General features: G+C 32.5%; 5 protein-coding genes, 2 long non-coding RNA genes and 2 other non-coding genes across 12 annotated transcripts; 4 read left to right on the forward strand and 5 right to left on the reverse strand.

The window, feature by feature from the left end:
- Nucleotides 1-2,515: 2,515 nt before the first annotated feature.
- On the reverse strand, nt 2,516-5,519 carry HEMC (hydroxymethylbilane synthase). The gene is made up of 5 exons (XM_085703012.1): nt 5,226-5,519; nt 4,095-4,500; nt 3,444-3,650; nt 2,935-3,112; nt 2,516-2,846 (listed from the first exon to the last, which is right to left on the reverse strand). The coding sequence occupies exons 1-5, from the start codon at nt 5,429-5,431 to the stop codon at nt 2,734-2,736; spliced, it is 1,110 nt and encodes a 369-aa protein (XP_085559138.1). The 5' UTR covers nt 5,432-5,519; the 3' UTR covers nt 2,516-2,733.
- Nucleotides 5,520-19,490: 13,971 nt separating this feature from the next.
- Nucleotides 19,491-23,716, forward strand: LOC146931516 (uncharacterized). 3 transcript variants are annotated; one of them, XR_015006748.1, is made up of 5 exons: nt 19,491-20,289; nt 20,559-20,627; nt 20,972-21,491; nt 21,818-22,207; nt 23,364-23,716. It is a non-coding gene; the product is annotated as an uncharacterized LOC146931516 (long non-coding RNA). The 3 variants fall into 3 exon arrangements; XR_015006749.1 differs by having other exon boundaries at nt 23,389-23,716; XR_015006750.1 differs by lacking the exons at nt 20,559-20,627; nt 20,972-21,491 and having other exon boundaries at nt 23,364-23,602.
- An 8,121-nt stretch (nt 23,717-31,837) lies between these two features.
- LOC146931517 (uncharacterized) lies at nt 31,838-33,320 on the forward strand. Its single transcript, XR_015008376.1, has 3 exons — nt 31,838-31,957; nt 32,101-32,148; nt 32,901-33,320. It is a non-coding gene; the product is annotated as an uncharacterized LOC146931517 (long non-coding RNA).
- A 738-nt stretch (nt 33,321-34,058) lies between these two features.
- Nucleotides 34,059-34,148, forward strand: LOC146931518 (small nucleolar RNA snoR26). Its single transcript, XR_015009284.1, has one exon. It is a non-coding gene; the product is annotated as a small nucleolar RNA snoR26 (small nucleolar RNA).
- Nucleotides 34,149-34,962: 814 nt separating this feature from the next.
- Nucleotides 34,963-36,952, reverse strand: LOC146931519 (glucan endo-1,3-beta-glucosidase-like). Its single transcript, XM_085708335.1, has 2 exons — nt 36,811-36,952; nt 34,963-36,105 (listed from the first exon to the last, which is right to left on the reverse strand). The coding sequence occupies exons 1-2, from the start codon at nt 36,863-36,865 to the stop codon at nt 35,027-35,029; spliced, it is 1,134 nt and encodes a 377-aa protein (XP_085564461.1). The 5' UTR covers nt 36,866-36,952; the 3' UTR covers nt 34,963-35,026.
- Nucleotides 36,953-39,902: 2,950 nt separating this feature from the next.
- On the reverse strand, nt 39,903-43,269 carry LOC146931520 (putative protein phosphatase 2C 23). 2 transcript variants are annotated; one of them, XM_085703014.1, is made up of 4 exons: nt 42,054-43,269; nt 41,726-41,839; nt 40,806-41,070; nt 39,903-40,238 (listed from the first exon to the last, which is right to left on the reverse strand). In XM_085703014.1, exons 1-4 carry the CDS (start codon nt 43,032-43,034, stop codon nt 40,123-40,125), a joined length of 1,476 nt encoding a protein of 491 aa, XP_085559140.1. In that variant the 5' UTR covers nt 43,035-43,269; the 3' UTR covers nt 39,903-40,122. The 2 variants fall into 2 exon arrangements, with proteins under 2 accessions (XP_085559140.1, XP_085559141.1); XM_085703015.1 differs by having other exon boundaries at nt 41,726-41,836; nt 42,054-43,257.
- Nucleotides 43,270-46,537: 3,268 nt separating this feature from the next.
- On the forward strand, nt 46,538-46,610 carry TRNAK-CUU (transfer RNA lysine (anticodon CUU)). Its single transcript has one exon. It is a non-coding gene; the product is annotated as a tRNA-Lys (tRNA).
- Nucleotides 46,611-48,719: 2,109 nt separating this feature from the next.
- Nucleotides 48,720-52,010, reverse strand: LOC146931522 (uncharacterized). The gene has a single exon (XM_085703016.1). It carries the CDS (start codon nt 51,715-51,717, stop codon nt 49,213-49,215), a length of 2,505 nt encoding a protein of 834 aa, XP_085559142.1. The 5' UTR covers nt 51,718-52,010; the 3' UTR covers nt 48,720-49,212.
- An 11,944-nt stretch (nt 52,011-63,954) lies between these two features.
- On the reverse strand, nt 63,955-67,366 carry LOC146931523 (alpha/beta-Hydrolases superfamily protein). Its single transcript, XM_085703017.1, has 2 exons — nt 66,669-67,366; nt 63,955-64,996 (listed from the first exon to the last, which is right to left on the reverse strand). The coding sequence occupies exons 1-2, from the start codon at nt 67,306-67,308 to the stop codon at nt 64,068-64,070; spliced, it is 1,569 nt and encodes a 522-aa protein (XP_085559143.1). The 5' UTR covers nt 67,309-67,366; the 3' UTR covers nt 63,955-64,067.
- Nucleotides 67,367-72,089: the final 4,723 nt, after the last annotated feature.

The following is a 72,089-nucleotide window of genomic DNA, read 5'->3' on the forward strand; positions in this document are numbered from 1 at the left end:
AAAAAGTATATTGTTTCTCTATTGATCCCTTGCCTTTCTTATTCTGTTTACAATAGATTCAAGGCTTAAATAAGAAAAACGTCCCTGTAAGTTCGCGTGTTTTTGGTTTTAGTCCCTGTAAGTTTTTTTGTTGCGAAACAACCCTTGTATTTTCATAATTTTTTGAAATTCGTCCCTGCCGTCACCATCCGTTAAAAAAACGCACATGTGGTTAACGGAGGCTGACGTGGCGACCTGTGACGTGGCGAAATTGGTTGATGTGTCCATCCATGTGGCCAATCACCAAGTTTCAGGGACCAAATCCAAAAACGAAAATTACGAGAGGGACCAAATCCAAAAACGAAAATTACGAGAGGGACTAAATCCAAAAAAAGACGGTAATCACGAAAAATTCAAATTAAAAACCAATTTCTCTTCCATCTTCTTCCTCATTCCTCACTTCCAGCTTCTTCATTATCTTCATCCTTCTTCACCTTCCTCATCTTTGTAATTACAAGCCTAAGAATGTCTTCATCATCCATTGCTAACTCTTAGGTGAGGATCCGGATCCTCTAAATCTGTATTTTCTCTCAATCCTCTCAACAATAAAATCCAAACATTAATTTAATCTAACAGGTGAAAAATTGAAAGAACAAATTATTAAAACAAACACATTCCACAAAACAGAACACAATCCTAATAGCGCATAGAACCATTCTAGCGTCGACTTGTTTTCTTCTTCGGTGTGTATCTTCTCTCTTTCATTTTTATTGATTTCTTTAGAGTTGTTATGTCTTCTTTCGATATATAGCTGCAAATCCAAATCATGCCTAATAAGGTGTTGGAGTGCGATATTAAAATTATAGTCAATTGGCCACATTTAGAAAGAAACAATTACTATTGTAATGCTTTGGTTTTTCTACCTTGATCAGTCCTTTTTCAGTTATATGTATGAACTGTAATGAGAATGGTTTTTAAGCTTGTGAGTATAACCCTTTTCAATTTTACAACTCATTGGATAGCTAAATTCAGATAACCACAATTGTCAGCTCAGCTAGCGAAATGGCTTGGGAAAGAACAGTCTCGACGTCCTAATGAATCCAGTTATGAGTTGGGAGGTATTGAAGGAACATTACCAACATCTAGAATTATTCCAAGCTTTGGAAAACAATATATGCATTTAATTTCTAGAAAATCAAATATAGAAGAGTTAGCAATGGATGATGAAGACATTCTTAGGCGTGTGATTACAAGAACGAGGAAAATGAAGAAGTAGAAAGATAAAGAAGAAGCTGGAAGTGAGGAAAAAGATGGAAGAGAAATTGGTTTTTAATTTGAATTTTTCGTGATTACCGTCTTTTTTTGGATTTAGCCCCTCTCGTAATTTTCGTTTTTGGATTTGGTCCCTCTCGTAATTTTCGTTTTTGGATTTGGTCCCTGAAACTTGGTGACTGGCCACATGGATGGACACATCAACCAATTTCGCCACGTCACAGGTCGCCACGTCAGCCTCCGTTAGCCACATGTGCGTTTTTTTAACGGATGGTGACGGCAGGGACGAATTTCAAAAAGTTATGAAAATACAAGGGTTGTTTCGCAACAAAAAAACTTACAGGGACTAAAACCAAAAACACGCGAACTTACAGGGACGTTTTTCTTATTTAAGCCTAGATTCAATTGAATTTCGGACTCTAGTTCCTGCTATTTGCATCACCGCCTGAGATACCTCACATAGATTTTGAATTCCACGACTCAAACTGGCAAATGAAGGGGCAGCAGGGAGAGATTCAATAGTGCACTCAATCCCATCACCGTAAAAAAGCAAGGCTGTGCAAGTTCCGGTTCTACCTGCAAATGTAGCCCGAGGCAAGAAGCCAACAAGCTGCATCTTTAGCTTCCTCATTATTTCATAGAATGATCATCCTGCTTCTTGCACTACGTCCTTTTTTAAAATTAGTTTTTAACATATCTGCATTGGCAAGGTACTCTTAAAGCAACAAATTCTTTTATATACCTAATGTACACAACTGTGTACACTAACCAACCACTAAATGTATCAGCAACTAAATTGTACAAAAATCTATCAAAACAATTGATACAACCTTGCTTGAAAAAAATAAATTCTACATGCACAGTACAAATATCAACATAATCATAACTTGTATACCAGATTTATTGATATTCTTTCTCAGAAATAAACAGCAAGAATTTATGCAAGCTATTAGCTCTATGAATATACAACAGCCAAAATGCCAAGGCTGCCAAGAAGGATGTTGAAAGGAAGTGAGAATATATAATGAATAAGGAGGAACCTCTACAAAACATGCCTACAGAATGCTACATATTGTCACAGCATCTCTTCAATAGATAACATTTTTGGGAACAACCAACCCTTTTTTTGCAATTTCAAAATTTTTAGGAACTCAACATTAACAATACAACATTTTTTGACATTATAAAGAAAACAACACCAACATATATTTTAATTGTTGCTTTCTAGAACCAGAGTCCAGAATCACCTATTGAAATTTCCGTGTTAAGCGGGAACTCTAAAACTTCACTATTGCAGGAACAATAAATATTACAAAAATTTGGCTTTCCAATCACCTAATAAAATACAACAATTTGATCCTGATAAGGAGTTCAGTTGAAAAAGAATAACAAACTAGGAATGCACCCATTTTAAAACCTCTGATAATACAACCTACCATACCTGTGTTACCGATTGAGTGTTGAAACTTATAATCTAGGTTATTAACTATTGAAAAAACCAGGTCCAGCTCGAGAAAGAAGCTCCTCACCCGCATCCTTACCCATCTTCATCATATCATCATAAGCATAAGGACCGATTCTGGAAGTTTCAAGCACTGCACAAACGGAGTTTTGGGCAAGCTTAAGATTGATAACTTTTAATGAGTCACAAATTAAACAAATTTACTGCAAAGATGTTCATACCACGGGTTCCATCGGGGGAAGCAACTAATCCTCTAAACAAGCAATTTCCATCCTTGTCTCTGCTAGCATACCCCGCAATAGGCGTTCGGCAAGAACCATCCAAAGTCGTAAGGAAGGCTCTTTCACAGGAAATTGCTAATCTTGTTTCTTCATGATTCAGTGAAGCAAGATATTCTGCCTGCAGAAATCAGACGACCAAATATGGTAAAACTAAACTGCGCAAGTATATCAAGTACAAAATCCTTTGCTCCTTGAATTGAAATATTTCAGATGCAATAGCTCCTCGTCAATATAAATTCTCAGATATTGGGGAAAGGGGGTCATTGCATGGTTCGAATAAATTTTATATCAAAATGAGTTGTATATCTACCTATACTTCTAACTTTTGATTGACAACAGCCAATAGCTCACAATATAGTCAAACATTATACAACCAAAATTTAAACACAAAAAGTGTTTTCAACAAGTCAGACAATAGGCAAGTTCATAAAATATAGTTAAACACTCACCATTTTATCATCATTACTCCTACAGGCTATTCCAATTGCACCTTGGGCAACAGCTGGAAGCATATCATCAATTGACAGTGTTGAAGTAACATTTTCTGTCATATTTAATCGTTTCAGTCCAGCTAGAGCCAATAAGGTAGCTTTGACAACCCCCTCACTTAGTTTTCTAAGCCTTGTTTGCACATTTCCACGGAAATTATCTTGCACCTGAGATTATAATTATAGGTTGAGTAAAAATCAATAAGAATCCGTCGGTTTTCCATAAAGCTAAATGACAGAAATAAAGCAATGAAAGAACAATTAAATGACATTAGACAAAGAAAAAATGTACAAGAAAAATAAAGAAAGAAGGCATGGGAAATTGCTACAGACAATAGCTATATAAAACACAGGTAGTGCCCAGTATCCTCGAGTATGATTCTCAGGCATGACATTGCCTATTACTCTACACTCAACCATTATCCATGTTGTTAATGGTGACAAGACAATTATACAAACTAATGTTTGTTTATTAACTCAAACATCCATTATGAATGCATTAAATGCTTTGATCAGAACTGAACCAGCCCAATAAAAAATGATTATGGTTTGATGTAAAAACCAATATGGAAGACACTAAACAATGGAAAAATCAAGAATACACGAGCTTACACTTAGAGATGGATATCTGTGGAGGATTTGTGATTTTCGTCTAAGTGATGCGGTACCAATAACACTTCCAACTGGTAGATCAGCTAGTGAAGCTGCACTCAATGATATAAACGCATCTCTGACATCCTCTCGTGGAAGGTTGCATGGCAAAATTGTTTTCTCGGGCAAATAAGTAGGAACATCTTTCATTGAGTGAACTGCAATGTCAATGTCCCCATTTATGAGTGCTTCATCTATTTCTTTAGTAAACAAGCCCTTCCCACCTATGTCTGCAAGCGGTTGCGACAGTATTTTATCACCGGTTGTTTTTATTATTACAATCTGAATAGCCCCTTCTTCGGCTAACTCTGTATGCGATGCTATGAGTTTGTCTCTAGTCTCGTGTGCCTGAGCCAAAGCTAGTGGACTGCTCTAAATGTAAACATAGGAATTTGTTAAACCAACAATGAAAGCATTCATAATCATTTAACTAATAGCATAGGCTAAATAAAAACAAAAAATAAAAAAATCCATAACAAAAGAAACCAAATATGGGATTGATTTTCTTTTAAACATTCAATTGTATCTAAAAAATCACTTATATCTACCAAGATGATTGCAAGCATTTAATTCATTATTTCAATTATCCCTTTCTAAAATTATCTTCTAAGCAAGTGTATTGAGATCTGTTGAGATTCTATACATGCATTAAACAAAAAACTGTAAAACAAAATACTGATATATGGCAAAATCCTTGAATGACGAAACATCAAACATGTGTCTTGCATAAAACAAAACCCCTTTTCTTTTGACAATAACAATCACCAAATGTCAACAACACACTATCCACCAAGTCAACATGTGAAACAACTTTATCAAACACAATTTAACCTAACATATAGCACCAACCCATTAAAATAAATGCCAAAAAAAAAATGCAAATTTGAGCTAAAGTTGGTCAATTTAAGCTAAAATAACAAGAACCCAGAAGCAGAAAAGAATGAAATGCAAAATTAAGCTTAAAGTTGAACACTTTAAGCCAATATAAAAAGAACCCAGAAGCATAAAAAAAGTCAAATGCAAAATTAAGCTTAAAGTTGAACACTTTAAGCGAAAATAAAAAGAACCCAGAAGCAAAAAAGAGTGAATTACCTTCCTCTAGTACCAATTCTAATAATCGCAGTTTTGGTTTGTTGCGTCTGTTGCTCAACAGCAACGGAAGCTCTGATACGACATTTGGAAAAAGGTGGGATTTTGAAAGACGCGAAGGGACAAGAAGAACTGAGAAGGAAAGGGGAAGGATTGGAAGGTGTAGAAGGAAGAGAGAATGCAGAAGAGGAAGAAAGGGTCATCTCCATTTGAGTGTGAAATAGTTCACAGTTGAAGAAGTGAATTGATTTATGAGTATTGATGAATGAAATATGAATTGTGATATGATATGATCTCAAAGATAGATAGAGCTGTATTTTTTTGTTTTGACAAGATCTCTAAGATAGAGCTTGTGGGACCTACCTTACCCAATTACATTGCCAATTGCAATCTTATTATATGTCTCAAAATTATGATAACTAGGCTGGAAATTTTGATTTTAACAACTCTTGAATCACACAAGTATATACTAGATTCTGTCTTTTAGAACTAGTTAATGCAGTACGGTAAAAAAAAAATAAAAAAAATACATGTAAATGGAAGTTGAAAAAAAAAATAAACAGGTTTTGAATTATATAATTTTGAAACATGCAATATATAATTTCAAGAGGGATATGTTCTTGATGGGACCCCATCTCGGACCCTGCGTATGCGGGAGCTTTAGTGCACTGGGTTGTCCTTTTTTATATGTTCTTGGAACAAAGCAAACCGTTAAGGGGTGTAAGTGGTTCGGACAAAACCAATGAAACCGAAAATTCAAACCGAACCAAACCGAAAAAGTATCCGACCTTGTTTGGCTCGGTTTAAAACCAAACCAAACCAACATAAACCGATCTAGTTTGGTTCGGTTCTCGGTTTTTAATTTTGAGATCCAATGAACCGATAAACCGAACTGATGATAACCTCACTCCCCATTTTAGTGATATTATCCTCCTCACACACACACTTATGATTAAGCTCAAAATTAAAGCCCAACGTAAAATACTCCTTAATTCATCACTTTTTCTCATCATCTCATCTCATCACTTACGGTCTATTTTGTTTCTACTAAAAAAACACTAGCCGTTAGTCACACCTAACCCATCGTTCCTCATCGCCGTTAGGATCGTCAATCTCTTGTTAGTTTTTTCATGTTAGTTATACAAAGTAGTTTGAAAAACAGAGAATGTGGAAAACAAAGTTCTATGAAATATTTGAGTATGTTGAATGCCTGAAATACAAATTTGTGAAAATATGATTTTTTATTTTTTTTTAATTGTATTTTCAAACAAACCGATCAACCAAACCAAACCAAACCAACTAGTTTGGTTCGATTTCTTTTTTTTAAAAACAGTAAAAACTGAACCGAACCGATGAAGATTTCATTTGTTCGGACATTTTTTGAGCAAAAATCAATCCAAACCTAACCGTTACACCCCTAGCTTATGTGGTTCCATTTTTCTATTTTATTATCTTTTATTTTTACTTTTCTTAAAAAAAATCTTTTGTTTTTACCTGGTTTGGTTTACGTCCCCTGACTTAAATATTTTTTTATAAATAAATTTTTAGCATATTAAAAAAAATATAGTGTTGAGGTTTGGGGATAAATGTTGTATCATCGGTGAATGAGGTGTGTCACGGATGGACACCCTGTTATCCTTTTTATTTGATTTGTATATTATGTTTGATGTATAAAGATTTGTATATTATGTTTGATGTTTGAAATATGTTGTATGGTATGGATATATTGTTCATAATATTTTGTATGCTTTGGATATCAGTTTTACGCATTTTTTTTTTTGGTTAAGTAGTTTAGCGGTTAGAGAAATTCACCATAAAGATGAATATCAGTTTTACGCATTTTTTTTTTGGTTAAGTAGTTTAGCGGTTAGAGAAATTCATGTTTGATGTATAAAGATTTGTATATTATGTTTGATGTTTGAAATATGTTGTATGGTATGGATATATTGTTCATAATATTTTGTATGCTTTGGATATCAGTTTTACGCATTTTTTTTTTTGGTTAAGTAGTTTAGCGGTTAGAGAAATTCACCATAAAGATGAATAAGTGGGGTGTCCGGGGTTCGAACCATGGCCACTGCATATATATGCATTATCCTTTACCAAGTGAGTTAAGATGGGACAGTTTTACGCATCTTTAATATTATGATTATGATATGTTATGCACTTTCATTATATTTTGCTAATAATTTGTCATGCTACAAGTTGCAAGCAAATCGACGTAAATTTGCCAAAAAAAAAACCGTGTTCATTGTCATCAATATGTAAGGTTTTTGTACTGATACAATTCGAATTATATAATCTGAACACATATTTTACGCATTCAGATTATATAATCCAAAACGTGTCAATATATGGACTACAAGTGCTCTTAAAAAACTGCTCCGATGTGGGGTTTGACACAATTTAGATTATAGAATCCAAACTGTTAATATGTTTTTTTGAATTATGTTTTTCGAGCGGTTTTAAAATGAAAATCGAAGAAACCATGATAATTTGAAGGTGTTTTCTAAGTTTTTAGGGAATTCGGATTATTTAATTCAAAATGTGTCAACCTATAGACTACAAGTGCTCTTAGGGACACAATTTAGATTATATAATCCAAATTGTTAATGTGTTTTTTTTATTATGTCTTCTAAACAGTTTTGAAACAATAATCGGAGGAACCAAGGTACTTGTGTGTGTTTGGATGGAGGGTTTAGGAGGGGAAGGGAGGGGAGGACTTACTTTTCTTTTTTAAAATACGGACATTATAAAATAATTTTTAGAAAATTGAATTAACAACATGATGAATAATCATATAATACATTAAAAACGCTAAATTTATTTTAAAAAAACATTTTACATTGTTCGTAATTTAAAAAATAAAATCGAACCCTCCCCTCCTAAACCCTCAATCCAAACACACCCAGGTGTTCTCCAGGTTTTTAGAAGATTTAAATTATACAATCCAAAATATTATAGAAATCTTTCACATTATATAATTGAAACAAAGTTAAACTGAGAAATTTAGAAGGCAAGCGAGAAGGATAAAGGGTGTGAAAAAAAAAAAAACTCATGTTTTCTTACCTTTGCTACTCCCCGGTGAAGTCCCACAGCAAAGGCCCAATTGAGAGGTCAAGTAGGCAGGCATATTATCAAGGCTGTTTTCTTTCCTATTTTTAATATTTAGACCCCCATCTCACCTTTTATTTTTTAATTTTAAATATGTATCTAGTCTTTGCAAAAATAGCACTTTAGTCTTTGTAATTTTGTTTCTGTATTCCTGTCATTACTGGTGTGGATAAATCTAACTATGTTTTTAATAAGAATTAGTTAGATAGTAATTAACTAGTTAGTTAGTGGTTTGTAGATCAAGTAACTCAACTTAACCTATAAGTACTTGTTTTTGTATTCGGCCGATATAACTCATATATTACATATAAATATACTGTATCATAACCACTATGCAATACAATTTATAGTTTTACAATTCACCATAAACAAAACTCTCTTCATCCTATTTATTCTCAACACAAAACAACATTTTTAACTCTCTCATTTCTCTCATCATTGAACGTAAGCATCAAGCCTGCACCAACAATTACAAATATAGTACATTTTGATTTTGGTCATTGATGTTTTTTAAGAAGCGAAAATGATATATATAATGAAAGGAAAAGAGAATACCAAGTTATGCCCAAGACCTCCTAACAAGGAATCAAGACAAAGTTTTATAATACAACGAAAACAAAAAAAGCTAAAAGTCAACAAGCAACACTACCCGGTGGAGTAACCAATACAAACAGCCAAATTACTCCACAAAGCATGAAAATCAAAAAAAGAGTTAGGCTTATACAACATAAACCATCAAGAATGAAGTTTAACTCTGTCAATCAACTAAGCGATATGACTAAAACTAAAATTTATTTCTTTCAAAGTTTATTTGAAATTGATCCTTGTAATATTTAAAATGTTTATTTTAATCCCTCCAATATGATTGATAAATGACTAAAATAAATATTGCACGTATTACATGAACAAACTATCATATGAACAAGTTTTGCAAGTATTAAAAACAAAAACATGTATAAGTGTTATTTAAACAACCAATTTGGTGACAACTTATTTGACAACCATATTTTACAAAGAAAAAAGTGGTATTGACACGGAAACCATAGCAATAGAGAGATAAAGTAAAAAGTAATGTGAGTATGAAAGAGAAAATTGTTGCAAAAGTTGTCACTAAATAGATGTTAAAATATCATTTCTCAATTTGCTACGACTAAAAGAAAATGTACGGCTCCTAAAAGCAAAAGTTACTATGTTTGTAGAAACTGTTATAAATATTAATAGTGGATGTCCAAATAGCAAATTGGTTAATGGGTTATACACCCATTGCATATGTGAAAACAGGAAAGAAGAAAATGCACCGAAAGTTTTTCTCATTGCATGCTATATGAATAGTAGCATATGGTGGTAATTTCAACTTGTGACAGAAAGAAATTGAAAAGCTTGGCATAGGTGAAAGAAAATAGCATGCCTATGAACAATAGCTTACGGTGCATATGAAACAACAGTGTCTTAGTTTTCTTCTATAAATATTGTTCCTTTGTAACATTTAGGGACATACCAAGAGAATAATAACATTTCCCTATATTCTCTCTTCCTCTTATTCTCTCAATCATTCTCTCTATTTATTTAGTTTTATAACACGTTATCAGCACGATAGTTTCTACCAAGGGTTTACACTACTGCTAGATTGAATCATGTTGAACCTTGCAAAACTTGATTTTGAGGCTCTTAATATTTCTGGAAAAAATTATCTGGCTTGGGCCCTTTGTTTTATCTTGGTTTTTCGGGTGTCAAACATTGATTAAGTTTGAACCTTTTTAACCTTTGATATCTCATTTTTTCTTGGGAAGGGAAAAATAAGAAAAACCCTTGAGAATCGAGGTCCGGGAGTTGGTTTCGTTACGGGAAGGTGTTAGGCACCCATAACGACTATAGTATCATATAGGATCCGTCTTTACTTTCTACGCGCGCGCTTTATTTTTAAATGCTATTTGAAAAATGTTATTTACACCTAAGGGTTTGCTAGGTTAAGAATTGGAGGGAGAAGAATGTGTTTGAATTTTTGTTTTATTGGACTTGGAGAAGTTTTTGACTTCTTGCCTACATACCCTTTTAAGGGATCAAACTCCATGTAGTTCTCTTCCAAAAAAATGTTTTTGTTTTTGTTGGTTGATTTTAATTTTGAAAATAGAATTTTGAAGAATACGAGAGAGAGGCCTCAAGGGCATAAGATTTGGAAAATGTGAGGTGGAATTAGTTATTTTTGCAAAGAGGGTCTAAGTATGATTAAAGTTCATTAAGGTTTTTGTTTAAGAAAATAAAGGGAAAATTCAATGGGATTTTGATCCCAAGGTTTCTTTGGAAAATTATTTGAGTGAAGTTGTTCATATTTTTTGGAAAAGAGAATTTTTCTAAGTATCGTGATTCCTAGGCATACATCTAAGGCATACATTCCTTAAACATTCAACTAAAGTATCCATGTGATGTGTGTGCATGTGTCGGTGTACATCATTAGAGTCCATTGTCCTTTACATAGGCCTTAGTTTACATTCTATGGTCTTACAAGAATTTAAATTGCACAAAGTAAAATACACCACCCTAGGTTTTTACATGCTAAGTCTTGGCATGGAAATTAAAGTGCAAGAAATAAAAGCTAAGAATATAAGATGGAGGATGAGATGCTTATGGGATGTATGAAACATGAAATGAAAGGGTTAGTAGCATAAGATATAATGGCAAGAAATAAAGAAAGAAAGTATTAAACAAAAATAGTAAAATCATCAAGAATAAAGTGTCAAAATGCACTAAAAATTAACCATAATATCTCACTATGCATATGACCTATAATTCTCTCATCATAGCAATTTTCAAAAGGTTTTATTACAGCAATGATGTGAGAATTATAAGAACATATTCAAACCAAGTGTTATGATCTATTTCTAGACACATTTAGCACTTTGTTTTCACAAACAAGTATTTACATGACTTGTAAAACAAGAAATTAACAAATTGCACTCACAAACAGTAAAAAAAAAAAAAAAAGGGACACAAATCAGAGACAAACATATCACAAGATTGCATATCAAGTATCAATATCAAATTGACAAAATATCATAACAAAACATAGCAAGATTTCACAAGAATTTAACAAAGAAAGCAAACAAATCACAAGAGACATCACATATACTTTTTATCAATTTTTAACATGTAAAACATTCACAAAAATATCAAGAAACACATTAAAAGCACATAAGAAATTTTTAGGAATTTTTTACAAGATTTTTAGGTAAAACAGTGGTGTAAACAACACCATACAGTGTCAAAATAGAAAAAATAGAGCAAAACGAAATTTAACAGCAAAATTAGGCCCAAGCCCAAGATTAGGTTGGATCTGGACTATCCAAAAGCCTCAGAGGCGTTGGATTGATCCAGATTCCCTAAAACCCTAGATCCAAAGGTCAAGAGCGCGCATCACACCATAAGATGGTTCAGGCATATGGAAACAGATCATCTTGATTCTACGCGTGGCAAACCAAAGATCTAACGGTGTGGATCAAGAAAGGAACGAACCGAACTGAACCAGACCGGTTCATGTGTTTATATAAACACAAAGCTGCCGGTCCAGCTCACTTCCCACTCCCCTTTCTCTCACTACAGCATTTTAGAGAGAGAAGCTCTGCAACTTCTCTCTTCTTCTCCGATCGTCTTCTCCGGCGGATTTGACCGCCGCCGGTGAATATTCCGGCGCCGGAAACCTAACCGCCACCTAAACTCTCCGATCTAAAGCTTTTCACCGTTTATTTTTTGATTCAAACACACATAGAACCTCAAATATCACAAACAAGTCCTGGATCTATGTAAATCGGAGTCTTAACCTTTCGGTTTTGAAAGCTTTTATGTTTTTGAATCTTTTTTGGAAGAAACTTCGTGAAATCCTCCGATCTACATCGATCTATGGATGAAACACCTTCGTCAATGCTTTGAAAGGAAAATGAGAAGGTTTATGTGTTTACCTGTGTTTTTGGTCGGAGATTCAATCGGAGAAGATGAAGGAAAACTTCGTGATTCTTCTCTGTTCTTCTGGTGCTTGCTTCGTTGTTGATGCGAACCGAAAATAAACCGGTTGATGTGTTCTTCTTCTTCTTCTTCTCCGATTCAAAACCTGCTTCGACTCATCTTCTTCTCTCTCTCAACCTTCTTCTTGTGATCGCTTTAGGGCTTGAATTGCAAGAAGAAGAAGGAACGGTTCGATGATGAGATTTTCGCAGAAAATCGCTGAGAACCGATGCAATTTTTCGAAAAAAACTTGTTGAATTGAAGCAGTTTTGATTTAGGTTTTTGTGAAATTCATGTTGAACTTGTGTAATTGGTGATGAATCTGGTAAGAATCAGTGGCGAATTTGTGGATTTGTAATGAGTTTGATACGGTTAGGGTTTGGAATTGGGATGAATGTTCTTGAGGTTTTCTGGAAATTTATGAGTTTGATCTCTGATGAGATGAGAGAGAATCGGTTTTGTGTTTGTGGTGATTTGGCACTATCTGAATGGGACTTGTGATGATTGGGCCTTTATATAGCTGACACTTGTACTTGAAAGCCAATGAGAGCCTGCCACCTGTTATTGGACTTGAGAAATTCGGCCTTGCTGAGTTTGGGACTTGAGGACCTTTCTGCAATTATTGAAATTTACAGGACCAAAATGCAATACTAGAAAAAGGACTTAAAAACAAAATTAAAAACATTTGAGAACTAAAATGCAAAACTGTCAAAGGACTAAAAAATGCAACTTTAACAACTTGGAGGACTAAAATGAAAATAATAATAAAATTTGGTTTAAAATTGGTAAATTGAAAATAACGTAAAGTGAAACAATTAAAAAGCACAAAAAGGACTAAAACGAACCAACTACCAAATGAGGTACTTTAAAGTAACCTCTCTCTGTCAAAATTTCATGTGAAATGACCAAAATGCCCCTAGGGACTAAACTGACTCAAAATGACTCAAATGCACTTTTCGAAATGGATTTTAACATGGAATTGAAACAAGGATTTATACAAACAAATTGAAATGACTCAAAGACAATTTTCAGGGATTAAAATGAGTTTAAATGCAGGAAATGACTAAAATACCCTTTTTCGTGAATTTTTGCAAATAACATTGAAATAAAATGCAGAGAAATATGCAATTGATCAGAGACAACTTCAAATGACTTGGTATGTAAGAAAAACCCTTTTGGATGGCTTAAAATGCAAGAAAACCACAGACAAAATCACAATTAATAACACTTTCAAGTAACAGCGGTAAATTTCAGATAGAGTAGCGTAAAATGTCAGAGTAAAACAACAGTCAATTGCAATCTCTCAAGAGTCAAAGACCCTATCTCAGAGAAGAGGAAAGTCATTTTGAGCAAGTATTTTTAGGTCCAAAATTAGGGTATGACACCCTTGATGCCAAAATTCATTTAAATGCCGAAGGGCAGATACTATTAAAGAAGGAAAAGTAACAACTGATCAACAAAAGGCTAAGGCCATGATATTCCTTCGTCACCACCTTCATCAGGATCTAAAAAATGAATACCTTACCATAGAAGATCCAAAAGTTCTTTGGGACAATTTAAAAGAAAGGTTTGACCATCAAAAAACAAACATCCTTCCTAATGCTCGTCATGAATGGATGCATTTGCGTTTACAGGACTTTAAGTCTGTAATCGAATATAACTCGGCTGTATTTAAAATCACTTCTCTATTGACATTGTGTGGAGAAAAAGTGACTGATGCGGAGATGTTAGAAAAAACATTATCCACTTTTCATGCATCTAATGTGATCCTGCAGCAACAATACCGCGAAAAAGGTTTTAAAAGGTATTCTGACTTGATATCGTGCCTGCTTGTGGCAGAACAAAATAACGAGCTTTTAATGAAAAATCACGCGGCCCGTCCCACTGGTAGTGCTCCATTCCCAGAAGTGAATGTAGCAACGCATGATCACCATGGACAAACTTGTGGTCGTGGTCGTGGTCGTGGACATGGTCGTGGACGTGGACGTGGTCATAGTCGTGGACGGGGACGTGGTCATGGTTTTAATCGCAATCACAATGGAGATTACAAAAACACATTTTCTCACCAGAAGATGAAAAATGTTGGAAGAAATGAGATTGGTCAAAGCAGCAAAAGTAATGAGAGTATTTGCTATCGTTGTGGAGGTAAAGGTCATTGGAGTCGTACCTGTCGTACGCCAAAACATCTTGTTGATCTTTACCAACAATCACTTAAGAATAAAGATAAAAAGGCTGAAACTCATTTTGCATGTGAAAATGATGAAGATGATTATGGTAATATCGATATTACCCACCAATAAAATGTTGAAGAGTACCTTTTATTTTCCTATAATAAAAGGATTTTATGTTATGTTTTTATCTGATGATAATAAAAGTTTTACAGTTTTATGTTGTATTTATTTGTTTTATGTTATGTTTTTATCTAATGATAATAAATGTTTTATAGTAATTCTTATATTCATACTTATCTCTTATTTGTTCATTTTTAAATAGAATGAGTATTAACATTAACCCCAATAATGGAGATATGTGTCTCGCTGATAGTGGAACAACTCATACAATTTTCAAGGATAAAAAATAATTCTCTTCTTTTCTAAAGCAACAAACCGGTGTTAGTACTATATCTGGAAGTTCAAAAATAATTGAAGGCTCCGGAAGAGCTAATGTAATATTGTGTGGAGGAACAAATTTAAACATTGAGAATGCATTATATTCTCCCAAGTCTCATAGGAATTTATTAAGTTTCAAGGATATTCGTCTAAATGGATATCATATTGAAACAAGAAATGAAGGAAATATTGAATATCTTTATATAACGAGACATAATTTGGATAAAATAAGTGTAGTGGAAAAGTTATCTGCCTCTTCTTCTGGTTTGTACTACACTTATATAAGTGCAATAGAAGCACATGTGATTGTAAACCAGAAGATTACAAATCATAATAAATTTGTTGTTTGGCATGACCGGTTGGGCCATCCCGGGTCTATAATGATGCGAAAAATAATTAATAATTCTTGTGGTCATCAATTGAAGAACCAGGAGATTCTTCAATCTAATAAATTCTCATGTACCTCTTGTTCACAAGGGAAGTTGATAATCAGACCATCACCAACAAAAATTGGAAGTGAATCTCTAAATTTTTTAGAGCGAATACATGGTGATATTTGTGGGCCAATACACCCACCATGTGGACCATTTAGATATTTTATGGTTTTAATTGATGCATCAACTAGATGGTCACATGTTTGTTTATTATCAACTCGCAACCAGGCGTTTGCGAGATTGCTAGCTCAACTAATTCGAATAAGAGCTCACTTCCCTGATTATCCTGTCAAGAAAATACGACTTTATAATGCCGCTGAGTTCTCATCTCAATCATTTAATGAATATTGTATGTCCATTGGGATTGACATTGAACATCCTGTAGCACATGTTCATACACAAAATGGACTTGCAGAATCATTTATCAAGCATATACAGTTAATTGCAAGACCGCTTCTCATGAGATGCAAATTGCCCATTTCTACTTGGGGACATGCAATTTTTCATGCTGCATCATTGATTCGCATCAGGCCAACAAGTTATCATGACTTTTCCCCTTTGAAATTAGTTTTTGGTCAAGAATCAAATATTTCCCATCTAAGAATTTTTGGATGTGCGGTGTATGTTCCAATTCCATCACCACAATGCACTAAGATGGGTCCTCAACGAAGGTTGGGAATATATGTTGGATATGAATCCCCATCTATTATAAAGTATCTTGAACCAACAACAGGAGATTTATTTACAGCTCGATTTGCTGATTGTCATTTTGATGAATCAAACTTTCCAATATTAGGGGGAGAGAAAATGCAACTGAAAAAGGAGATCAGTTGGAATGAATCTTCATTATCTCATTTTGATCCTCGAACTAAACAATGTGAATTGGAAGTTCAAAAGATAATTCATTTGCAAAGTTTAGCAAATCAATTACCAAATGTATTCACTGATCCAAAAAGTGTAACTAAATCATATATACCAGCTGCTAATGCTCCAATAAAAATAGATGTCCCTGTTGGACAATCTAAATTTGCAAATGAGTCTGAACCACGCTTGAAGCGTGGTAGACCAATCAGTTCCAAAGATAAAAATCCTCGAGCAAGAAAAGGAGCAAAAAGGGAAGATGAGCCAAAAGAGGATATAGAAACTCTAAAAGAGTCTTATGACATAATCAATATTTCAGTTCCAGAAGAACCTAATCAGATATCTGAAATACATGAAAATCAAGAGATCTCAATAAATTATGTCACCAATGGAATACAATGGAACCGACATGAAGTCAACGTTGACGATATTTTCGCATATAATATAGCGCTAAATGTAATAAATGATAACGAGGATCAAGAACCAAGGTCTATAAAAGAATGTAGACAAAGCAAAAATTGGCCAAAATGGAAAGATGCAATTGAAGTAGAATTAAATTTTCTTAATAAGAGAAAAGTATTTGGACCTGTTGTCCGAACACCTACAGGTGTGAAGCCAGTTGGATATAAATGGGTGTTTGTCCGAAAACGCAATGAGAATGGTGAAATTGCAAGATATAAAGCAAGACTTGTTGCTCAAGGGTTTTCCCAAAGACCCGAAATTGATTTTGATGAGACATACTCACCTGTAGTTGATGCAACTACTTTTAGATACTTAATTAGCCTTATAGCTCATGAAGGGCTCAATTTGCACATGTTGGATGTTGTTACAACCTACTTGTATGGCTCACTTGACAGTGACATTTACATGAAACTCCCTGAAGGATTTAATTTACCTGAAGCAAATAGTTCAGGTTCTCGGGAAGACTACTCCATAAAATTATATAAGTCTCTCTATGGGCTAAAACAATCAGGACGTATGTGGTACAATCGCCTCAGTGAATATTTGCTGAAGGAAGGATATAAAAATGACTCCATTTGTCCATGTATTTTTATGAAAAGATCTGGAACTGAATTTGCTATAATTGTTGTCTATGTTGATGACATAAACATTATCGGAACTCCTGAAGAGCTTCCAAAAGCCATAGATTGCTTAAGGAAAGAGTTCGAGATGAAAGACTTAGGAAAGACAAAGTTTTGCCTTGGATTACAAATTGAGTACCTAAATGGCGGGATTCTTGTGCATCAAGAAGCTTACACAACAAAAGTGTTAAAGCGTTTTTACATGGACAAATCTCATCCATTATCTACTCCAATGGTTGTTAGATCCCTGGATGTGAAGAAAGATCCTTCCAGACCTCAAGAAGAAGGTGAAGAAATACTTGGTCCTGAAGTACCATATCTCAGTGCAATAGGTGCATTGATGTATCTTGCTAATAATACACGTCCCGATATATCATTTTCTATCAATCTATTAGCAAGATATAGTTCTTCACCCACACGAAGACATTGGAACGGGGTTAAGCATGTACTTCGTTACCTTTGAGGTACAATGGATATGGGATTGTTTTACCCCAAAGTATCCAAATTAGAATTAATTGGTTATGCAGATGTAGGTTATTTGTCAGATCCCCATTACGGTAGATCACAAACAGGTTATTTTTTTACCAGTGAAGAAACAACCATTTCATGGAGATCTGTAAAGCAGACCATAACAGCAACATCATCAAATCATGCAGAACTTTTAGCACTCCACGAGACAAGTAGAGAATGTGTTTGGTTAAGGTCATTGATTCAACATATACAAAATAATTGTGGTTTATCCTCTGCAAGAATGGATGCAACAATCATTTATGAAGATAATACAGCATGCATTTCTCAGTTGAAAGAAGGATACATTAAAGGAGACCGAACAAAACATATTTCTCCAAAATTCTTTTTCACTCATGATCTTCAGAAGAATGGTGATGTCAACATTCAACAAATTCGTTCGTGTGATAACCTTGCAGATGTTTTTACAAAGTCACTCTCAAGAAATGTATTTGAGAAACTTGTATCAAGAATTGGTCTTCGCCGTCTTAGAGATATTTGTCTTCATGAGGGGGAGAAATAAATGTATTCTGCACTCTTTTTCCCTTCATCATGGTTTTATCCCAACTGGGTTTTCCTGGTAAGGTTTTTAACGAGGCAATTCACACTCAAAAGGATATTGTACTCTTATTTCTTCACTAGAATTTTTTCCCACTGGGTTTTATTTTAGTAAGGTTTTAATGAGACATATCCTCGATGGACATCCAAGGGGGAGTGTTATAAATATTAATAGTGGATGTCCAAATAGCAAATTGGTTAATGGGCTATACACCCATTGCATATGTGAACACAGGAAAGAAGAAAATGCACCGAAAGTTTTCTCATTGCATGCTATATGAATAGTAGTATATGGTGGTAATTTCAACTTGTGACAGAAAGAAATTGAAAAGCTTGGCATAGGTGAAAGAAAATAGCATGTCTATGAACAATAGCTTACGGTGCATATGAAACAACAGTGTCTTAGTTTTCTTCTATAAATATTGTTCCTTTGTAACATTTAGGGACAGACCAAGAGAATAATAACATTTCCCTATATTCTCTCTTCCTCTTATTCTCTCTATCATTCTCTCTATTTATTTAGTTTTATAACAGAAAACAAATATATATTTAAACCTATTTTTCACTACCCAACTTTTATTTATTTTTAGGATACAACCCAAATTTTATTTGACTTTTCACTTCAGCAGAGAGGATCCAATCCCCATACATCGCTACTATTAGTGTGTGTAAGTAAAATATCTTAATGAAATCATTGCCCTCGTTATTGCCAGGTTTTGGATGTGGCACTGGGTTGAAATATATATGAGCAAGGGAAGATAGCTGTCTCTCATTTCTTCATTGAAATTGTGAGCGGTCTGTGGAGGTTTGGAAGGATTTTGGTACTCAAATTAAGATCTAGTTATAACAAGCCTTACACAGGCTTGGCTTCTACAAAAAGAAAAAGAAAAAGGAAAAAAAAACTTACACATGTTTTGCTTCCTCAAGTATTTCTTTATCTCCAATGAATACCCTTTTAAGGAAGACAAAATTGCCTACAAGTTTATGTGAAAACCATTTTAAATTTATAAATATATTAATTTTAAGTGAATGATTCTAATGCATGGTAATAGAACCCGACTGAGGAATGATGGGAAGACAACTAATGATAATGATAAAGGTATTTAAAACAAATCCAAACTATGGAGTAGGGCTATACAAAGGATAGATTATATCTGGTTGTATGTGATTCCAACTCGATCTTAACATTAATTTAACCTAATTTTTAGACCCAAACCTAATATTCAATTCGATGAGGTCTCGTTCCAATAAGGATGAGACAATCAATTAATCTTACAAGGAAGGCTTGACAGTTCTACGAAGGATCCTGTAGATCGATGTTTTCGCAAGGGTTTCCCCACCACCGCTCGCGTCCAAATTTCAGGCTCCTGTTGTCGTTTTCGTGAAATCCATTTCTTCTCGTGCGGGTCCATGGAGATTTTTGTGTCAGGGTACATCCTTACAGTCGTGGTGGACCGTTATCGCTCCTTCCCGGTAAAATTATACTGTTTGTCAGAGGGTCGGCGCGTTTCGTGGCGGATCAGTGAGCACGAGCTGCATTATTTCTTGCTTGTGGGGTTTCCAATTGAATAATTGAGTTCCTTCCTCTGTTTATTTAATTTGTTGAGTAGCAGTTATGTGTGGTTCCCATTTTCTATATAAGCTCGCCTTGTGTGTGTGTTTGCTCCATCGTCTCATCCCTCTCCCTCTGCATTTTAGTTTTCTGTTTGTGAGCTTGGTCATGAAGATGGAGAAATCACTTGATTCTTTGTTGTGGGTATGGTTTTGATTTTTGTTTACTGTTTATTGATTAATTGTTTTTATCTACTTTGTAGGAAATCTGATTTGTTTGTGTTTCCCATCTCCTATTTAAGCTGAAACAGATTGGATAGGATAGTTCCAAAAAGAATTTGCATAACTTCAGGAGGTAAAGTTCCGTCTTTGTCTCATTCCCTTAATCAATTGCAGAATATGAATTTGTTATTTCAAAGGTATCAAAATCCATTTTTTTCTCATGTTTTGTGTTTATTTTTCATTGTTGCATCTTCTTCAAATCTTGCGTTTTTGTTTATTTTCACATCAGCTATATATAGTTTAGTGATTCACTTATTGATGTTTCTGTTATGTATATCGATTGTGTGTGCATTTGAAATCTAATTTAATCATATCTTTTAAACTTGTGTTGCTCTTTTTCAGTTTCATATATGCACACAATGTGTTTGATAAAATGCAAAAGTGAATCCTCATCAACATTAGCATCACCTGGTTTGATGCCGTTCCTTTTTTTATTCATGAATATTTCAATTAACTTGCTTATTAGTTTTTGATTTGTTTTGCCATGAGCCTAATCCATTCCTACATACATAGATTGGTAAATTTCTAAATTATCTTTCTTTTTTCTTTGCTCATCGGATTTATTTGAAAAGAGAGGGAGAGAAAAACCTAATTTCAACTAACACGCAAGAGTTTAAAACAATATAATTTATCATGATTAAATTGTGATCCTGAAATGGTGTGGAACTGTATGTGGGCTATGGTAGTCTGGCTCAAAACTGTTACACACAATAGGAATTAAGATGCAAGACTCAAACTTATATGTTGTCATTTAGTGGCAGGGAACATTTCATCATCGACGTTCAATTCAGGTGCCTAGAAACCATAGTGCTAGGTGACAGTTTTCATCAACATTGATATATTTTCTTGGTTCCAATTTCTAATATTCATACTCCTCTTACATCTTTTATTTCACTTTTTTTTTTTAACAATTATTCAATGCATCATTAGACAAAGGTAAAGGAGTTATATGTATGATTGTGATTCTCTTGGGATTCCCATTAGAACCAAGATACTTGCCTTAATGCATCTTATTCATTATATCCTTCCATCTATTCTATCTTCATGTCACATGCATCTTGATTTTTTCTCCCTAACTTTTGGAGATTTCACGTTGCTCTGATTGGTTCCCTTTTATATGTGTGTTGTCAACTTTGATCATGGAACCAATGACTATATGCTTTTATTGTTGCTGTTCGATTTATTTGTGCGGGGTGTGTGTGATAGATGTAGAAAGCATACAATGAAGTGGTGATAAATGTCAGAATTTGGCCATAAAAATTGCATTTTAATCAGGTGATATATGGTTATGACTCCTGGGACAAGAGTGTTCTGCTAATTCTTTGTACCTCAATGTTACTTTTCCTTGCTTAATCAGTGTCAGTTCACAAGATGATAATCACTATTGATAGATTGTAGTATATCTTAGTCTCGGTAGTTATCTGAACTGAGGTTACTTTCATGTAGTGATAGGAAATTATGACTGGATTGTGTATATAGCACAATACTTCAAATAAATTCACAACATGCCACCTTCACTTTCATCATGTTCAATAATGTGTGACTCTTATTTTCTTTCCGCCGAACTGTGGTTGTAATTGTATGCACTTATGTACCTGCAGAAAATGCTCAAGTACAATACTGCTGAAAGAATATATGCCAAAACAGCACTTGATCATCCATACTTTGACAGTCTTGAGTCATTGACAAGTCTCAATATTAATGATGGCTCTAGCCAAAATGTTTGGTGCAGAAGTGTCTGTTAAGGCAGCATTGTATTGCAGTCAGTGAAGGTAAATTCACTACATGGAGTTTAACGATCTATAAAGTTGCCATACGTATGTGAAAATAGCCTATCATGGATTTAGATAGTTGTCAAAAGAATATGAGGTTGGACCTGTGGAAATACTATAGGATGCGATGCATTTGACGTGCCAGAATATTCTCTACTTATTCGCTCAACTGGTTGATTTTAAGGATTACAATCCTGTAAAGATTTGAGAAAGTGTTGAGTAAGTCTTATTCTTGCTTTCATGAAATTTCATTTTGAGAATTTTGAATGCTTTTATTTTCGATACAACTAAATGATTATAAGATTTAAACAAACATTTATTTTACTCTTTTAGAGGGATCATATCTTCAATCATTTTTTGAAAGGAATTAACTATTTATTGATGTATATTAAATATTCCCTTCTTGGCATACTTGGCTTCTTTATGGGTATGAACATAGAACACTGTCAAAAATGTGTCCTGCTTGCTAATAGGGGTTTAGAAGGTCTATATGCCTTGGAGTTAAATGCTAATTCTGTTTATAAACTGCTGCTACGGTGAAATTAATTTAAATTGTTATAGTTAATATTAGGCCATTAATTTTTATTTCAAAATCAGATTCCATGTGGTCCAACTGCTGAACCATAGATAGATGAATCAAAGTCACATCTCTCCTTCATCATTGATTCAGTATTTCTATACATGTTTCTGCCCAATCACACCTAATTTCTCCAATAATATATCAATATAAGATGGGACATGTCTATACCGTATAAAGTCTTGTGATGATCCATATATATTTCAAGCTCTTACCTTAGGAATATTATACTATTGCATTTTACTCTTCTTTTTACTAACGAAATATGCCTTCTTTCCAATAGAAAAGAGATATTGGGGATTGGAATTTTGAAGTTTGTCCTGATACAGGCTCATAGCTATAATATTTACTTTTACAAATGATTCATGTTAACACAAACAACCTATAGTCACTACTTTTCTATTAAGAATGAATGTTTCAAGAATGGATCACATTATTTATTTATTTCTTGTCAAATATGCTAATTCTTAGCATTTTCTGTCGTTATCAAGATCCATGAAATATTTGATTTCAAACAATGTACACATTTCAGTAAATAATCTAGAGCTATCTAAGTGCAAAAAGAACACTTTTTTGAACCATCAAGGGCTGTCATAACTTTAAGTTTAAGCTAAGATCATAATTACCTAAATGTCTCAAATACTTACTGCTAAGCATCCCTTTGCTATTACTTTATTCTTTTCTATCACTTTCATTTCATATTACATAGGTTTCTAATTTTGTTGATTTTAGAGTTTTTTTTTTCACTCTTTCTTTATGTGAGTAATTTGGTTTGTTGGTTTGTGTGTTTTTGTTAAGTGGACAATGCACATGATTTGCGCAGGACAAGATTGCATTGCATATGATAGTAGTTATGAGATGAAAGTGCAATATGGTGGGATGATGAAAGCAAGATAGATGAGCTTCATATTTTGACTGTATTACATTTGCTATTAATTAGTTGTATTACTTTTCAAATTGACTTCTATGTACCCTAACAGTTAGTGAATGATGTCTTTTATTTTTCTTCAATGTTAGGAAGTTTAGCATGTTTATTCTATCTTCTTAGATTACTCCCCATCTTCATTGATGTGCGTCAGTTGTAAAAGTAATGGAGTTTTTTTTTTTTTAGAATCTAAGATGAAATATACGTTATTATTAACATTAGACAACGGGTGGAAGTGGTATCATTGAACTAAACCTTAAATCTTGGCATGTTTCATTTTCTCTTTCAACTTAATAAAGAAGTTCTATGGCTTATGCTTTGATTTTTTTAATAAAATTAGTTATAACATTATTTTATTTTTAAAAAATCTTTTTTGAAGGAACACTAATGATAAAATAAAGGCTAAAATGCACTTTTTGCCCCCCAAGTTTTCAAAAGTTGCGATTTTTGCCCCCCTATTTTGAAAATAGCACTTTATGCCCCCCAAGTTTCAGCCCCTTTGCAAAACCATGACCCTTGATTTTGACTCGGTCAAAGCTGACATGTCACGTTTTTTTTTTTTTGCCATATAGACAGCCTATGTGGATTTTTGAAAAAAAATATTTTTGAAAAAAAAATATAGTAATAAAGCTGTTTGCATAGAAATGCTTGCAAAATCAGTGATTGCAGCATAAGTTTTTTACAACCACATTTAGATAGCACAAAATAAATGTTTGCAGCCATTTAACAACCAGATTAAGACAAAATAAAAGAAGTGCTTGCAGCATAAGTATTTTTCAACCAGATTAACACAAAATAAGGAGTCTTAAGCAACATACGTGCTTTGAAATGAGAGTGGGATTTGGAGTTTGGACTTAACCCTAATTCCCAATTGGATTTTGGTTTGTACGGTTTCTAATCTGGAATGAAGGGTCATGTGAGAAATCTCACATTTTATGGTTTTTATTTTAATTTTAATTGTAATAATAAGTGTTGGCAAAATTTTAATTTTAATAATATCCAGCATGGCCAACAAAAAAAAAACCTGACATGTCAGCTTTGACCGAGTCAAAATCAAGGGGGGTCAAGGTTTTGCAAAGGGGCTGAAACTTGGGGGGTATAAAGTGCTATTTTCAAAATAGGGGGGCAAAAATCGCAACTTTTGGAAACTTGGGGGACCAAAAGTGCATTTTAGCCTAAAATAAAATACTTATAATTGCCTTTTTGTGACTCTTGAAATTACGTTTTAATCTTTGTTTATAATTTTAAGGTGAATCCATTCCATTTTTTTTCCTTTATTTTTCTTTATAAAATGTCAAGTAATCAACGGTCATGAACAATGTAAGCAACGATAATTAATTATTATAAAGTAACTAACAATATAAAACAATAATTGTACGGAATTTTGAAATGATTTGAACGTTTGAACAACGGTCATGAATAGTGTCGCAAACGGTAGCTGTACCGTTAACAATAATGGGCATTTTACAAAATCTACTCTATATATATTCCACCTTCAATTATAATCTTCACATCACCCTCTCAAAATTTATCCATACATTCAAAATGTATAAATCTTTTCTTCTTTGCATCACCTTACTTTGTCCTGATATTGTTACGTATTGTTGTTTTAAATTTTGAAGAATTGGGAAATATTTATATAGGAGTAATTCTGTTGTTCGTTTTTCCATTACTTGGCTTTGCCTGGATGGTAACTTTTTGTTAGTTTTGAAAAAATTGAATAATTGGGGGGTTCTAAAATCTTTGTTATCAATAAAGTCCTTTGTTTTGAAATTTTTTTTAAATAATCTTTGGGTATTTATTTACGTATTTATGTTATTATGCATTATCATAATTTATTATATGTTTTATACTAATTTAACTCCATCCACGTATTTATTCAATAAATTAATATGGGCTTGAGTAATAATTACTATATTTTTTCTACTAATTTACCCCCATCACAAAATAATCTTCCAAAAGGAATCATTTATGTTCAAAATTTGAAGAAGTCGATGGAGAATATAAGTTGGGTTATATGAATCTAGAACTCATATTTGATTTGATTTTGTAGAGGTAAAAAATGCAGTGTCAGCAAAGATTAACAAGTTATTGATTTTTGGATCATTTTGATGAAGGGATACGAATGACCATAGGTAATCCGGATGTAGTTTTGGATGATGTTGTTGATGGTGGGGTTGTACAAGAAGAATACATTGTTATTGATTTTCAATCTCCTCCCTATACAAGTTTTGGTGAAGATTGTGTGTCATGTGAATGTGTTGGTCATCAGACACAAAATCATAAAGATTTTAAATATTTTTGACGATCGACACCGTTGGCCTCAATTACCAATGTTATGAATGAAGAAGTTTTTAAAAATGTTTAAGTACTAGGAATGTTTTAGTTTTCATTGGTAAGAAAGTCTTAGTGTTGTGGATTTGATGTTCGTGATATAATATTCACCTTTATTGAAAGTGTTGAACGCCATAGTATATATATATTTTTGAAATTTTATTAGCTCCGTAGTTATTTTTGTCTTAAAGATTAATTTCAACAGTAATTACTTTGAATATTTATCAATCTATTAGATATTAATATTAATGTATTTGTTGGGACGTGCTTCATCCGAAAATAGGGATGCGAATGTACGTTGTCGATACACGCTTTGTCAAGCATCGTGGTACAATTGTATGTTGTTTTATGTGTCGTCTGAAGATAAATTTGCCCGTGCGTACGCGCACGGGACACACACTAGTACTAAGACAAGATAGGGTTGGTCTCAAGACAAATCATCAATACATAAACTTTTGTTTTTTGAAAAATAATTATTCAACATTTTTTTAATCGTATGACCACATCAATATTAATTTTTGTAGCTATATAATGTTTAGTAAAAAAAAACTCAGACCACGCTTATAGGGTGTGGTTATGGTGCATAAGGAAATTCTTATGCACCGTGCATAAATCCCAGCCCATTAACCGATAGCCCAACATAATTGCTTCCTACACCCCAAGCGAAACCTTAATTCTCAGGAAAGGAGCATTGACAATTGGGAGTTCATTTGTGAGGGAAATAACTTGTACCAAAAATAAATAAAAAGTTTATTCAAACAATGTTCCATCTATAAGATTTAAACTCATATTTTCAATTGATTCGTTCTTAACTAAAGTTTGTTGAGTCCAACAATTTGATTAATTTCAATTAGTTCTTATTTTTATCTCAAACATTTTTTTTTATATATAAAATCTATTATTGTAAGAAGTTTTCGATAAAATTTTACAGTTTTGTCAACCGGCCAGTTTTTCTCACATCCCTAAAATTAATTGCACAAAATCTTCACTATTTGGAGAAGAAAAAAAAAAATGCACCAGTTCAAAAAAATTTCACACTAACATGTAAAAAACTCAACATGCCTTAGATAAAATGAAAACATGTAATAAAAAATGAAAACATGAAATTATGTCAAAACCATTTTGCTGTGGAAATGGTTTCTGTGAGTTGTACTCCAAAACCATTAAATGTACGTATGGTTTCCAGCAAGTGAAAAAAACTAAGAACCTAGAGTCATTGCCATCATTCAGTTTTGGACTGTTACAATTGGAGGAGGAGGAAAGGAATGATTTCTGTGAGTTGTACTCCAAAACCATTTTGCTGTGGAAATGGTTTCTGTGAGTTGTACTCCAAAACCATTTTGCCGTGGGAATGGTTTCCAGCAAGAACAACATGAACTATATTTTCCAGCAATTCATTTTTTGAGCTTTCACTACAAATCCATCAAACATTTTTCCAGCAAAATTCCATAACCGGCCTCATGAACATTCATATGCATTTTTCCAGAACCTCAAGAACACATCCATAGTGTTCATCACAAAACTCATCAAACTACACAAAAACTCACAAAACTCATCACTGTTTCGATTTTTTTTTCGAATCCAACACTCTCAAGGGTTTGCAAATCCGAACCGTTACCTTCAAAGAAACAAATCGTGCTTGAACAAAAAGAAAAAGAGGAACAAGCAACTGGATCGAAGCTCAAAGAGAGGTAAAACGTTGTTTGGATTTCGGTTTCTAAAACTGTAGATCTAGCTTGTTTTGTTCATCTTTTTGTGTTTTTGTTTGTAGATCCGAGTAGAGAAGAGAAAGAGGAGTGGTTTGGTATAAAAAATTTCAGAATAAAGTAAAAAAAAAATACTCCGGCGTGGCGGCTCTCCGGCCAACCACCGCGTCGGAGGTGTTTCGACCACCCTTCCCTTTCTTCTCCGATCTGCTGTTTGTAGAGAGAAGATGAAGCTCATGCTTCATGTCACTTATACCTCTTTCTTTATTCCTTGATTTGGTGTAATTTGAGAGGCCCAATTTGAGAAGCCTAGGATTATGACACATGTACATTAGATCTCATGGTTGTGAAGTGTTTATGCACAATGCATAAAGATTTCCTTATGCACCATAACTTTTGCCACGCTTATACTCAATAAAGAAACTATTTCTAATTATATGAGGAATCACCGAGACAAAGCTTGAACCAAAACTCTAATCTTATTTGTTGATTTTCACACCTCCTTGCACAACAATTTTGTGACCATGAATCAATGAATTAACAATAGCCAAATCAAATATAAACTTTTAGTGCAAAAATTTGTTATTTGTATACATGCGGTTCTACAGAAAATAAATCATCACAACGCAATACAAATATAAACATCAAACTTCTAACATGAATATGAAGAATGCAAATCTGCATTTATGAATAAGAAAGCTAAGTGTGAGTTTGTGTGTGAAATAGTAGAATGCAATGGAGTGTGAGTGTTAAAAAATAATATATAAAATAAAATAAAATAAAAAGTCTTTTTCCTCAAACTAAATTGGAACGGGTAACCCAAATCCAGGTCTCTGTTTCAATTGTGTCATTGTCTTGTCCATTTATTTTTTGACTGGATCAAACAGACCCATTGCGTTCGGGATGGGACAGATTGCAAGACCAGAGCAATTTTTGTACACTCCTACTATGGAGGGTTAATGAAAAGGAAACTAAGAGCATCTACGACTACAATTATCGTAAACTAATAAAGACTCTTTAAATGTACCCTATGTGTACGCACCATTTATTTATGATTTTTTTTTAATAAAAATACTTATTAAGAATCCAATGACTCCAACGGTAATACATTAATCGAGACTTCAATGGATAATACTTAAATATGTCCCACTCACTTAATTGCTGAGGTACTTTTTTTTTTTTATCATGTGACGTGTTAATTGCTGAGGAGAGAAAATCCTTATATAGTTGCTGGTATCTAATAGATACCCATTTTTTTTCCCTCCTTCAATGGGTTCCTTAATAGATAGGGTCATTGTTAAGTAAATGACTCAGCGTTGAAGATGTTCTAAGAAGACTAGTGTGGTGTCTAAGTAACTAGTAAGGTATATAATAAAAATACTTTAAAATAGAGAACTATTTTCGTAAATATGATAAAACAGGAGATAAAAAATGCAATTAGTAAAGCATAATAAATATATTTTTTGAATAATATCCCCTTAATAGTATGCAAGAATAAATGATTGGGTTCGAGAAGCTATGAATGAATAATATTCTCTTGGGGACATACCTCTTGTGTTGGAGCATAGCTTTGTGGGTAACTAGAACTTTGCATTCTGCTACTGTTACTACAAAATACTTGGTTCATCTAATCTTTACTTATTACTACTCTTTACTTTTTGTTAATTCATATACCGGTCTCAATCACATAGTAACAGTAATTCCCCACTATTTTAGCTTGTTTATCAAGAAATAGTTACAATTTTCAATGGTATTGGAAAGGTGAGGTAACTCACATTCACTATCTGGTATTCATGATTGAAACTATTTTCAAAAGAGTTTTGTCAAGAGCCAGAGAAACTTCCTAAGTCCAAGAGAAATGAGCAAGTGTGAATGGTCAAGTTCATAGGAACAACTTATGTGAATTTCAATTTCCAATTTTTTTTGGTATTGTTTAGTGTATTGAATATTTTTTTGGGTGTTTACAAGGAAGTGAATTAGAAGCTTCTTATGACATATAAAGGAAAATGTTTGTCAAATTCAATTGACATTTTGCGAGAGAAAGCAATAAAAAAATGTGACGTAACGTGATGAAAATAAAGATAAAAATTTAATAAAATATTGAATGATTATAAAATATTTGAATGTTTAAATACAAGAGTTGTAATATAAATTTGAAGAATGCTTATCGGCTACCAGCATCCCAAAGTCGTTGGTTAAACAATCAAAACAAATAAGTATGTGTTTGCTTCCGGTGGATATCCACCTAACGTGAGTTTTTCAAACTTTCCAAATTAAAGCTTATATATTATCACGTCTAGAACACTTTGGGATGCGAAAAATGCACTGCAAACGTAAATCCAAACATGCCTTTATTAAAAAAGTTTTTTTTTGAGGAAATTATTAAAAAAGTTTAATAAACTTCTTTAAAAAAAAGAGTTTAATAAACTGATTTTCAAGAAAAATAAAGTTGATTTTTTTTACCAAAAACTACTCCCTCCGTCCCGGTATAATTGACCTACTTTGGTTTTTCACACAGATTAAGAAAAGTGTATAAATGAAGGGGAAAGTGGAATATATTGTATTGGGAATGATAAAAGTAGTATTATTTAGTGTTATATTGTATTGAGAATGATGAAAGTTGTATTGAAAATTGAAATGGGTCAGTTATTTTGGGACACTTTTTTTTAGAAAATGGGTCAGTTATTCCGGGACGGAGGGAGTAAAATAATAGTATATATATGGCCATTGAAGATGCATTTTTCTTTACACCTAACCTAGACCAGATAAGTCCAAACAAACAAAGCATTCCTTTTTCCCTTCAAACCTTCAAACGTGTAGTGGTGTCAGACCCCATCCTCTATTTACTGCAAAGTCAAACTAAACAAAGATGGGTAAGCAAGAAAGTTGTACAGATGTTATAAGCTGATTCCAATGGTGAACTACAGTTAAAGTACGATGGGACAACCATGCAAAAAGCAGAAAATTTCACATCAATGGTTCAACAAATCTGTGTACTATGAGATTTTGTTTCCTCAAAAGGAAGAAAGTCCAATCGAAGAGCAGTCTCTATAGTGACATTACCTGCAATGTCATGTGCCTATAGTACTCACAACTTTTGCAACCTAGAAAAATTAGCATCGCACTTTGTTTGATTTTTTTTTTTTTTTTTGAGGGCATCGCACTTTGTTTGATAGAAATAAATGAATGTGTGCAAAAGTGGGTCTGCAATTCAAGATAAGGAGTTAAAGTAGAAGCCTCGAAGGTCATCTCATTGTTTTTTTCTTGGTATGAGCTCATTGCTTGGTTTATAAGCAATGGTTATATTGACTATACGCTTATAGTTATAAACATAGTTTATGTTTGAGATTACCATGAATATGTTAGAATCGGTGATCTATTGTAATTTTTAAAAGATAAACTTTATAGTTTCTGCATAATCATATTTAACGATTCTAAACATGTCATCAAACATATACATAATTATTGTAATTTCAACAAATTCACTACAATTTTAGACATGCACAATCTTTAATGATGATTGATGCTAGTTTTTAGAAGTAAAAAAATGGATTAGATACCAATTTGCAAAAATATGGCTTTATCAATGCCAATTTGACTAAAAATAACATGAAACAAATATATTGTGCTTGAAAACTCAACTTAAATTTATTCTCTTATTTTTGTCTTACTAACATTGATTAAGTCATTATTTCAATCTCAAACAAAGAGAATTATAAACTTCTACTTCTGAAAAACAACATCACTTATCGACGATATTTTGAGTAGTTTTCAAGTATCCTTTCTAGTAAGAATCAAGTCTTACATGTACACAACTTCAAATTAAAAAATTTGAAGTGAAATAATTTAATTACATATTTTACATCATATAATTGTACTCTCTTTTGATTTTTTTTGTGTGATCAAATATTTTTATTTTGGATTGTAACCAAATAAATATTTGGCTTAAATATATTTTTTGTTCTTTATCTTAATCGAAAATTCGTTTTGGTCATTTATTTTTTAAAAATTGTTTTAGTTTTTTTATCTTTTTTCAAAAAATGATGTGTTGATCCTATGATGTGTTGATCCTGTTGACGCATCAAAATAAATAAAATTAAGGACTAAAACATCACATTTTAATAAGACAAAAGACAAAAACGATTTTAAAAAAAATAAAAGATCAAAATAAATTTTTCGATAAAGAATTAAGGTTAAAAAATATATTTAAACCTAAATATTTTTAGACCATCTATACAATTAGACTTAGTACTGGTCATGGTCAAGGTAGTCCACCATGTAACTTGCCACAATTATATTATATTATAATATAGTTACAAATAGAGCAGAGGGGCCACATAGGAAGAAAAACTCAATTGGTGTTTGTGTCTCTCTGACTCTTTGTATTTACCGAAGACAAAGCACACTGGTTGAAGACAAACAAAAAGGTGTCATTAGTTTAATCATCTTGTTCATCCATTTTCAATATAACAACTTAGTTTGCCATGTTTAGAATTAGTGTTTGGCTATAATGTGTGTTTGATGTTTGAATAATGGCAACTTATACACATGGAATTGTTCTAATGTGCAGTAGCAGAGGAAGCCATGGATCAAAATAGCTCAAATAATACAGCTATGGGTATTTACACTTTAATGTTTTCTACCATTTATTTCTTTTTATCCCTTAGGTTCTGTTTGGGAGTTTTGAGGAAATAGATGAGGGTGTGTAAAAAAAGGAAGGGGAAAGTGGAAAGAATAGAGAGCCACGACAGTGGAGGGTTTTGAGGGGTTTAATTTTCTTTTTAATAGAAAATTTCTTTAATTTAGGGGAATTATAAAATTGTATTGAGGAGTTTGGAAGGTTTTGGAGAGTTTAGGTAAGTTTTTCAATTCTAATCTATGTTGTTATAATACTTAAGTTAAAAAATATATTGCTCAAAAAAAAGTTAAAAAATATATATTAATTATAAGTATTAGTTTATCATTTTTTACGGAACCACTCTCTCAAATTTTTTAAAAGATTTCTCAATTTTTCCTCAAATCTTATCCATCCAAAATCCTCCCCTCCCTTTCCTCCAAACTTCCAAACATAACTTTATGGTTTACTTTTCTAACACAAAAATGTCACCTTCTTGCTTAAGTATTTTTAATTGTTTTAACATGTACCATATTGCACACAATCCTTTTTAAAATTATTTCATGCATCGTTATTGATAATTACTTGGGAATTTATCCTTCTGGCAACAACAAAATTTGTGAGGATAAATTCCAAAATTCACACAAATAATTATATTCTAGTTAATATTTAACTATACAACTTCATACAAACAATTTATATATGCGATTGTGTGATCAAAAGTGTAATTTAATCTGGAAATTTCATTTCATTAGGACCAAAGTTGTCAGAGCTGGAAGAGTTACAAAAAGAGCATGATGAAAAAAGTTCCAAAGTTGAAGAGCTCAAGAAACAGATTGAATCAACGAAGCACCGTTTGGAAAATAAAGAGAAGAAAGGGGATAAAATGGGAAGTTTCAATGCCTTAAGCAAGAAATATATCAGTCTGAGAGAGGAATACAATGCAATGCTTGCTGAAAAATCAATGGGGTCAAAGTAATTTTACCTCTCAAGTTATAAGCCTCAACAATTACTTTTATTTGGTATCGAAGCACTTAAACTAAAGTTCATCTCTAGTTGAATCTATGAATATATACATATCTCTAGTTGATAATAAAATAGTAATGTGTGTATTGTAAACCTTTGCAACTTTATTTTTATTTCGTAGAATTAATTTTAGCTTAGTTTGTGGTTAATGACGAGGAATTTCTAAAATTTGAGATTTTTATTTAGGTTGAAACGATATGTAAACTTTTTAGTTTTTAAAGATTTTACTTAAAACTGTTTCATAGTTATCTGTGTATGTGTTCATTAAGGGCAAGAAGCCCGTTCAAGTCATTTTTGCTGAATCAAGAGCATTGTGATTACATAGTTAGCTTGCTCCACATAAGTAAACAGAGCGCACATTAGCGAGAAAATGGGATTGAAAACGAAGAGTTAAGTGATCAGTAATTGTAAGGGATGTTTGAAAATAGAGGGATGAAAACACAAGTGATTTCTAATTGCATGGACGAGTTGCATATTTGAGCCAAAAGTAATTAATTAATTAATCATCACCGCTTACCATGGAGAAAAACTATCCATGTTTGGCCGTGTGGTGATATTATTTAAAGGGGTTTGCTACAATAGACTCATGAAGGTCTATTTTAGTAACCAGTACATTTTCATTTTGACAAAAAGACTCATTATTTTTGTTTTTGGGAAGAGGTTCATTTAAACAAAAACTAATTTTGATAACGGAGATAAAATGTGAGGATTTAAAAACCATTTAATGAAATGTAAGGCCTATTCTTCAAAGAGACGCAAAATGTAAGGACTAAAAACATATTTAACCAAATTAAAAAAGATTGAATTTGATGCTTCATATAATCATATTAAAATTGTTTTGATGGAAATAAATCTCAAAGCATAATTCAATTTCGTTTTCAATCTTTGGAGAATCAATGATGAGCAATCGCAATTCGTTATCATTGCACTTTGATTATTTAGTAAAGAAACTTATGAGGAATTTTACTGAGATACTCTTAAAAATATCTCAAAGTATAATCAACATCATCGAATTCATAGGTACACTACATAGTAAAACACAATGAGAGCATATGGTAAGGGAACAAAGATGCTTGATTGTTCAATTCATTGAGATGCCAATTAAACCTAGCTACCGATTCTTTCAATGAAACATCCTGCTACCGATTCTTTCATCCTAGCTTATATAGGTCATTCAAAAACCAGAATTTCAGAAGAAGAAAAAATAAAAAATTGGTTTTTGAATGACCTATTAGGGGGTAAATCAAAATAAAAATATTTTACAGGGGGTAAATCAAAAAAAATATTTTACAGGGTGTAAAACCGGAAATGACCTATATTACAGGGGAGTAAAATACTATTAACCCTAAAATTAAAATGATCAGAATTCATGCTCCGAATCTACAATGTTGGCGTCCAAGTCATTGATTGAATAACATATCTTTCATTAGAAACCAAATGAACCTCGCAGCAAGGGTGAAAATCAAGCAACTTCGCACAAGACGACGAACAACACAATGCCACACTTAGATGACGAAATTACGAAGAAAATATAATCTAAATCTATGTGTAAATCACTTATTTAGATTGAAATAGAGGAAAAGATGAAAAATGGTGATTTCAAGTAAATGTTTTTACCTAAAATCATCCCCTCCATGAAGACAATAAAAGAGAAAACTTAATGAGAGAAAATTAAATTCGGGAAGAAGGAGGAACTTAATAGAGATTTTAATAATCATCAAATCCCCACTAAGATTTCAACTTTGAGTTATAAATATTAATAATAAAAAAATATTGCAACTTGATTTTATTTTTTTTATATAAGCTGAAGGCCCAAACATGAAATATGTTTAAATACACATGTTTACATACACTATCACCATATAATAATTAAATATAATAAAAAAATTATTAAAGGAAAACTATAAGAAAATATTATTCCTTCCCTCCAAAGACGAGAAGAGGAACTTCGAGAATAGGAACTTCGAGAATTAGATGATCTAAATAATTGACCAATTTGATATTTGATCTTTTTATCAGGAGTAAACAAACCATAGTGTCTTTCAGTTTCATCTGGTCCTTTATTATTTTCATCAAACATGGCAAATAAGTAAGTCTCTAATACTTGATTAGGCTTATTAGGAGTCCCACTAATCACATGCTTAATCAAATTCTCATGGTAGATTTGTGCGTTTTCAACTGATGCAGCAACACCACCATCTGAAGGCCATCCACTTTCTGATACTACTACTTCCAAATTAGCACCACCAATTTTCTCAAGAGCTGCATAAAGTGCCCCTAATGTTGCATCAAATAGATTTTGGTACGCATATTGACCATCATTCACCTTAATAGTTGTTGAAGTAAATAGTGCAAATGAAAGGTCAATGTCATTTGTGTCACTTATGTAGCTAAAATAAGTGTACACATTAGCAAGCAATGGTGCCTCATTATCCACAAGAAATTTAACTATTGGAATTATATATGAAATTGAAGAAGGACTAAATACTCCTTGTGATGGAGGATATGAACTTCCTAGCAAATTCATTTGTATAGCTGTTGAAACCTTAATTTGATTTTGTAGATTGGAAGATGCTAGGGCTGTATAAATTTTCTGCATTGCAAGTAGAACAAATTTTGATGTTGCATCATTACTAGGATTTATTTCATTCCCAACAACAATGTACCGAAACTTTACGTCTTGAGAGTATTTTAGTATATTGTTTTGGACCCAATTCGTAGCTGATGAAACATCGTTGGCAATTGATTGAATGTCTTCATTACGGACCCCAATAACAAGTTCTATGTTAGAGCCTCTTAAAGCCTCTAAGGTTGCTTGATCAGGATCATATATTCTCATTCTTCCAATGCCATTTGTTTTGTAAAGATCTATTACTTCCTCAGCAGAAGGTAAATTGTTCGCAACTCGTCCATAACATACGCCTATTGATTGCGCTGTTGCAATCGATGAAAATAATAACACAAGTTATGTTTGTGATCGTTATAAAGTTGATAAATTTTGATTTTGTTTATTATAAAACTTTAGGTTGAATACTTTTTTTTTATCTATGTAAAAAGTTGAAATCGAAAGTTTTTTTTTGTTTATAAAACGTTTAAATCTTAACTTTTATCTTTGCGAAAAAGAAAATGTTATTTTTCCAAAATCTAAAATCACTATTTTTTTAGTCCTAGTGTTGCGAGAGATCCATATTGTGTCTAATTGAAGGTCATTTGAAAATCTTAGGTGACAAATAATGTATTTGGTTTATGTTTAGCATGTGGTCTCATTAAAAGGTTATGAAGAAAAAAAAATCATTCGTTTTATATGGAAAAAAATAATATTGAAAGGATGAAAATCAAAGGAGTTTTTTTACGTCAAAAAAACAAACAGTTTTTTTACATGATCAAGACCCAAATTCAGTTACTTTACAAGCTCATGAAAAATAGATATAACTCTAACTTTTGTAAGTTTTACATACGACCAAAAACAAAATTCGTTTAGCGTGAGATTAAAACAAACAACTTTTGTATTCTATAAAGATTTTAAACAGTTTTTTTCTCTCAACATAACTGAATGTCAAAAGCTACTTGAAGAAGACCCCATTAAAAAAATAGTTGAGGGAGACCATAATAGAAATTAAGATCAAACAAGATACGTACCTGTTCCTGTTGTCTCCAACCCAATAAGCACAAGAAGCAACAATAAGAAAACCATGTTAGCTTGTTATGGTAAGTGTAGCTTTAAAAAGATGAAAGTGACTTGACTAAAATGGAAGGGACCTATGTATTGAGGTTTTTTGTTTTTTGTTTTTGGTACAATGTTTTTTTGTTTTCTTCAAATACTACAACTCATTCGTTTATATATACATTGTGAAATATGAAACTACATTGTAAATTGGCTTATGCTTGGACATTACTCCGTGACATTTATTTAGTCAACATTAATTTTGCTTGGACATTACATTGTAAATTTTCTCATAATGTCTCAATATTGCAATAGAATCTAAACATTAATTATCATTAACTTTCAAATTCACACTCCTGCAACAAAGAACACCAATATCCAATATGTTCCTCTAAAAAAAACCAATATCCAATATGTTAAATTAGAAACTCACACACACAAGTGAAGAAACCGAGTTCGAACTTGATCACGGTGTCCGACCTTATGATTTTGACATTTTTTCGGTTGAGTTAGGACTTGTGAAATGTTAAATAATCTTTTAATTAGTTAGTTTAAAGGATCCTTTTCAACCTTAAGTTTTAAATTACTTTATCTATTATATTTTTTTTATCAATTGAACCAAGATTTGAAGTTTTATAGAATTGAGTTTCAAATGCATGCCTATGTTTTTGTTTAATAACTAGTTATGTAACTCGTGCTTTACACGATATTTTATACATATTATTTAATGTTATAAATATTTATATTGTTAAATTAATTGTTTAAATTAGAATCAATTTTTTTTTTGAAGGATTAGAATCAATTATTATTGGTTTAAATTTCGAAGGATTGAGGACTTTATTTTTCATGATGTTTCACCTGAAGTGATTATAAGTTTGTGCAATGTACAAGAAATTGCAAATGAATTTGACTTCAAAGAAACCGTTTGAGGACAAGGCTAACCAAAGACAATGAGGATAATTTCTTGGAACTGCTATGGGTTGGGAAACTAACATCAGATCCAATTGTCGTGAAGTGGGGTTTCTTATTCTTATGGAAACCAAATTGTGGGATACTTAATAATCCAAATTTTCAAAGTGTCTTTCTTGTTTTTAGTTCATTTTTCAATGTAAATTGCTCTACTTCATGTGGAGGTAGATCGATTCAATCACATTTTAAGTCGGTTCGATCGATCTTAAAAGTGACAACGGTGATTAACTGCCGCTGATGTAGTGAATGTGCAATTTCATAAATGAGAAGAATAATTTTGTAACTAGTGGGGTACCTCGGCCCATTTTTTAACCCCCAAATTAGATACAAGTTCAACATGTTTATTAAATTTTTTTCTTCTTTTTCCAAAAAGGGTGTGGAAGCATTCTCGTGTTGGTATTGTCGTTCAATCAAGACTATGACCTTAAATTTTTTATTTAACTTCAAAATTTATTAGAAAATGAAAAAAATATTGAGAGTATTTAACCCACAAATCAGAAAAAGTACAAGGGGTACTTGCCCCATAAAGAAATAATCGTCAGATTTCAAGAAATTAAACAAAGAAGAGGGTTTAAATACCATTCGAAATACAAACATGAACCTCCTAATTTCCTATCAATAAACCACATCTAAGAGATGACTTTGATAGCCTCTACAATCTCTTCCGTCTCGAAATTCTTAAAAGAAAAAATAATCCCATTTCGAGCTTCCCAATTGTTGCATGCCAAATAAGAGTTATGCCCTTTCGATGCTTTCTTTACAAAAGATATGCCCTCCTCTTTCCTCATCAAGCTATGGATGGTAGTAGTGCTGTCAAGTCAAGAGTTCAGACCGTCGAATGAATTGTGGCATGGTGGGAGGACTTGTGCTACAATGCAGCAGGCACCTTTGAGGTCTCGTTGCAGAGTGACAGACACTATTGGGATGAAAAGTAGTCAAGGTGGGAAACAACATTTCCGGGTAAAATCACCCCATTCCGATCCATTTAAAAATGGAGTACCAACTCCTTCCGACAAATCTACATCTACAAAACAAATTATCCTCCACCTCTTGTTTCCCCGGGCACCACACACAATCGGAAGACACGCCTTCCGGCAACATACATCTTCTAGATAAATTTGAACGAGTCGGAAGTCTTCCAAAAAAATCAAAAAGGGGAAAGATGAAGCACAGTTTGAAGATGGGTTCAAATGAGTTTGCAGAAAGTGAAGTGTTTTTTGGTGTTGTGTAAAAAGGAACCAAAGAAAAAGGGGAAAGATGAAGCATAGTTTGAAGATGGATAAAATGGAATAGAAGATGAAGCAATTGTTAATTTGAAAGAGAAAGTGGAAAATCGAGGTGGGTTTAATTCGGAAAAACTGTATTAAAATTACTAACCTTAACCTAAAGAGAAGATGTGGAAAAATTAATCATAAACATACCAAGGCGTTTTAACAAATAAAAGAAGGAACAAAGAATGGCTCACACAACCAAAAGCACAACTAGGAACACATACACCAACATTATCCTTACAACTACTTCAACGAGAAAGTACATGAAGTAACATGTTTAAATGCTTGGCGTCAACACTTAAAAGTTAATGATCATATGTCGTCTCTTGAAGAAAAAGATACAATGATGTACTTATTCACATGATGACTCATGCATAGGATTTTCCTCAAAGAAAACCAATTAAGCATCTTAAAATTTAGACTAAAATTTGCCAAATTAACTGCATTTGCATTTGTCTCTTGTCTTAACATAAAAGTGATTGAGATTAACTTAAGTATTGACACTGCAATTTTTTTTACACGTGCATTTTAGCAATTAATCAAAAGTGACAATGCATGTGTAAAAATGATTTACACAAATTAAAATCTAAAGTGATTACACACCGTCATACTAGTTCCACTAAATGACGCTTCCATCAGCCATGTAGTCATAAAATTATTTAATGCAACTAAACCACTATCAACAACCATAATTTATCAATTAGATATGTAAGCCTGCATCTAACTCTATCCTTAAATTAATAATCATTATAGGCCTGCATTTTTTGACAGACTATAACCACCCTAAGCACTCTTTTTAGCATTGACTAAAATTGTAATATCCTATATATTTGAAGAAAATGGACCCTCATTTCATATATAACGAATAGACTTTTAAAGTTTTAAAAATGATTCCTTTAAATAAAAAATTTAAAAATAATTATTAGTAGAATTGAACTCAATACCAAACACCTAAACTGAATACCTCGATATTTATAAGTTACAACACTCACACACGTTGTGCATCAACCACTAATGGTGTATAATTAGTTGTTTATGTGTATATAACTAAATTGATGAGCGCCATATTTTTCCCTCAAAGGAGATGATGACAATTGAAATGTCATCATGATAAAGACGACGTTCCCCTTGTGGAATATCTAGCAACTCATGAAAATCCATACCTGAAACAACAACAACAATGCAAGCCAAAATCACTAGTTAAGAAATTGGTTTTGACTTTTTTTAATTTAATAGTGAATTTATTTCTTAGTGAAAGATGGCAATAAAGTCAAATGAGTTGTATCATCATTTTCTTATGATTTTTTTTTAGAATAAAAGTCAGAATATGAAAGAAAAAAAAACTAAAAATTACTTGTTTTTGAGTAACTTTTCTTGAAAACAAATTTTATTTAAGGTTATCATGTTATGAACACAAAGTTTCTACCACCGTTTAGCAATGATTAATCTCTGCTGGAGAGCTTGCGGCACACACAATGTGTGTTCTCTCCTCCTAACCAAATTTTCTTCATACGCAAGAGTCAGAGTTCAAACCTCTGCCCCATGATTAATGAGTCAAGTCCCTTCTTGAAATTAACTTTTAATAAGTGTTTTTTTAATAAAGTGTTTTTTACTATAGTAAACAAATACAATAGATTTTTTGTAAACCTCAAAAAGTTGATATTTAAATTTTTAGATGTCAAAATCTTTTTTGATTATAATGAGAAAGAAAAAGGCCCTTAATATCATACCAGCTTTTTTGGCAGCTCTACATAATGCTTCTTTAATGAGAAGTTGTGCAGGGTCTATATCTGGTGATAAAGTGATGAATGACTCCACTATAGCAACCGTTTCTTCATTGGTGAAATATTGGTGAAGTCCATCAGAACACAATATCAAGAATTTGTCACTAGGGTTTAGCCTATGGTGGTGGAGTGAAGGGGAACCTGTGATGTATGGAGAGTCACCAATGTAGTTAACTTTGAAAGCCTCTAATATTGCATTATTTTGTTTAGGCTGCAAAATGGATCAACAAAATTTAAGAGTTAGGAACAGATTATAGAAGTTGTAACATATACAACACCAGTACGCTAGGTTTTAAACATCTGTCAGGGTAACGATTATGGTTGCCTCATGATCATTGATATTGCGGAAAATCACGGTCAAATGTGGTTTCAAAGACATCGTAACCATTGTGTCTCGGCCTAGATCATAGTCGCAGACCTATATTTAAAACCCTTGTATCGAACAATGGATCATGTAGCTATACAGTCCGGATTAATCAAATGCATACATTGGATTGAACCAACAGTTAAGAGTGTTATTCTCTCTGTCATTGGATTAGGTTCTGTGTCCAACTCAAAACCAGCTTAATCCAAAGATTAAGAGAATAACACTTTCAAGTTCAACTATTCGATTAGTCCAACAATCGACATTTAGTTGAACTGCGAGCCTATAGACTATAGATTAGACTAACTCTTATTACTGTCTAGATTTCAAATGTGGTAATCCCATGTAGCATTTGGAATGCAACAAAACAAAGATCATATGAATTGAGTCTTGACAAAGCTGAGATTAGTTTAACTGATTTGTGATGAATATACACTATCATGAAGTAAAGCAAGTCAATTAAGCATATAATCATAGTCTGATACAATGTATATAAAATCACCTGCTTCAGAAACCCAGCCCCAAAAGCCCTTGTTACATTCAAGTAACCTTTCACTCTGCCTTTACTTATTGCAGAAGGGTCATCTGGATGCTCCTTTCTGATTCTACAAATCTCCTGACATAAAAATAAATCTCAACACATCAAATTAATATAAAGTAATAAAACAATAAACCAACATAGTTCTAAATTGCAGTTGCGGTTATACTGCGAACCTTGATAGTTCAGCAAAATACAGGCAAATGCAACCACAATTTCAGTTGCATAAACCTTTATATTGCAGCCGTAACCCCAGTCGCAGACCACGATTTTGAAATGTAAAAATGATTACCTCTTTGATTAGAGTACTATGTTCCATGGTAAGCTGAAGTGACTTGAGAGAATCATGATGAGTAGCTAAAACAGCGCGACTATCTCCAACATTCATCAAGTAAACATCTTCACCTTTCATCAACATCACCAAAACACATGAACCCATCATAGCTAACACAGAATTATTGTTTATCATTTCATCAACACTCTTCATAAATGCTTCCTCAGTTTTCCTCAATGCCTCAGAAAGACTAAACAACACAGAATCCAAATTTGGATACTTTTCATCTAATTCTAAGAGAATTTCCTTGAGTTGATCATAAACAGAAAAGAAGAGATTTTCAAGAAGATAATCAGTAGCATCTGGACCGTTAAAACCATCATAGATTCCAACAAAAACCCATTTATGCTTCTCTGATATCACAATATGTAAACGATCTTCACCAGCTCTACCTTGTGCCCATTGAAGATTCTCACTTCCCATCAAAAACAAACCACCACCTTCATCATCATCAACATCATCTTCCATATACTTTTCACCATCAACTTCATGCAAACTCACATCACAGACATTAACAATAGCATTTTTCTTCTTCTTAGAAACTGAAACTACCCTTTTGAGAATCTTCTTCAGCAAGTTTCTTCTTGGAAACTTCTTGGCGGGGCTACACCATACGGCGCTACAGCTTCCAGCAGAGGAACCAGCATGTTGCTGAAGAGGAATAGGTGAAGATGTGAAGGAAGTGGAGCTTTCAAACGAAGCAGATGAGTCCATTTCGGTTGTTGTTATGGTGGTGACTGTGGAAGGTGGGGTGGAGGAGTTGGCACTGACGGAGGCGCCGGAGAGTGATTGGAAAGTTGTGAAGTCGTCGTCAGAAAATGTGTCTAGTGGTCGAATGTAGAAGATTGAGTTTCCAAAAGGGTTGTTGTTTTGGTGCCGGCGGGAGATACTACCGGCGCCGGTGGAACAGAGGCAGAGTTTTCCGATGCCGTTACCCATTGAAGAGAGTATTAATAAAGACTTAGTAGTATTAAACTTTTATATATATTCTACTAATTAAGAGCTAATGGACCAATATATATATAATACAAGAGTGAAGAAAGAGTAAGAAAAGTAAGGGAACAAAGAAGAAGATGAAGAAGAAGAAGGAGGATTCACTTTTTAGTGATTATTTGTATTTCTTAAATTGTTGATGGCCGTTTCATTTTATGGTTTGGGAGTTGACTTTTGAAACATAGAGATGGCCGTTTTTATAAGGGTTAATAATGTTTTACCCTATGCAGGTAATTTCTAGTTTTCCCCCTATAAAATTTACTTTTTGGATTCCGTCTTTGTAATTTGAAGTTTTGTGGTTTTTGACCTTCATGAATTTTGACTTTACAAAATCGATGATATGGCAGGGGAGTAAACCGAAATTTGCTCAAATTGTAGGGGGGTAAACCGAAATTTCCTCAAATTACAGGGGGCAAATTTTTTCATGAAGGTCTAAAACCAAAAAATCTTCAAATTACAAGGACGGAATCCAAAAAAAATATTTTACAGGGGAAAAACCGAAAATGACCTATATTACATGGGGTAAAACACTATTAACCCTTTTTATAATCATAGCTCTCAACACCCGCCCCTCAATTAAGGTTATGCATAGGTCGATTTGAGTTGTACATATGTCGATTTGGGTCAGTGATAAGTGTCAAAATCATGTTAATTCTTATTGCACTTATTAACTTGTTTAGCAAGTAATCAAAGCAAAAATCCTAAATTTATTGCAAAAATCCTAACTTGTTTATCTTCATATTTTGTATGTTTTTGAGGTTATTGGCCAAGAAGGACAAAGATCAAGGATTCTAATCTAAAGCATGCTCGTTAGGCGAGCTGAAAGCAAGGAATTCCAGAGAGTTCCAATGAAAAATGCAAGAGCACCTTCGTTGGGCGAGCATCAATTCGTCTGACAAAGTAAGGCGGTTTAGTGACCTTTCAAGATGAGTTGTTATTTCCCTGCTTATGAAGAAAACTTGATTCGCTAGGCGAGACACACTTCGCCCCAGCAAAATTCCACTTATTATAATTCTATAGATAGAAGGTCATCACTTCATTTCAAAGTCTCACTACCACACTAGTGACCATAAGGTCTTCTGCAGGTAATATATATATATATATATATATATATATATATATAGAGAGAGAGAGAGAGAGAGAGAGAGAGAGAGAGGAGGGAGGGGGAGGGAGGGAGAGGGAGAGAGAGCTCCGACGCATGAGAACGTGGAATCAACTTCGACGCGATCTCTTTTCTTCTTGTTTTCTATTGTAAGGTTATGTATAACTAATCCTCTCTATTGTTGGGATTATGTCTAGTTGCTAGAAATTTGATGTACATACTTAATCTGGATGGTTATGTTTGAATTATATTTAGTCATGTCTTTGAATTAATTATGATCTTAATGTTTTTTCCGACGTGCAATCTGAAAATGAACTTTTTATTTAGAAAGTGTGAGATGTCATCTTTTTATCTAAAGGATATTGATTAAATCATGTGTAGATACTAATGCCTAGACATCTGGTTAAGTTTGCATTCACACAGACTATCTGGTCACATGCAATTGAATTAATGAGTTATTTTGTTGAGGATCATAATCGATTTATACAATGGAATTCACATCGTTAGGCGGACATGTCAACATACCATGAGAGATAGATGGAGGTATAATTGAAATAAGAGGAATATATAATCGATTAAGGAAGGACATTAGACAAGTAGTTAACAAAGTTTAATTCCAACTATACAATATCTATATTCCAGGTTTGAAGAGTATAAATTTTTATTTAGGGGGGTCGCTTGTTGCTTCTGAAATTTGTTATGTCATATCTTTCGGTCTACTTTCCGTCATTTTTCAAAGCTTCCACATGTATCATCTCCTCTATTCATTTATTTTTAGATGTTTTATTTTGGTAGGTTTTGAGGATAGTAGGAAAATTTCGTGGGTTGATTGTGACATGGTTTGTTTGAACAAGGAAAATGGGGATTGGAGGTGCGTAGGATTCGAGAATTTAATTTGACGTTCTTAGAAAAATGGTGTTGGAAGATGATTTTGGATCAAGGGGTTTTGTGGTTCAAGGTGTTAGGGGTGATGTACGAGTTTTACGTTGAGTGTATTTAAGAGGAAAGGCGGTTAGGATCAACTTGGTGGGCGCATTTCATGGAGTTCAGTAGAGGTGAGGGGTTGATAGTGGCAGTTTGATGATAATTTGGATATAGGGTGGTACACGATGGATCTAGGATGCTATTTTGTCGTGATGCTTGGTTGGAGTGGGGTTCGTTTTGTGATAGATTTAGACGCCTTTTCATTTATGAGAGAACCCTAGGGGTAGGTGTGAGGCTTGGAAATGACGACATCGGTTATTAGCTTGGGAGCAGGATTAATCGGGTGAGTGTTGTTAGCCGTTAAATTACACTTTTATTCAGGTTGGTGTGGATGACAGGTGTCGTTGGCATTTAGATCCAAATAAAGGATACTGCGTTAGCTCTGTTTTTTCATATACTGACAAAGATGGAGTCAATTATTCAGGAGATTTCCAATGATAATATTTGGAATAAAACAATTTCGTTAAGAGTATCTCTCTTTGCTTGGCGGTTATTATGTAATTGTCTTCCTATAAAGGATAACTTGGCTAAGTGAGGAATGATTCATAATAATGTTGTTTTTTGTGTGAGCGGTTGTAGGAAGGAGGAAACTATTGATCACCTATTTTGGGAGTATTTGGGATCTTGTTATGCAATGACTTGAAATTCGTTCAGTGAGCTTGTTATATTTGTCTAATCATCTTCTGCAGTTTGGTTATTTTGGTGGCTTTTCTAGAACTATCCGGTTTCATTAAATATGATTTGGATATTTTTTGTTTAAATTCTTCGGAAAGAAAGGAATACACATACTTTTCAGAGTAAGCAAGAATCAGTTCTCCACTTGTTTTAGAAAGTCAAACCTTTTTTTATTTTGGTGGTTGAAGACAAAAATCACAATTATAACTTTTGGTCTTTAACTTTAGTGGCGTAATCCTTTTTTTTATCTGTTTGTAATTTAATTTTTTTTGCTTTTTGAGTTTTCGGTCGGTGTTTTGTTCTTGTGATGAAGTGATTGTTTCTTGATTTCTATCTTCGTACTCCTTGTGTTGGGTAGATTTTTTTTTTTTTTTGTGGTGTGGGTAGAAATCTTTATCTCATTAATATCTATTTTATTTTGTCTATTTAAAAAAAATGAATTTAATTAATATACTTTGTCAGTGTACAATTATTTTTCACATACATTCAATGATGATGTTTTGTCATATCAATTAATAAATATGACAGCTCATGTGTTTGACGTGACATAACATCGTTGGATGCATGTGTAGCAATAACATAATTAAACTCAAAAATAATTTATTTAAATCTTTTTACAGGAACGTATGAATATATTGTTTAACTTTATCCTATGATAAACAGGTTTGAATGAGAACATAAACAACAAGCCCGTCTAGCTCAGTTGGTAGAGCGCAAGGCTCTTAACCTTGTGGTCGTGGGTTCGAGCCCCACGGTGGGCGATATTTGGAATTTTTTTTCAATTAACTGGTCACGAATGGCTTACACGAACATTTTTCTTCAATTAACTGGTCACGAATGGCTTACACGAACATTTTTCTAAGACTTGTAATTTCTTCAAAAAAAAAAAAATTCAATTAACTGGTCACGAATGGCTTACACGAACATTTTTCTTCAATTAACTGGTCACGAATGGCTTACACGAACATTTTTCTAAGACTTGTAATTTCTTCAAAAAAAAAAAAAAAAAATACGACTTGTAATAGTTACTTTATGAGAATACACTTTATGACAATTTATAAAATAATTTCGTATGAGAATACAATTTATGACAATTTATAAAATAATTTCGTTCTCTTCAAATCTATAGTATTTCAAAATTATTATTTACAATTGTAACCAAAAAAAAAATTATTATTTACAACATCAGTTCATTCAGAAACCCACTTTAAAATCCCAAAAACTGCATTTTGAAGGTGAAAGCTCCATATATATGTTCAACTCTTGGCTCCATCAAAACTAAGATTTTTTTAACCAAAAAAAAATCCACTTTAAAATTAATGCTCCAAAAATAGGAACCAAATTAATACTAAAACAATGGTGCTTAACCATTCTCAGCTCAACATACAAAGAAAGAGAAATGAGTAGTAGCAGACCATTCTCTAATATAATTTTTCCAACATATTATCTCCTATTAGTTGAAATTGAAAAGAGTCAGTCACACATAATAACATCAATATATTCTACCGTGTTCTCTAATTTGGCTTGGCAAATCACCTGTCTTGACACATTGGAAATTGATTCCATTCATGAGGTAAGATGCAAAGTTATTAAATTTGATGATTTATAAGATAGCTAGTGTTTCACACTCATATCCTCTTTACTTTTCATTTTGTGCACCAAAGAGAAAATATGTGGTCAGAAATAATCATTTCTGCAGTGATTAATCCAGGATCAACTTCATATCTTTATTCCAACTGGGTTGAAACTAGCTTCATCAAATATTTACTAACTTTCTTCTACTTGAACACCACTCTAACTTTCTTCTACTTGAACACCACTCTATGAAAACTCCGAATCTATAAACATCTCTTATTTCATCAACTTCAGCGATAAGCACACTCTTGGAAAAAATTTGATTTGGAATCAGTACAAAACGATTGCAAGTTTTAACAGAGGGTAAACTGAGTTTTGCTTTAGAGTTTAAAACGATTGCAACTTCAGGCAATACTTCCTAATATTTGCTTTCCATGTTATGGAATTCGTGATCTTCCCTTACCAACCTTGTGTTAGAATTGCCGTTCATTTGATCTTCACAAAGCTCTTGCATACACCTCTTCAATGCTTTGCCAATCCTCATAATATTGGCTCAACCAGCAATCTTAATAGGTTATTTATAGGAGCTTGGATGTACTCCTTCCTTTTTACATTAAGTAGAAAGAAAGACAAAAACACTTTTGTCCATAATATAAACAACTTTTAAATTACTTCACAATACTAATGCTAATATTTTCATAATATCCTCCGTTTACTTAAAATTTTAGTTTCCAATACCCTTCAGCAATACACAACATCATCAATGATATTTTCGAGAATTCACTTTTTTTACGAGATCAAAATATTAATTATAATTATACTTAACTGAAATTCTTGAATAAGTGCAAGGTTAGTTACTTGTGTTAATAATCAAGACCAGAGGGTATATACAGAATGATCAATGCTAAGCTACTAACTCCATTCAAGTAACAATGGATATGGGAATTGTTTGCTTAAAATTCACTACCGTCACCCCCACTCTATAAAAAATCATAGATTTCACTGAGAGATCTAACTTCAAGGGCCTAAATTAAACATATAATTAGATGTTAAAACTGAATTGATCTAATATTATACACCATAAACACAGTATCCCATTCTAAACTAAAATAAGTCTCGAATCAGTAGCCCATGTGATTAATATTCAGTAGCCCATCCTTGTCCAATATCAGAAACTTTTCTATCTCAAACAAACTAAACATAAAAAAGCAATCCATATATAAAAGAAAACTAGAGGATTGTTAAGATCACACCTGAATTGCGTGTGTCTTCCCATTGATAATAGTCACAATCCGTGCCACACAGCAGTAATTTGAAACTTTGTTACCAAAAAGCTTGATTCTCTGCCCAATTAGTGGCTCATGCATTATTATGCTCTTGGCAAAGAAAGAATCTAACTGATAAATAAGAAAGAATCTAACTGATAAATTTCACTTTTCCTATGATTACACTAAAAGATACCCATAAATAAAATGAACGAACAACAATATCTATGGAAGACGCCGTGAACGGAGTTTTGGTCCACATTTCTTGCTCCGAAAGATAAACAATCTATGAAGAACTGACAATGACACCGGACACGCTAACAACGCTGACACATCGACACTGGTAATAATTAAAAAAAAATATAACCATATGTGTCGGTGTCAGACACTGGCACATGTCGAACACTGGCAACATCTTCAATCTAAAGTGTCAGTGCTACATAGTAAACAATGGAAGATGGGGCCAATTTCAGCCCATTCAATAACTAACAACAAGACTCATTTGCAATATAATCCTTTCGAATTAAGATACACCAAGAGTATGTGATACCTTGAGCTTTCCATTTACAAGAATATTATACGTAGTATCATCAGGCACAAGACCTTTATCAAGCATCTCATCATGCAATCTAAAAGCCTCTTGCAGATTACCCTCCCTAAAGTTTCCAGCAATTAAAATGTTATAAACAAGAACCGAAGGAGTCATATTATTCCCATCCATTTCCTTTAGAATCTTGCTTGCATTTTCTAGTTGTCCATGGTTACAGAGTCCGTTTATCAGAACTGTATACATGACGATGTCAGGAACAATATCCTTGGAAAGCATCTCCGAGTAAAGATCTAAAGCTAAATTCAATTTGCCCTCTTTCAGAAGCCCGCCAATCAATGAGGTATACACCTGCAAATCACATGGAACCTTATTCTTCATCATTTCCTGGTGCAAGTTAAGTGCGGCTTCCATATTATTCAAATGTATGAAGCCACTAATCATGCTGTTATAAACAACTGTGTTTGGAGTCAAACCAACGTCCAAAAGTTCAGTGAAGAATTTGCTTGCACTTTCCATGTCTTGCATTTTGCAGAAACCGTCAATGAGAGCACTATACGCAATGACATCCAATATCATACCCTTGTACTTCATATCACTGTGCATTTCTAAAGCAAGACCAATCTTATTAGATTTGCAAAGTCCATCAATCAAACTGGTGTAGGTGATCACATCAGGAGAAATTCCACTTTCGCACATCTCCCGGTAGGCAAGAAGTGCAGAATCCACTGCACCTTCCTTGAAAAATCCATCTATGATGCTATTATAAGTAATGGAAGTGGATACAAAACCCTGCTTGATAAAATTGTTCAACTTGTCCTGTGTCTCAGACACCCGGCCAGTTTTACCCAAGCCATTTATGACACTGTTAAATGTGTGGTCGGTAGGAGCAATATTCGCAGCCATCATTTTCTCAAACACAACAAAGGCTCTCTCTGAATCTCCCTTTTTGAAAAACCCATCTATTAAAAGAGTGTATGTAACAGCATTTGGTTTCAAACCCCTTTCAAGAATACTCTTCAACATATTATAGGCTTTATCCATGCAACCTTTTTTGCAGTGACCAAGTATTAAGTTGTTGTAAGAAACTAGCGAAGGTGTAATACCCTTACTCACCATCTTGTCCAATAAATTACATGCCTCATTAATCTTTCCCAGTTCACCGAGCCACTTCAAAAGAATGTTATACGTAACGACATTGGTGATACCATGTTCAACTGCCTCATCAAACAATCCATACGCATTTTCTAGCAAATTTTGTTCGTGGAATCCTTCCAACAGAGAATTTACAATGAAGACATTGGGCTGGATGCCCATGAGTTTCATTCGTGTATAAAGTTCATACGCCTTCTCCATATCCCCAATCTTAGAGCACCCATCGATCAAAACCGAGAACATAACCACATCGGGAACAACACCACCCTCAACAACCTCATCAAACAACTGCAACGCAAGATTCACATCTCCTAGCACACAATACCCTTTCATCAAGCTTCTCGTAACAATTACATTCATAGGTAAACCAACGCTCACCATCTCATCCTTAAGCCTCAACGCCTCCACAAAATTTCCCTGCTTCACACAAGCAACAATAACAGCAGTATATGTACCCTTTGATGGCACCCACCCAAAATTCCTCATCTCCTTCAACAACTCACATGCCAAATTCAAGTCCAACCTACGACAAACCGCCTGAACCAAAATGCTATAGGCAGCCGCGTCAACCTCCAAACCTCTCCCCTTAGCCTCCTTAAAAAACTTCTCAACCTCCTCAAATTTCCCTTCTTTCATACACGCGCGCATAACCACATGCAAAGTATAACAATCACCATAAATCCCTCTCTCAACCATTTCATCATACAGTTGACGTGCATCACGAATCATATTCCTCCTAACCATTGCAGTCAAAAGATTGTTCATAATCGGAACCCAAGGAACCAAATCATGCTCCAACATAGTTCCAAAACACTCAACAGCATCTTTAATCTTATTAACTCTAACAAAACTCTTCAACAAATAATTAAAAATCCGTGAATCGGATTCAAAACCATACCTTCCTGAACACTCCAACAAGCATTCCACAAACACTTTTGCAGAAGGAGTAGCATCACCAAAAACATAATTGTTAAGCAAATACTGAAGAGAACCGCATGTTTTTGCGTTTGAAGAGAGAATGTGAATCAATAAAGAGATAAAATCAACGGTTTTAACGAAGCCTCGTTTTCTCTCAACTTGGTGGAAGAATTTGAGAGCTGATTTAGGGTTGGACTTATGGCTTAAAAGGGTTACCAAAAATTTATTTTTTTCCTCGGATGATTGAGATTCGGGTGAAATGATAATTTTCTCGGGAAAATTTGGGGTTGAAGGAATTTTCTCGGGAAAGTGTTGTTGTGTAGTGAAGAAGAGTTGTGACAAAAAGGGGCGAAGATTCTTCGGGGGGATTGAGGTAAGGTTGTCGGAAAACAACTTCATTCGTAGCATTGTCGACAAAAAAAGATCGAAGTTTTCAGAAATAATACTAATAATGATTCATTTCATTGATTTTTTTTTTTTTTGCATCACTGAGACATTGGGGATGATGAAGAGATGGCGGTGATAAGTATTCAATTTTCAACACGCCGGTGATCGGCGCGGCGGCGGGGACAAAGCTATTGGCGGAGAGTGGAGTGTGGGGAGAAGGATCTTTTATGTTTTAGATATGTTTGGTTGTGAGAAGAATTTGAAGTGAAATTTTTGGATTTACTAGCTCGAATTATCTGTCATTTTATGTCTTTTTAATAAAACTTGTTAAGATGTATTACTTGCTACCCTTTGAAAACTTTTTGTTTTTGCAAAATCACAAAAATGCAGACCCCACACGCAAATAGAATATTGTTTATTTGTTTGGGCTGATTTCTTTATATTGAATGGGCCTTGTGTTTATGGGTTTATGAGAACCTGAAAATAAGTTCATTATAGCGAATAACTTACAAACTCGTATGACTAAAAAAACTCTGTTTGATAAACGTCATTTCATCACGAGCTTATAGCTTATTTTATGAGCTTTTAGCTTATTTTTCATACGCTATTTTAAATATCATTTGTGCCTATAGTTTATAGCTTATCATTTTTTCTTCCATTTTTACCCTTATTACTTTATCTAAAATTCTTTTTTACCCTTTATAATATAAAAAATATAAAATAATTTAAATACAAAATATAATTATGTAATAAATCTCCATCGTTTATTTTTTATTTTTTTGATGGTGTATAAATCTCCATGGTTAAGAATACATACTCTCCATAATATAAAAAAATTATTCAGTTTATTTTTAGTGGAAAATAATTATTTACTTACAAACATGAAAGTACACGAGTAAAGATATTAACATAATTCCTTTCGGAAAAAAATTATACTGTCTTTTTCTTTGCAAATGTATTAGTGATCTAAAAGTAAGATATATACGGATTGTGTTTTAATTTAAATACAAAAAGTCTTGTTATTCTTTTCTCAAAAAAAAGTCTTGTTATTCTATAAAAAAAAAATCTTTTTTTTGAGATAATAAAAAAAAAATCTTGTTAATATTGTTTCTTTTTGGTGGTAAGAAACAATGTTAATATTGTTTCAAACAATGTAATTATTATTTCAGTTTTTTCAAAAAACAAAAATATTATTTCAGTTATTGCTATGCATTGCATTGTTTTAGTGGTGTAGATAGTAATGTTTTTTTTTACATGGGAGGTGTAATATCAAAGTTCAATTTAATATTTCATTCAATTTTGTTTGTATGAACCAAGAAACAAAAAAAAAACTCTTGCAACCAGTTTGACCTCTATTTGGAGGTAAAACATCACATTTTCCATGGGGGGAAAGGATTAACCTTTCCCATGGTAAATGTCACCGTATCAGTTAGGTGAATCTGATATTTGTTGTGGCAGTTGTATTGACTATTGAGCAGTATCCAGGGGTGTGATTTGATGTAAACTTGGATTTGCTTGATACAAATGAATGATGTATTATTGTAACCTGAGGTTGGTGTGCACAGCTTGTGCCAGCAACTTAAAAATAGTAGTGTCCATGAAAATTGAGTTATGTTATGGGAACAAGAAATATTTAGATTTCCTTTACTCAAGTTTAAATATTCTAATAAAGTTTTAATCTTGCTTTCAAGATGGAGTACATTAACATCCCCAAGGGATATGATTCAAATTTTTGACAATGTTGATATCTACCGATTTTGGTTTCGGTAACAGCCTAACAATTATGTGGAGTCATCGACAATTATGAGTGTATGTTAGGTTGTTAGCTTCCCAGTTTTCCACTCTCTTTCCTATTTATGTTAACTCACAACATACACTTGTAACCGTTAATGACTATGCATGATTGTTAGTTACTACCATATCATTTGACGGTTATATGTTTTGGGTTCGGGGTAGGAAAATACAAGCATTCTTCATTCACATCATTGGACAACATCTCACCCTTTGAATATGAGCATACGAGGGCTGTAATTTCTAAAACGTCAGCTGAAAACATGGCACTCAAGGAGAAATTGAAGACTCGTGAGGAGTTGATTCGTGCATCACATAATGAGTCACGTGTCCTCCGAGAGCAGTCACGTGAGGATTCATGTTCACTTCGAGCGATTTACGTAGTCTTTTTTACAAAGTCATTCACATCTAACTCCACGATCAAATTAATCCGCCTCATGCTTCATGTTAGGATCTGCCTCCGTGTCCACCTACTTGATATTTTTTTTTTTAATAAAAAAGATGCCAATACTATATTAGTTTCAAGTACAATACTACTAACACTATATTAGTTATCTTCCTTAAAAAAAAAAAAACACTATATTAGTTATAATTTCGATGTATTTTTGTGCAAAATTAGTGTGATCCTTATGGATGCAATAAAAACATGTTTTTTTACTAGATGTTTTTGCAATAAAAATTAGTGTGATTTTTATGTTTTTTTTTTCTTTCTAAAATGTTTTTTTGATAAGGATGATTCCTCTTGTATAATATTGCAGATGTATTTTGAGAAAGAATGAATTGGGAAATTTCCTACACCTAAATTTAGCAACAAACAAAAAACTAGTTGATATTAGTGACATAATCAAATGCATCGTAAGGAAAATTTCCTGCAAATTAGCGACAAATACGGTCCATCAGAAATTTGTGACGGATTTGATACTTTCGTCACCGATTAAGGGACGAAATTTGTGGTTTAAGTCTAGTTTTTTTTTGTCAATACTTAGTGACGAATTTAATTCCGTTGCAACGGATTGCATACCGTCTTCATTTGTGACGAAAAACAAATCTTGTTAATTATTTGCGAGACCCATTTTTATTAGGAATTTACGAGTCGTCATAAAATCTGTCGTAAAAACGTTAGCAACAGAATTTTGCTTGCGACAGAATCCTTCCGTCACTAAAAACATGTTTTTAGCAGTGAAGAACATTCACTTAATTATAAGTATAACTGTTTTAATATGTGTCAGTGACTTTTTTTTACCAAATGTGTCAAAAACATAGAAGAGCAATTATTTTATTTTATTATTATTGAATAAAGAAGAACAAATTATTTCTCTAATATTCAAAGGTGTCATAATGGTCCTTGCCAATGCCCTTGAACTGCCCGATTTATGCCATTACTATTGGACATTGGTGATGACAGCACAGAGTGCTTCAAGTGCTGATCCATAAATGACACTAGTGTCCTTAAGATGGAAATGTGCTGCGTTATTGGTTCCACTAGAGCAACACTCATGTTTTATGTCAACTTTTCGTACCACGTGTATCGCATTTTGGCGAACATGCCACAGTCAAATTTATACGGTACGAATCAATCTTACATAAACAATCAACATAATCTATACTATATATAAAGAAAACTACCCCTTTCAGCACACTTTTGGGTTGAAATTTTCTTTCCAAAAATACCCTTAATTTCTAATTTTAATTTTAAATACAAATAACAGATGTAACAAATAGATAATAAAAAATTTAATTTAAGAAGAAAACTTACACACAATTCCTTATAAACTGTTCTTACTATTAGCCAATTATAAAATAACACGTGGATTAATAATTCATGTCACTAATCGTCCCCGTTAACCCTCTTTTACCTCCGTTAACCACATATCAAACTCACAAAAAACTAGCACAAAACAAAAACTCATGTTACTTTTTTATGAGCCGATTTTATGTTGTACATTTGTGTTGATCCGCTCAATACAACCGACAAAGATTGCCAAGTATTTTCATATCCCTTCCACAAAAAACAGTATTTCCATATTGTTTTATTACTTCCACAAAAAACAGTATTTTCATATTATTTTATTAATATAAGTTACTCTTCCTTAGCCTTTGATCAATTGTAACAAACGTGAGCAAAAAATAATGGTAAAGATTAGACTTTAAATCCTCTAAAAAAAGATTAGTAACAAACGTGAGCAAAAAAGAATGTTAAAGATTGGACTTTAAATCCTCTAAAAAAAGATTAGTAACAAACGTGAGCAAAAAATATTGTTAAAGATTGGACTTTAAAACCTCTAAAAAAAGATTAGTAACAAACGTGAGTAAAAAATAATGTTAAAGATTGGACTTTAAATCCTCTAGAAAAAGATTAGTAACAAACGTGAGCAAAAAATATTATTAAAGATTGAAATTTAAATCCTCTAGAAAAAAGATTAGTAACAAACGTGAGCAAAAAATAATAATGTTAAAGATTAAACTTTGAATCCTCTAAAAAAAATATTAGTAACAAACGTGAGTAAAAAATAATAATGTTAAAGATTGGACTTTAAATACTCTAAAAAGAAGATTAGTAAAAACGTGAGCAAAAAATAATGTTAAAGATTGGACTTTCAAACTTCAAAAAAAAGATTAGTAACAAACATGAGCAAAATATAATGTTAAAGATTAGACTTTAAAATCCTTTAAAAAAATATTAGTAACAAACGTGAGCAAAAAATAACGTTAATGATTGGACTTTAAATCCTCTAAAAAAAGGTTAGGACTCAAAATATTTTTGAAAAAGATTTGTTAGCACTATAGTAAATATTAATAAGTAGGGTTCTCACCGTTAATAGTTTGTTCCCGCATTGTTTAGTTTTTCTCAACCTCTCTCAGCCCTCTGCATCAGAATTCAAAATTAACCTATATGTTTTTTTTTCTTTTTCTTTCATGTTACAACTAATCAAAGTCGATTTATTTTATGGATTATATTTGACTTTGCTGGTTTATAAGTGATTATGATTCAAATTGTTTACGATTAATTTTAAGGATAATGACTTTGCTGGTTTATAATTGCTTATATAAACTATGATAATGTGGCTTTTTTTTTTATATATATAAAGAGAACCGTGGTTTTTTTTAATTATTAAATAAATGGTAAATAAGCAATAACATCCTTTGCCGTTAAACTCCTTCCACTGCAGTTTAAAGGAATAAAAACGTTTTCTTTGTGATTCCAAACGTTCTGCATGTATACAATTGATAAACTGCTCCCATGACCCCATCCAATATCCAATAAAATACAGTGAAAAAGAGCATTCTTGCCCAGAATTAAATTAAAAACAAATGCCAGTTCAGGACTTCTCTTTGTGCTTTAGTAGAAAATAGTTTCCCGTTAGACTAAGTTTTGCTTTTACCATAAATAAGTCACAAGGGCAGACAATTCCCAATGTCGGAATCTATCTTCCACGACATGTTTTCAGCCATGGTCAATTATATGTAGTTTTATCTAGAGAAGTTTCTCAAAATTCAACAAAAGTTCTCATTAAAGAAGGGAAAATAGAAAGAAAAGATGGAGACTTTACGAAAAATGTAGTTTATAGAGATATTTTTTTATCTCAATCATATCAATGTTTCTTTTACATAACATGTCATTTATACATTTATGTTATGATGTTACTAATTACTATTAGAATAAACAATAAATGATCATTATTTTATCTTAATTTTATATGCAGGCAAACTAAAATATGTTGAGTTGAAAAATAATTTTGTTATACGCCTTGACAATATTTTGTTTATAATTCAATAAATCAATAATTTCCATTAATATTTTAAAATTTTAATCAAAATTATACAACCAAACGTAATAAAATAATCACATGCGTTAGCACAGTAGAAAGAGCGGACAGACGGGCACGATAGTGCCCGTCTTTCCGCTAGTTACTATAAAAACAAATAAATATTTTACTAGTATCATTTTTCAATGTAATATTTTCGTCAAGCAGTTTAAAGGTTAGAAATCCAAATTTTAAGAAAAATAAATAAGGTATCCGTAGTTCGAACACCAACATCTACATGTATCATGCAATATAACTATCAACTAATAACTTAAGCCCGTATGGACTTTTCAATGTAATTTTACTGAATATACAAAACATGTCTCTTAAAACATGTATTTAACTTATTAATTTAGAAAACTCACAACTGTGAGAAGGTAATTTGTTAATCCATGAAATGGACTTTGGCGGTCTCAAATTCACTTTCCATTATCTTTGAGCAAATTACTGTCATTATAAAGATGTACTCCAAAAACTTTTAACATTAAATAGTTTTCGACGATTTATTTTTAATAAGTCAAAGTAAAGTATACATTATTTTTAATAAGTTTTAGGGTTGTTTGAAACGAGACTTAAGAGTCAAGATACAACCATACAGTACCAAACAATAGCAGAGCAAAAGCTCAAGAATAGGTAACAAAATCCATTCAAGCTTATTATGCCACCAAAGTTGTAGATCAAAAGAAAAAACACAATTTTTCGCTTTCAACCATGAAAAGATTAAAAGTTTTACTTTGTCGAGAAGATACGAGTAGCAACCAATTTATTCTAAAAAATTCGAGAATATATTTTCTTTCAAATAATCCACACAACAACGACTTAATTATATAGAGAATAAAATAAGGGTAAAACAAAGTATAGTATTTAAGTACACTTGAAAATTGTGATTTTTTTTAGTTTTCTTACGGGTTTGTCTATTCGGAGGTAATTATTTTCAAGACATTGTTCGTTATTAAATGTGAGCATCCCTCTCAACTAAAATTTTATGTCTTGATTCATCATGTAGTAGGAGTTAGTTTTTTCTTCGAACCCTAACTCTCATTGGTTCGATTTCTTTTAATTAGGACCAATAAAATCTCCAAAAATTTTCATATGCAAAATTGCAGAGAGGTCCAAGAAATTGACCTAGAAAAACATGACAGTTTTTATTCCACATGTTGTAGGTTCGACCGGGCATTAATCATCAAACGAAATAATGTAAATATTCACCTTCATAAATACTTGAGGCTTAACTACATTTGTTGTTCATTAATTTAATTTTAGACAACGATTTTGTCATTTATCTTTTTTTACGTCATTTTTTTCGTTCTTTTGATCAATTTGCATTCAAGATTCAAACATATGATTGGATTTCGATATGAAATCTTAATGTTTAAAAATATAGTTCTTCACTCATGTTTTTCTATAAATTTTAGATTTAATACTTAAAAATCCATTTGTAAATTGGTCAAAAGAACAAAATTGTTGCGAAAATAAAATAATAGAAAAAATCATTACTTAAAATTAAATTAAGAGAAAATGTGTGATTAAACCTTGGGGATAGGACCACAGGCGAGGACCACATACTACTTTTCAAGTCGAGGTGTGTTATTTGAACAACCAATTGAGTGACAACTTTTGTGACAACCACTCATTTACAAAGAAAAGTAGATAGTTACACGGAAACCAAAGCAATAGAGAGACAAAGTAAAAAAATAATGTGAGTATGAGAGATAAAGTTGTCACATAAGTTGTCACAAAATGGTTGTCAAAATATCATTTCTCTTTCAAGTCCAGCTCTAGGATGGAAGAATATCTAAAAAGTTGTCCAAAACACCAGTAATGAGATAGACATCGCTTTTTTTAAAATAGAAGCTGACAATCCTCATGGCCCTTATGATTGAGATGATAATTTGATTTATGAATCAAACAGACGTGATATGCTAGCAATCTTTATCAGATAAAAAAAAATTGTCATATATATATGATTATGAAAGTTATAAACAATTTCTATAGTTATTATGAATATCTCAGGGTAAAGTTGTTTTAAGTGTCATATTTGCTTTCAATTGAATTTGACTAGTTATGTTCAACACTTAAGAATCTCATACATGAGTATCTCTCTCCAATTTTATTAATGAAGTCCCACATTAAAGTGTACATATACATATAAGAGTACCCTACAATAAAAATTATATTTAGCGGCAGTTTGTGTGTAATAATTGCAAGTACTTATATGTTCATGTTTCATAAATCCTGAGGTGTACCCCACCGTTTACAGTGTTAAATAAACTCCTATAAATGCCAGTTATCTAGGGTGCATGAATCAGAATCTTGTACAATGTTTGATTCTATACGTTGAATTGTGTGATTATTGATAAGATATGCTATTACCAAATAGTGTTTATATGTTATACTCCACTATCATTATATATTTTCAAATGGTTACTCATTTTGTATGTTCGTCTTTGGCTACTTGCACAATCCTTTGAGGAAGAGATCGAAGCTAAAGAGAAGGAGTGATCGATATGCCGTTGACACTTATAATTTTTTTAATTTTATTTAGGGTTAATTTTTCAAATTGCCACTTATAATATACTCAAAACCAACCTACTTGGGTTGACATAGTGGTATTGGATTGAGATCTGGGAGTGTGCTCCTCCTTGAGGTCTCAGGTTCGATTCTCACAGGTCTCAGGTTTGATTCTCACCGGTGTCAATTTGTCTGGGCTATTTAGCTTCTTAAAAAAAAAATATACTCAAAACCTGAAAAATACCACTATAATAAAAAAATACAAAGATTTTAGCCTTGCAAATTGAAATTCTTTCTATTTTTGTCCTCCAACAGCCTCGTCAAAGAGGAGACGCTGATATGTTAAGAAATCTTGTCACATGACTGCTGCCACGTGGATTTTTTCTATTTTTAAATGTCTCAATTTCTATTTTTTCCCACCTTTAGCCTCAATTTCTTTTCCTAACATTAATTGAGGGGCTGCAATAAAGAAAAAAATGGATCATTTTTCTTAGTAAATGTAAAGGCTAGAAAAGTGATCTAAATGTTGATTTTTTTTTTTTTTTATGATTTTTTGGAGGCATGTCTAAGACGTTAAAATAAGGCGTCCCACATAAAATTAGAATTTTCTGATTTAGGACAAATTACGTACTTATGAATTTTTAAAGCGTCAACAACTCAAAAACCAAAACAACTAAAACTTCAACCTAAAAATCAAATTTTGAGCTAAAGTTTTGCAGAGACCTCCATATAAGTACATAGAAAACACATGCAAAGTTTCATAGCATTCAATTTATTTTATTTTTGTCCCTCATAATACTTTCTATGTTATTTTTTATAGAGGTCTCTGAAAAAATGAGCTCGAAATTCGATTTGATGTCATGGTTTTCGTTGATTTGGTTATTGATATTTTAAAGCTTTTAAAAATTTATAATTAGTTTGTTTCTTGTCGAAAAATTATAGTAGTAGTTTTATGTGGGAGACCTTATTTTAGCGTCCTAAACATGTTAGTAAAAATACTGAAAAAATTTAACATCTAGATCACTTTTTTGAACTTTATATTTAGAGAGAAAAAAATGATCTATTTTTTTCTTTATTTGAGCCCCTCGATTAATGTTAGAAAAAAAAATTCAAGGAAAAATCTATAAAGTTATCATAAAATTTTGGCTTAATTACCTTTTTGGTCCTCTAACTATTTAATTGGTATCGGATTGGTCCTCTAACTAAAAATTGATTTATTTCGGTCCTTTAAGTTTCCCACCGTTATTACATTTAGTCATTTCTGTTAGTTTTATTCAAATAAACATTAGGGTTTGTGTTATGTGGGTACCAGACCTCCTGTTTCACACATACATATGAACCATAACAGTTACTAATAATATCAGTCACTATTTAATCATAATACCTTAATAAGGTATAAGACCAAAATGATACTAATAAATAAAGTTATAGGACCCACATAACACAAACCCTAACGTTTATTTGAATAAAACTAACACAAAGGACTAAATATAGTAACAGTGAGAAACTTAGAGGACCGAAATAAATCAATTTTTAATTAGAGGACCGATCCAATACCAATTAAATAGTTAGAGGACCAAAAAAGTAATTTAGCCTAAAATTTTCCATGGCAGCAACTAGTGGCCAGTGGCCGAATCAGAAAAATAATCCCATGTGGGGCACACAATTTATATATGTTGTCTTAAACATTAAACACAAAGTTGATAAAAACTACACACAAGGGTTATGCTAACAAATGTCTTTAGAACATTTGTTAAAGATTCAAAATTAGAAATTATTGATCTTGTCAAAAAAAATTAGAAATTATTGATGAAATTTAGGTAGAAAAAGTTACTTTTTGTTGTTTCAATATGTTGAATGTATAATTTTTAAAATAAATTTTTTATTTTGAACTTCTTAACAATTGTTCTAAGAATACTCGTTAGCATTTTCTTTAAAAGTTAAAATAATTCTCAATGCGATCCGAGTAACTTAAAATCATCAAGAAGCAAGTCTTGCATAGTCATAAACCCAAATAAAAAAGTATTTGGGCTCGCACACACAAATATAAAAAATAAAAAAATAAAGTAATTTAGTCACATCATTTAACACTATTTAATTCTTTTCTCTTTAAATTTTGTGTAACTATGTGGTGTGTCCAAACATAATGTACTTTGGTTTGTGACTAGACAAGTATTTCTCTTTTTTTCTCTCTCCAACAAGCCGATCCTAGTTTTTTCTCTCTAGGTTTTCTCTTCCAGCTTCTTCATTGAGGGGTGGTTTTGGGTCAATTTTTTTTTTTTTACCTAAAATCACCTTCATATTTTTCTCTCTATTTCAATCTAAATAAGTGTTTTTTACATAGATCTAGATTTTTTCTTCGTGATTTCGTCATCTGAGTGTGGTGGCGTGTTGTTCATCGCCTTGTGCGGCGTTGTTTGATTTTCCGTCTTGTTGCGGTGTTTATTTAATTCATATTGAAAGATCGATTATTCAATCAAAGATTTGGACGTCAACATTGCAGATCCGGAGACATGAGTATTCCGATCACTTTAATTTTATCATATATTTTTGTAGGCATTGTGCCGTTATATGCTATTAACTTGGATGTTATAAGTTTGTTCGTAAATTTATCCTTTACGTTTTTAACGGTGTTAAATGATATAATCTATCGATTTGAATGAATGAATATCGTTTTGGTCTTGCGACTAGATAACTATTTCTTGATAGACTTAAAAGTTAAAACTAAGAGAAGAAGAAGCCATCCCTTATAAACCTTGTGTTGCATTATGCTCAATCGTGGCAAATTCAAACTCTTAAGGAAAGGGACCAATGGTCCATACACTACTTTTTAAGGTGAGCTCAAAATTTTAGTTGTCCAAACGATCAACTTTGTGAGAGAAGATTATGTCGGTTATGTCCCCTTTCGTCTTCATGACTAAGACCATGATATGACCCAGTTCCAATTTTCACCCCACATTTTTTGTGGTACATTCACTTCATTTTTTGATTGTTGATGTAACTAAAAAATGTTGCAGTTTCTTGTTTTTTTGTCCAAACAATTACTGACAAGTCAGCTTCTATTTTGGAAACCAACATTAGAGATGTTCATATTTTAACTGATACAAATCAAACCACATATGATACAAGTCAAACAAAAAACTACTCAAAATCGATTATTAGATGTCTTTACATGTTATCTTATGAAAATCATTTGAATCGAGTAAAATATCATCTTTAGATTCTGGCGTTTGGTCGTCTCAAGTGCAACATTGATGCTTCTTTTTCGCAATCTATGAATCATGTAGACATTGGTATATGTGTGCGCGACGATAATGGAACTTTTGTTCTAGCCGAAACCTTGAGTTTCTGTCTTTTATGTTTTGTTCATGTTGGCGAAGCTTTGGTCATATTATATTTGGATGATAGAGACTCTTTCATTCACAGTTCACAAACTCTCGGATGAAGTTCAACAGTCGACAAGTAAATACGATAGCTCATGCTTCGACTGAAGAAACCGTGATTATCAACAGTCCCAATATTCAGATCCAATGTTGTTTTACCGCAAAAATATAAAATTTGCACCATGAACAGCCTAACAAACATCAGTTAAGGTTTATATAAATTCGGTCAGGTACGGGTTCATTGTGAACCACATATACCTAACTATTTACTATTCATCATATAATAACTCGCAGTGCCCTTTAAATGCAGGGTGTGTATGTTACAAACGAGCTTAGCAAAGATCACATGGGAGGATGTACTTTTTTTTTTTTGAAAGAATGGGAGGATGTACTTTTGTTTGGACTCATGTGACCATGTGATAGTGCTATAACTGATAATAGATGTGTACCTAATATAAAACACGATTTTTGTGAGTTTTTCTTTTCTCGTGGTAGAGATTTTTTTATTCATATGATATAAATGAATATTTTAAGAAAATTTGAGCTATGATATTTGACTCTTTCAACTCGTTTAATACGGGTCCATATGTAGAGAAAATTTTAGTTGGTCACGGGACCAAGAAATGAGGTTTTCTAACGGATGCTATGAATTATCATCTATATATTTTTTTGACGTAATTTTTGTATTCTCTTAAATTTTTCTTAAAGGAACTTCACACATACACAACCCTAGCTAAATGAAACATACGTGCATACATACATTCTTCTTTTTATCAACTTACATATACTTATCAATTAATATTCTTATCAATTAATCATCATCACATCTTATATTTTCTCCTTTACATCCATTATCTTGTTTTTCCCTACAAAAAACAAATCACGTGGTCCTTGATTGGAAGCTACCAATGCGATTTTGAATGCGATTTTTAAGCACTAATGCAAGATGATGTGCAATATCTGGTGGATGAGCTTCCACTAGAGGCCGTTCAGGCACAACCCACCTTCCATCATCGGTTTGAACCATCCCTTTATTCTCATCTTGTCTCCAATGTGGTGGAACACCAAACTCACTCCTTAGAAGATCACAACTCTTATTCACAAGTGCAATATCCCTTTTTGAAACCATATTAAATTTTTTATCTTTCCCATGATACCCATCCATCAAATGCAAAAGTACCTCTAAATTATGTGTACACCCCAAATCACCATTTTCCTTCAAAAAAGGACTATTTCTATGATCCAATTTAATTTCAGTTCCAACATGAGCATAACTCCAAGGAAAAGCCAATGTATCTTCTATATACTTTTGAAACTGAAATTTCTCATTGGTTATAATCCCCGGCACGGTTGGAACCTTGTCATGAATATTATGTATTCTCAAAACTTTAACACCAAGTTCTTCACACCTTTCTTTAAAGTGCAAATTCCCAACTCTCGGCCCCGCGAACGAGTAAACCGTTATGGGGACGTTAGTTGTTTTGTCACCGTCTTCGATGATGTTCACTCCTAATTCGGCTATGTCGTAAGCGCTGAGTATGGCTAGGGCAGCACCAAGACTGTGTCCTGTGACTGTGATGCTGATTTCTTCATCTTGGTAGAATTGAAGAAGTCGTTTTATTTCTGAGAGGACTTGTTCTCGAGCTGAGAATGAACAATAAGTGCAGGATTGTTCTTTCTTGGTGTATAAGTCGTAGAATCCTGTTTCTACTTTGATTGATGGGTCGTTTTTGAAGTTTGCTTCGTGTAGAATGTCTTTTAGGTCGTATATCCATTCTATGTATGTCACGGTGCCCCTCCATGCAATCACTATATAAAGAGAAAATATTATCTTTAGTATTTTTAGTAAAAAATAAATTTAACACATCAATAATAATAATAGTTTTGTTAAAAAATAATAATAATAAAAAGGTCCAAGGGCGGACCTTTACTTTTTTGAAGAAATTTTTTATATTATTTGACACTTTGAAATAAAAAAAAACTAGTATTTTTCTATGGTTTATAAATAATATTTTCAACCACTATAATTATTGTTATGGAGAACATTTTGGTATTTGGCAAAAAAGATATTTTAGTCTTTTAACACATTATTTTTATACAAATTAACCGTCACCAATTATTTCTTTTAAAAACATGAATAAATTAAATTTCAATTATATATTTCTTCAAAAAAAAATTTCAATTATATATTGAGATGGTGGATTATACATAATGAATATAGAGAATATTGCTATAAAAAAGATGGAGAATATATAGACTATTTAAGCCCTTTCTTTTTTCTTTTTTTAGTTATGTTTGTGCGTAAGGTTCATTTAAAGATTATTTTGTTTAAAAATAATTTTTATGCTGAAAATGAAATACTAGCTGCTTTGATAGCTTTTGAAGAAAATAATTTTTAATAAAAGAGAGAGAAAATCATTATTTATGGTGTACGTGTTTTCAACTATATTAATGAAAAATATATTTTTAAAACACTTAATTTTTCAAGTGGAAAGTTTTTTCAACTATAGTTTACGCATGATTTCTTAAAATTCTCGATTGTTATATGAGTTGTAAGAGTTTAACTTTATAACCTTAATAGATTACTAGTTCAAGTAGCTCCTCTGTTTTAAAGTTAAACTCTTACTCCATTGTAAAGTGGTCAATTAGTACCACAGTTAATTCCCCATTTTTTAAAACTGTTTGATTAAATTAGAGATTCAACAAACTCGTAAATTAAAAATGGCATATAGAATTTTTAATTTATTCTTTTTTCAATTTACAATAATGAAGGTAAAAAAAAATAGGAAAACGTTAGATGACATAATTTTTTTTAAGCATTAAGTTGTACAAAACTTAGAATAATTATTAAAAAAATGTTACTCACACCGTTCCTTTTCAGCGCCGTATCGTTTTAAGCCTTTTTATTTTTTTTATTTTTTTTACACATACTAATAAAACCAATGAATTTTATCTCAAAAAAAATAAAAAACCAATGAATTTTATTACTTTTGATTTTTTAGGGGTTCTATTACTTTGATAAAATTATATTTTTTCTATAATATCTTTGAGTATTTATTACATCTGAATTCCATAAATTTCTCTATCTCCGCATTAAAAGTTGTTAATATTATTTGAACTTTGAAATTTATTATGACCTCCAATCACAAACTTTTTTCTTTCTACAAAACCCACATGTTTTTTTTGCCAATAACAAAACCCACATGTCAAAAGAATAGCAAATTAATAAAAAAATGATATAAGCTCTTGATAAGATCATAATATTAATTGTACGAACTTCGTCTTAATGTTGAGTTATTTGAACACAAGATTTCCATTGTATACATCTAAGTCAGTAAGTCTGACACCAAAGAGAGAGAAGAAACAATTTTAACGTCAGAAACAATATAAATATATGGTCTTTTGGGTCAAAAAATCAGTTTGAGAAGCACTTATCTTTATTTTATGAGTGGTAATTAAATTAAGAGTATAGGGTACATACCTATGTCACGGCGTCCTAAACGTTTAATCTCTTCTTCGTTGGTGGAAACAGCTATGTATCCCATCCAGTTAGCATAAGGGCTCCACACTGAAGAGATCTTAGATTTCTTGAAGAATTTAGGAAGGTTGATGTTTGATGTTGCATAGAGGTAGCGGCTTATGGTGTATCCATCTCCCATGTAAAGTTTCTCAAAGAAATGTGCAGGATGATACTTGCATGTTCCACAATATTTTGAGTTTTGATCAAAGTCGAATGAATCGTAACATGCTTGAGCTAGCTCACCATAGCGAATGATTTCTTTGCGTAGGATAGGATCCATTGGATCTAATAGACCTTCCCAGTTGTTCTCGCCTTGGATTTCTCTCCATACATCGCTCAACGAAAGCCGTGGTGATTCTTCTTCTTCTTCTTTTTCTTCTTCTTCATCTTCCTCTTCGTGCAGTTGGTTCATAGTGGACGAAGAAGAAGAGCATTTGAGGAATACTATAGGCGAATTATTAGGTTTTTTGGAAAGGAAAAGGGTATTGTTGGATTTGTGGTTGATGGATTTTGAATATAGATGGTGGGAATGGGAAGGATATGGGAGGCTAGAATGTTGGTTGAGGGTGTTATGAAGAAGAACAGGTACAAGAGAAGCCATGCGAGGAACTAGATCCACTATCTATCTTTTATTCTACAGAAAAAATCATCAAGATGTTAATGGCTCGTTGGAGAGATTAGAGATATATAATATAAGGTGTGTGTGTGTATATGGGATTAATAGAGTAATGGTAATAAGGGTCTAGAGTTTTCATATGTTCTTGTTTTTTTCCATGTAAACCAACTAATTTCACTTACTAATTGTTTATCATATATATGACATAATATTGTATTTTGTTTTTTTTGAAGAATGACATAATATTGTATTATTGGTTAACTTTTCAATTGTTTATCATATATTACATAATATTGTATTATTAGTTAAAAATCAAAATTTAAAAGTTTTATTGAAATATATAACATTTAAAGTAATCAAGAAAATTACTAGTAATTAGGACATGGACAGATAACTAAACAATTAAATTTACGTGGATAATAAACTCAATCAAAGAGCTAGCAAATCATTTGGGAGAACAAGAATTTGGTTTTTAAGGGAAACAATTTTTAACAAGACTATATACTTATCTCATGACCAAACTCCAAATTCTCAGGATTTTTCCCTAAAACCCGGAGAATAGCGCGAAAAAAAAAATAGAGAGATGAACTCTTTAAATTAGACATAATTTTTAGCTATATTTATAAATAAATAGACTATATCATTGATACATGCAATACACGATCGAGTTATATAGGTCGATAACAATTTTTATTTTGTGGTGTGGATATTTTAAAGAGCACGTAAAAAAAATAAAAGAATAGTGAATAAAACTAATACTTTTTTTTTTGACAAAAAAACTAATACATATTTCTCCTTAACAAAAAAGACTAATATATATTTCATATTTTATACGTAAAAATATTTTTCATATACAAAAGTCGTGAACAGAAACTCGGACCACTTAGATGTCCAAATGCCCTGCAACTTGAAAAAAATCTATAATTGGTACTATAAAAACATATCTAGTATCTAGTATAATGGTAGTCCTATCTATAATACTCAATAAAAAATAAAGATTGTAATCAATGAGAGTTCGGTATAGCTGAATTAGTTAGACTCATATAATGTGACAAACAAATATTTAAATTTTGATTGAAAGATGTATCCATATTTATAGTGTTCGACATGCCTCAAATATGATTAACTTTAATGAAAAAAATGTGAGAAAACAAATTATATAACATATACTTTATATTTTGGTGGTGTCCAGGGGAATCTAGAGGTGGAGGACCACTTGTTTTGTTGGTGTAGTTTTATCAGAAAGGTTCAGTATATAATTTTTAAGTGGATTAAAAAAAAAAGGAATGTGAGTAATTTTTTGAAACTTTTCTTGACTATTTCTATCTTCTTCTTGGTGTAAATTGTTGAAAGAGAAATGATATTTGTACAACCATTTTTTAACAACTTTTGTGACAGCTTTCTCTCCCATACTCACATTATATTTTTACTTTCTCTCTCTATTGCTTTGGTTTTCGTGTCAACACATAGTTTTCTTTGTAAAAATATGGTTGTCAAAGTGGTTGTCAATCAAATTGATGTTCAAATAACATTGCTCTTGTTGAAATATTTTACATCTATAACCAAAATCATAGATATGAATCATGTCATATTATAATAATAAAATAAATTATGTATCGTCTCCGTGAACATAGCTCAGTTGGCAGGGACATGCATTATTATATGCAGAGGCCGGGGTTCGAACCACGGACACCCCACTTATTCACCTTGAAAAAGGTGAATTCTAGCCACTAGACTACTTGAAAAAATAAATTATGTATCTTGAGAAAGTCTTGTCATTAATTAGGGTAGAGAACTCTTCTCTCACTTTCATGATATTTTTAGAATGAGAGCATGTTAAATGTGTCACCACATAATGAGATGGTTAGTATATGTAAGCATCAATAGATATAGAGCTCTCTCAAGGGTTTACTATGAGAAACGACTCAACCCATCACAACTCGATTCTAATTACAATCCATAAATAAATATATTTTTATTTAAAATATAGAGCAACATTATAATTATAATTTAATAGTTGATATAGTAATTTATTATTTTAATTATTGATTAAGGTTAATCCGTAAAATTCAACATGAGAAAGATTAAGTCTTATTTGGCATGCAATAATTTAAAAGATTTGAGGGACTCCGAATGAAGTTATTTTTTCTTTTAAAAATTCCACAGTGGAAGAGATAGTAGAGGCAATTAAAGCAACCTCTTGAGGTGGTTTCAAGCTAAGAAAATAAATGAAGTCTTGTATTTGATTCTCTCAAACCAAACACAAACCTTCTCTACCGCCTTACTCAATCATCCAAATCTCATCCTTCAAGAAATAATTACTACTAACAGTGGTGCGATGAGAAGCTTCCATCTCCGCACCGCCGTCTCCCCGGTCCTCTTTAGTTGTTGTTGATATTTTTTTCGGTCTTAAATATAAACAAATATCAAAATGTATTTAGTCTAAATGTGAATCAAATACACCTTAATGAATATTTTTTCCTCTTCACGCCACTGAAGGACGAATTAATAAAAGTTTGAACTTGTGGTAGTTGCTATGAAACAACATTATGGTGTACCACTGACTATGATTGACTATGGATCGAGACCCGGGTCCACCACATCCTCCAGTGAATTGCCATCCACAGGTACTCCATTGAACCTTTTTCTTATGGGAAATGTTAACGAGTGCCTCCGGGACACTTGTTAAGGGTTTTAAATAGTAACTTTTTAATAAAAACATGTGTATTTAATGCATTGAAAATTGAACTTTTTTGACTTTTTGAAGAAATAATTTCTTAACTTAGAATGCTTAAAGAGTGCCCCGGAGGCACTCGTTAACAAGACCCTTTTCTTATTTAGCCGCATGCTAAAAATGGGTATGTCCTTTTGTCCAAAAATAAATAGTCGTGTCTATTGAAAATATAGATTTTTTGTTGTGGTGTCAATTAAAACTAGTTGTGTCTTATAAAAAAATAAAATAAAATAGTCGTGTCCATTAAAATATCTGCTCCTTTATTTTTTACCAGCATAGTTTTAAAATTTGGCTCAATCATCGACTCAGTAAAGACACTGAGTCACTGAGTCGATGGTCGAACCATTAGATCACTGGTTGAACCGAACGACCGAATCTGAACAAATCAAATGACTCGATTAGATAGCTCGATGTTTAGATATAATTTGTATAAGTATTTAATCAGATTAAATCGGATTGAACCAGTAAATCGATCACTCCAAAAACTAAAATAATGACATATATATATATATATATATATATAAAATAAAAGTAAATATCCAACAAACATAATTCCATAGACTAATTATTCATGAGCTTTAAATAAAATATTTGAACTTTATAATTATATATGTTTATGTTTTTGACAAAGATTATATAAGTTTTTTTTTTTGTTACAAGTGTAAGGTTTATATTGTGGGTATTTTTATCAGAAAAAAAAAAACAAACAAACAAAAATTAAAACTAAATAAATAATTCGACGAGATGGCAGCCAGACAATTATCTTTATCCAAAAACATGTTTTATTATATATAAAGGAATGATAATAGCTTGATTATTGTTGCCAAAGAGATGGCTATATATAGTTACAAGTTACAACTGAAGCTCCAACTCTTAAGGGAGCTGATTCTCTGAGTTTTAGGAACTCATAACAGTGAATGGAGCGTACAGTTGATGTGCTATCAGTAAGGATGCCTATCAGTTGCTGTTAGTAAGGAAACATGTGATACAAATGTTCCTTAATTCTATAACAACCTATATACAAATGTAATTTAATTCTAGAACAACCTATATTATCTATTATGCCCCCTCAAAATGGGGTCACCATCAATGACACCTATTTTGTCTCTGAGAAGCGAAAACCTTGTGCGATGCAATGGCTTAGTCAGAATGTCTGCAAGTTGATCCTTTGTAGAGATGTGAGAGACTATGAGTTTTCCATTTTGAACTTGCTGCCTCACAAAGTGATAATCAAGTGCAATATGCTTCATTCTTGAGTGAAAAACCGGATTAGAGCATAGATAAGTTGTGCCAATATTGTCGCAAAAAAGTGTAGGAATTTGAGACGAAACACCAAGTTCTCCCAAAAGATTTGAGAGCCACATAATTTCTGCTGAAGAGTTGGCAGCAGACCTATATTCTGCTTCTGTGGATGATCGCGCAACTGTTCTCTGCCTTTTTGACAACCATGAGACAGGATTACCACCGAAATAAATTATGTAGGCTGAAGTTGATGTTTTGTCATCATAATTACCACCCCAATCAGCATCAGTATATGCTTGTAATTTAAGATGAACAGGCTTTGTAAGTTTCAAACCATGGTTGATTGTGAACTTCAAATACCGCAACACTCTTTTGAGTTGCTGGAAATGCACTTCTGTTGGTTGATGCATAAACTGCGACAATTTGTTTATTGCAAATGAGAGATCAGGCCTAGTTAATGTGATGTATTGAAGTGCTCCAATAATGCTACGAAACATTTTTGAATCAGCAGGGGCTGAACCATCATTCAGTTTGAGAGGAGTGGTCATGCACAATGGAGTTGTTGTTGCTTTAGCCCCAGACATATTGAACTTATCCAATAATTCTCTAATGTAACCATGTTGTGACAATAGCAGACCAGATTTTATTGGAATAAATTCTATGCCAAGAAAGTAATGAGGAAATCCAAGTTGTTTGAGAGAAAACTTCGTTGAAAGTTCTGTCATGAATTGACCCAAAAAGGAGGTGTTGTTACCTGTTGTTATACCCTAATTTTGGACCTAAAAATACT

Source organism: Medicago sativa, chromosome 4 (assembly GCF_051527215.1).
Source record: "Medicago sativa cultivar Bolivia chromosome 4, Bolivia_mono, whole genome shotgun sequence".
Lineage (NCBI taxonomy): Eukaryota > Viridiplantae > Streptophyta > Magnoliopsida > Fabales > Fabaceae > Medicago > Medicago sativa.

What these genes read in the sequence shown, in the direction of transcription:
- LOC146931519 (XM_085708335.1), bottom strand. Translation starts at nt 36,865, where the DNA reads ATGGTTTTCTTATTGTTGCTTCTTGTGCTTATTGGGTTGGAGACAACA. An exon ending in GTTGGAGACAACAGGAACAG is followed by an intron (nt 36,106 to 36,810) that starts GTACGTATCTTG and finishes CGATTGCAACAG; the next exon opens with CGCAATCAATAGGCGTATGT.
- LOC146931520 (XM_085703014.1), bottom strand. Translation starts at nt 43,034, where the DNA reads ATGGGTAACGGCATCGGAAAACTCTGCCTCTGTTCCACCGGCGCCGGT. An exon ending in ATAGTACTCTAATCAAAGAG is followed by an intron (nt 41,840 to 42,053) that starts GTAATCATTTTT and finishes TTTTTATGTCAG; the next exon opens with GAGATTTGTAGAATCAGAAA. An exon ending in GGGCTGGGTTTCTGAAGCAG is followed by an intron (nt 41,071 to 41,725) that starts GTGATTTTATAT and finishes TCCATTTTGCAG; the next exon opens with CCTAAACAAAATAATGCAAT.
- LOC146931522 (XM_085703016.1), bottom strand. Translation starts at nt 51,717, where the DNA reads ATGCTACGAATGAAGTTGTTTTCCGACAACCTTACCTCAATCCCCCCG.
- LOC146931523 (XM_085703017.1), bottom strand. Translation starts at nt 67,308, where the DNA reads ATGGCTTCTCTTGTACCTGTTCTTCTTCATAACACCCTCAACCAACAT. An exon ending in TTTAGGACGCCGTGACATAG is followed by an intron (nt 64,997 to 66,668) that starts GTATGTACCCTA and finishes CTCTTTATATAG; the next exon opens with TGATTGCATGGAGGGGCACC.
- HEMC (XM_085703012.1), bottom strand. Translation starts at nt 5,431, where the DNA reads ATGGAGATGACCCTTTCTTCCTCTTCTGCATTCTCTCTTCCTTCTACA. An exon ending in ACAGATATCCATCTCTAAGT is followed by an intron (nt 3,651 to 4,094) that starts GTAAGCTCGTGT and finishes TTATAATCTCAG; the next exon opens with GTGCAAGATAATTTCCGTGG. An exon ending in TTCCCCCGATGGAACCCGTG is followed by an intron (nt 2,847 to 2,934) that starts GTATGAACATCT and finishes CCGTTTGTGCAG; the next exon opens with TGCTTGAAACTTCCAGAATC.